A 61,592-nucleotide genomic window follows, 5' to 3' on the forward strand; every position below is an offset into this window, starting at 1 on the left:
AGTGTTGGTAAAGGCATAGAACTGAAACTCTTTTACACCACTCATGAGAGTTTAAACTGGTTCAATTTTCAGACCTATTTGGCAATATCTGATAATATTATAAATGAACATATACTATAGTACAGTATATACTATATAAGTATATAATATATACTAGGTTTTATTGTTTGTTTGTTTGTTGTTTGTTCGCTTTGTTTTGTTTGTTTTGTTTTGTTTTGGAAACAGGGTCTGGCTCTATCACCCAGGCTGGAGTGCAGTGGTGCCATCCCAGCTCACTGCAACCTCCGCCTCCCAGGCTCAAGCCATCCTCCCACCTCAGCCTTCCGAGTAGCTAAGACTACAGGTGTGCACCACCACACTGGCTAATTTTATGTATTTTTTGTAGAGACAGGGTTTCACTGTGTTGCTCAGGCTGGTCTTAAACTTGTGAGCTGAAGTGATCCACCTGCCTGGGCCTCCCAAAGAGCTGGGATTATAGGTATGAGCCACCACACCCCGCCTTACTGTATTATATTATAATATAGTACAACAATTATACTCTTAGATTTATATTTTAGAGAAACTCTGATACAAGTGTCCAAGGAACCCCATGTAAGAATGCTAAGGAAAGTACTTCTTAATTGGAATTAAAGGAATCTCACAACTATAATGCTAAGCAAGAACAAGTAAATTGTACAATACATATAGTGTGAGATCATTTACATGTGGCTTAAAACATGCGAAATAGTGTCATGTTATTTTGTTATATACATAATTAATATATATTTTATATATAACTATACATAATATACATATTTATATTATATATTTGGCTATATATGTATGTGGGGGGTAAAAATAAAAAGAAATAATAAACACCAAATTCAATCAAAACCAATCTAAGCCCTGGAATCTTTTTTTTTTTTTTTTTTTTTGAGACAGGGTCTCAATCTGTCACCCAGGCTGGAGTGCAGTGGTGCAATCGCGGTTCACTGCAGCCCCCACCTCCCAAGTTCAAACAAGTCTCGTGCCTCAGCCGCTCAAGTAGCTGGGATTACAGGCATATACCACCATCCCCAGCTCATTTTGTTGTATTTTTAGTAGAGACAGGAGTTCACCATGTTGACCAGGCTGGTCTTGAACTCCTAATGTCAAATGATCCACCTGCCTCAACCTCCCAAAGTGCTGGGATTACAGACGTGAGCCATGGTACTCAGCCTAGCTCTGGAATCTTAAGCTATGTGGTGGAACCAGAGTGTTCATTATTTTATTCTTTTTTTTTTTTTTTTTGAGATGGAGTTTCACTTTGCTTCCCAGGCTGGAGTCCAGTGGGGTGACCTCAGCTCACTGCAACCTCTGCCTCCTGGGTTCAAGTGATTCTTCTGCCTCAGCCTACTGTGTAGCTGGGATTACAGGCACCCACCACCACACCCAGCTAATTTTTGTATTTTTAGTACAGATGGGGTTTCACCATGTTAGCCAGGCAGGTCTGGAACTCCTGACCACAGGTGCTCCGCCTGCCTCGGCCTCCCAAAGTGCTCGGATTACAGGTATGAGCCACCACACTAGGCCATTATTCTTTATGCCTTTTATATGTCTGAAATATTCACAACTTTAAAAAGTTGTAAAGACCTACTTTATAATAAGCATGTGGCACACTGCTGGAACAGTGGCCAAGGTTCAGGGCACAGTAGCAACTGTTGTCATTTCTACTCAGACCAACCTTTGTCACTTCCGCAGCTTTGGGATCCTCTCCACTCCATCCTTAAGACAGAAAAAGTCGTTTCCATTTTTACAACAGCTTAAATGAGCTTGTGACTAAAGTCATGAAAAGCACTCTAAATCTGGTTACCCGGATTGGACCAGCTGAGTTAAATTGGATTTTGAGAACAGTCACTTTTATTTGAAGGTGAGCAATCCAATCTGTGAATATGCCATGTGTTCAAACACTAACAATGGACAGATTTTTGAAAGTACTGATTTGAAAGCAAGACATGCCAATCTTCCTGGTTCAATTCCTTCATTTCTATCCAATGGTTTGAAACAAGGAGCACTAATTTACCCTGCGTGGCCAATTTAGGCTGCCGGTTTCAAGTTTCTCAACTCCGCAAGCATATTGGAATGCCCAAAAGAGATTTGGAAATCATGATGCTCAGGCTACAATTAATCAAATCACAATGCCCTTGGATGGAACCCAGGTCTAAGCTCCCCAGGTAAGTCCAATGAACAGCTGTGTTAGTCCATTTTGCATGGCTATAAAGGAATTCCTGAGGCTGGGTAATTTATAAAGAAGAGAGGTTTATTTGGCTCACTGTACTGCAGGCTGTACAAACGTGGCACCAGCACCTGCTTGGCTTCTAGTGAGGCTTCAGGAAGCTTTCACTCATGCAGGAAGGCAAAAGGGGAACAGACATGTCACATGGTGAGAAACGGAACAAGAAGGATAACAGGAGATCCCAGATCCTTTTTCTGTTTGTTTGTTTTAATTTTTGTAGAGATTAGGTCTCATTATATTGCCCAGGCTGGTCTCAAACTCCTGGGCTCAAGATTTCATCCCACCTCAACCTCTTAAAGTGCTGATATTACAGGTATGAGCCACCATGCCCAGCCCCCATATTCTTTTTTTTTTTTCCTGGCAACATCTCACTCAGTCACCGAAGCTAGAATGCAGTGGCCCAGTCTCGGCTCACTGCATCCTCCGCCTCCTGATTTCAGACGATTCTCCTGCCTCAGCCTCCCGAGTACTTGGCATTACAGGCATGCACCACCATGCCCAGCTAATTTTGGGTTTCTCCACGTTGGCCAGGCTGATCTCAAACTCCCAACCTCAGGTGATCTGCCCGCTTTAGCATCCCAAAGTGCTGGGATTACAGGCATTGGCCACCATGCTCAGCCCCCATATCCTTTTTAGCAACCAACTCTTGATGTACTAATAGGGCAAGAACTAACTCATTACCAAGGGTTGGGCACCAAGCCATTCACAAGGGATCTGCCCCCATGACCCAAACACCTCCCACTCGGCCCCGCCTCCAACCCTGGAGATCACATTTCCACATGAGATTTGGGGGGAACAAACATCCTATCTATGTCAGCAGCCAAAGTTGAGAACCACTGGCCCAGTTGGTCCCCCGGGAGAATGACAGTCCTGAAACACCAGACACCACCTGTGAATTCAGGTTATCTTTTCCCACCCTTCCATATGTGAAGCATTAATTTCTTCTTTTTACTTTAAGTTTTTACAATTCAAGTCAATCATGGATTCAACTGCAGTAGGAAGACTGCCTAGGCTTAGGCCTATGACAGAGTGCTAGCGGCAGATGCCAGTATTTGCTCTCCCCCAAGTCTTTATAGACAGAACTTCAACTTTGGCTGGATATGTGGCCACCCACTTAAAAATCAGTTTCCCAGGGATGGGGCTAGGGAGAAGAGAAAGCTCTTTACCAAAGAAGGCCAACTAACAGATGTACAAGGAATGAGAGAAATAGAAAATCATTTAACAGCTACCTTCCTAGTAAGTGATTCAGGTGAGATTTCTTAGTTGATACTAAGGCCATTGGCAGAAAGACTGCGGCAACACGGGACATTCACTCAGGCTCAAAGCATCGCCCCACAGAGAATGCATTCGTTCCAAGAAGAAAAGACACTTCCGCAGTGGAGAAACCCAGCAGACCCTGCCTTTGTGGGCTGTGAAGCGATCATATCTCAGCTCCAAACCGCGCCCTCTCTGCTGTGCTGTGACGCTGGGCTGGGTCCCTTCCAACATTTGCTTGCCAGGGGCTACCCTGTTTTGCTCTGTTGAGACAGTGAGGCTGGAGGGAGGAAAATGAACTTCCTCTTGCTCATCTCCTGCTCCCACAAAGGGTCACCTCACATTTCTTCACTCTGACAGCAGCAGCAGCAGTTCCTTCCTTTTTTTTTTTTTTTTTTTTTTTGAGATAGAGACTTGCTCTGTCACCCAGGTTGGCGTGTAGTTGCACCATCTCAGCTCACTGTAACCTCAGCCTCCTGAGTTCAAATGATTCTCCTGCCTCAGCCTCTTGAGTAGCTGGGATTACATGCGCCCACCACCACACCCAGCTAATTTTGTATTTTTAGTAAAGACAGGATTTCACCACGTTAGCCAGGCTGGTCTTGAACTCCTGACCTCAAGATATCTGCCTGCCTCGGCCTCCCAAAGTGCTGGGATTACAGGCATGAGTCAGCACGCCCAGCCAGCAGTTCCTTCAGACATAGCAGTTGGGTCCTGTGTGTGGTTATCCAGCTCTCACCGAACCAGCCCCTTCATGCACCTCTTCAAGTTGCCAGCTATCTGCCTCCTGTCAGCAGCTAGGGCCCAGGCCCATAGGACCCTTCCAAGCCAACACAACAGCTCTAGCCAGGGAGTGACCCTTCCTCAGAGGTCTGAGTTTTAGTGTCACATGGGTTCTCTCTAAGCCTCTAACACTTTTTGTTGTTGTTGTTTTTGAGACAGAGTCTCACTCTGTCACCCAGGCTGGAGTGCAGTGTCATGATCTTGCTTCACTGAAACCTCCACCTCCCAGGTTCAAGTGATTCTCCTGCCTCAGCCTCTTGCGTAGCTGGGACTGCAGGTGCACATCACCATGCCTGGCTAATATTTGTATTTTTAGTAGAGACGAGGTTCTACCATATTGGTCAGGCTGGTCTTGAACTCCTGACCTTGTGATATACCCACCTCAGCCTTTCAGAGTGCTGGGATTACAGGCATGAGCCACCGTGCCTGGCCACCTCTAACATTTTAATCATTCCAACTCTTCTCTGCTCTTTCAGCCTTGATGGTTGCTACCTCCATGACACTTCAATGTTTGTTTCTAGCCATTTCAGATACCTGGTTAACACTTTACACCTAGCTAACAACTCTTATTAAATGCGCTGTTAAAATAACTCGGATTTCTGTCTTCTGACTGGATCCTGATGCAGAAATTGGAACCAGGAGAGGATTTTATATCCCACCCTCTGGCGTGGAAATACAGCTTACTAAGGCATCCACATTCCTTGCTATTAGTAATGTGAACACCTTAATATCATCAACAATGAGACAACTGACATCTCTGGATCCTTGGGTCTGGAAGTGACAACCACATGTTAAAGATGGAAAAAGATAGAAAGAGTCTGTCTTTCCATCCTGATGACCGTGGAGCCACCATAATAGGCCTGGGCTTCTTTTATGTAGGAGAGAAATAAACTTTCTTCTTTGTTATTGAAGTTTTCTGTCACAGCTCAATCTAATTCTAATTAATATAGGGTATTTAAAGGCAAATTCACCAAAATTAAATTCATTTTAGACTTAAGAAATGAAGTTACAGTTAAGGAAAATTACTTGTCACACCACAGTCAGGAAAAGGTTACCTTAGAGCATCAACGTCAAGTAGAATATTACCATGTCAAGAAAAATTACATATATTTCTTTGGAGAATGAGATTGGTTAGTTAATAAACACTATTAAGTGCTTAAGAAGTCAGGCACTACAGACATTACACGCATTATTTTATTTAATCCTCATGAAAATCCTCTGACATAGGTGCCATTATCATCACCAGTCCTTAGATAAGAGGACTGAAGGTTGGAAAGATTAAACAACATCCCATGTCATGCAACTTGTAAGTAGTAGAGATGGAATCAGAACTCAGGCAGGCCTGGCTCCAAAGCTTATACTTCTAACCCCTATACTATATTGCACACAGGAGGTAATCAACTGACATTAAGATCTCTGCTACTAGTGGAAACTTAGAATTTAAAGCCGTGCCAGGTGCAGTGGCTCACACCTGTAATCCCAGCACTTTGGGAGACCAAAGTGGGCCTATCACTTGAGCTCAGGTGTTTGAGCTCAAATACAAAAAATTAGCCTAGTGTGGTGATGTGCACCTGTGGTCCCAGCTACTTGGGAGGCTGAGGTGGGAGGATCACTCAAGCCTGAGAGGCAGAGGCTGCAGTGAGCCAAGATTGCACCAATGCATTCCAGCCTGGGTGGCAGAGTGAGACCCCTGTCTCAATTTTTTAAAAAACAAATTTAAACCCTTTCTCTATGTGAGAAAGTAATTCTACATGAAACAAGACAACCACTCTTAAAAAAAAGTCTAAACAGAAGTTATTCTGACCAAATCTATACTCCCAAGCTGACAGTTTTACCAAAAAGCTGGCAAGGCCAACCACACGTTTAGGCTGATGAGAAGCTTGCCAAAATCCAAGACCTTAACTGAAAGAAAATCAACCTCCGTCCCAAATCATAAGGTCCATCACAGGACTGCTCAACTAATGGACAGTATTATTATTCCGCCTGCAGTTAATGCACAAGCGGGACGCCAGTGCCTCTCCGACAACGGACCAAGGGTTGGAGCCCCAGACGCTGGGACAGCTGCAGGGACTGATGCCTCGAGACTTCAAAACCAGCACCCCCCGCCCTCCGTGCCAGCCCCAGCCGGGACCCCACAAGGCAAGGCCGAAGACGATTGTGTTTGAGGATGAGCTGCTCTCCCAGGCCCTCCTGGGCACCAAGAAGCCTATTGGAGCCATCCCTAAGGGGCATACGCCTAGACCCCACCCAGTGCCCGACTATGAGCTTTAAGTACCCACGGGTGAGCAGTGCGAGGGAACGGAGCCGATATGCCGCAGTGTTCCAGGACCAGTACGGAGAGTACTTGGAGCTCCAGCGGGAGGTGGGGTGCGCACAGGCAAAGCTCAGGCAGCTGGAGGCCCGGCTGAGCTCCCTGCCCCCACCCCAAAGCCAGAAGGAGGCCCAAGTTGCATTCCGAGTTTGGAGGGAGTTTGAGAAGAAGCAAACGGATTCTGGCTTCCTGGACAAGCAGGCTCGCTGCCACTACCTGAAGCATAAACTGAGGCATCTCAAGACCCAGATCCAGAAGTTGGATGACCGAGGAGACAGTGAGGGCTCTGTGTACTTCTGAATGCCCCTGCAGACAGGCAGAGGTACACGTGGGGATGCAGGTTCCTGGCTTTTCTTGGTATCTCTCAGTCTTTCCTCTTGCAGTTCGCCCTACCAGGGGTAGCTTTCTCCACAACTGCAAATGCCTCTTCATTTTGGACTCAGCTTTGACAGCCCCTCCTCCGGGCAGGCCTCCCAGGACTTCCTTCTCTAGGACATCTAGCTCTGACCCTACAGGGGCTCCAGATCTCAACCTGTTCCTTGGAAGTAGGTCCTGCTCTTCATTTCAGTGAAATAAACATGTATTACACACACACACACACACACACACACACACACGCCGGGCACGGTGGCTCACTCCTGTAATCCCAGCACTTTGGGAGGCCGAGGCGGGTGAATCACGAGGTCAAGAAACCGAGACCATCCTGGTCAACGTTGTGAAACCCCATCTCTACTAAAAATACAAAAAAAAAAAAAAATTAGCTGGGCATAGTGGCGCGTGCCTGTAATCCCAGCTACTCAGGAGGCTGAGGCAGAAGAATTGCTGAACCCAGGAGGCAGAGGTTGCGGTGAGCCGAGATCACGCCATTGCACTCCAGCCTGGGTAACAAGAGCGAAAACTCCATCTCAAAAAAAAAAAAAAAAAAGTACGCTTATTATTCCCAGAACCTGGCCCCCCAAAATTTTTTAATTGAAATTTAATTCAATAAAGACTCCTAGAAAAAGACATCAATAGGCACTTGTTCTTCTGGGTTTATGTGAGCTCTCTAATGGTCCTTGTAGACAGCACAGCTCTCCCTGGGATTTCCAAAGGTCTATTATCCTCAGAGCTAAACTAAAAAGTACTAGTCCACATTAGGAATCAAACTGGCAACCGGGATGCCAACTACTATTTTGCAAAGGAGGACACAGTTAGTTGAAAATTATATTTTTCCAATTAGCACAGCAGGAAACACTGCTGAGGCATTCATCCCAAGCCTGCAATTAGAGAACATTTGCTTGCTTCTAGAAATAGAATGAATGGGAAGGAGAGACCTGCTATCTAGGTCTTCGGCAACAATATCCTGGGAGGGCAGATCTTGCTACCATTTCAGCAGTTCCCAGAAAATAAGCATCTTGCTCCTTTTAACAAGTGCAGTATCATTCTCCAGTACACCATAGTGTGTTAGAATGAAACTAAGAACTCCAGCAACAAAAGGGATTTACACAAAAGCCTGATCACTAGAAAGGTAAGTACAACTGTCAGTGAGCAGCTCTAATGTTTTATTTTAATAGTTGTTTTTAAAATCTATTAATAATGTCTCAAAATTCTCCACCTGTCAAGAAAGTAAGTTTTGTCTCAGCACCTCCACAATCTCCAGCTAGCTGACCCTCCTGTGCTCTTCAAATACAGTACTTCATTGTATCTCAGGCAAAACAATGGAAGCTAGAAGAATTTAGATCTCTCTCAAGGAGAGGTAAACATAAAGGCAGAGAACAGTGTTAAAAAGAGAAACAACTTTCACACTATGGGGTATCAGTTCAGTAACCTCAATAAAATTTGGAACACAAAATAAGATTCTGGTGTGAGCCAAGAGAAAACCACTGGCTACTAAGATATTTGCTTTATATACCTAGCACAAACATTACAATGGAGAAAGTGTTTCCATAGACTAGGCGTCCCCACACCATTAGATTTTACAGAGAACACTACAACCAGCTTTAATGAGTGAGCCTTCACTTTGTACCTTTGGTCTTTAAGCCGCTTTATATTACATGAAGGTGAAAGAGGTATACAGTGAGAACAAATCCTTTTATTTCCCCCAATCAGGAAATTATTTGTTGAAAGCACTAGCTTGGCCCAAAGTTTAGCTCCAGCTTGTAACACTTATGGTAACTTGCAGGTAAACACATGCACAAGTGTGTAACATCTATTTAGGTTTGTGCAAAAATTATTGTGGTTTTGACCATTACCTTCAATGGCAAGAATCACAATTACTTTTGCACCAACCTAAATATCTAGTTCTCAGCTACTACGGGAGATTAACCAGATGACTCAAAATTGTTATTTATTCTGTGAAAGAAACTGTTTAATTTCTAAACAATATAGGGGCTTTACTAAGAAATAAACAGCTTCATCTCTCAGAAAGAAAGATCATGCAAGTATTTATGTGTGCATATGTACACATATGCATAAACAAAATGCTTATGAAGGTTTGAAAACTATTGACAGTGGTTTCCTTTGAATAATGAGACTGGGAAACAGGAAAGCAAGCAAGATTCTTTCATTCTCTACTTTCTTTTTTATTTTTGTTTTTGGTTTTTGAGACTGAGTCTCACTTTGTTGCCCAGGCTGTTGTGTAGTGGCGTGCTCTCAGCTCACTGCAACCTCTGCCTCCTGAGTTCAAGCGATTCTCCTATCTCAGACTCCCAAGTGCAGGGATTACCAGCGTGCACCACCACACCCAGCTAATTTTTGTATTTTTAGTAGAGACAGAGTTTCGCCGTGTTGGCCAGGCTGGTCTCAAACTCTTGACCTCAAGCGATCTGCCCTCCTCGGCCTCCCAAAGTGTTGGGATTACAGGCGTTAGCCACTGTACCAGCCCATTCTCTACTTTCTATACCTAATTTCAATGTAAAAATTCCAATAAATATTTCACTTTTTAAAAATACTACTAAAGCTGGGCACAGTGGCTCACACCTGTAATCCCAGCACTTTGTGGGGCTGAGGTGGGTGATCAGCTGAGATCAGGCATCCAGGACCAGCCTAGCCAACGTGGTGAAACCCCATGTCTACTAAAAATGCAAAAAAAAAAAGCCAAGTGTGGTAGCACACGACTGTAATCCCAGCTACTCAGGAGGCTGAAGCAAGAGAATCACTGGAACCTGCAAGGCAGAGGTTGCAGTGAACCGAGATTGCACCACTACACTCCAGCCTGGGTAACAGAGCATGACTCCGTCTCTAAATAAATAAATACACACATACATACATACATACATACATACATACATACTACTAAAGTTCCAACTAGTCAAGAATTTCCAGGTAAAGACATATTGAAACATTTACCTTCACTCCCTTAGGGCAGTAAGGGAATTTAGTAGAGGCATAGTGAGCAAGGGACGAAACAAAACCTCAAAATTGTGGAAGCTCAGATAGCAGATGGAAAGACTTGGCCAACCCCAGAAAGCTGAAGCTAAGCTAGCCACTAAAAGGCTCATAAGTTGGAGCCTCAAGTAACTTGGAAGAGAAACAAAGGATAGGTTACAACCAGTAAGACTGAAAGTCTAAGAAGCAGTTTGACCGGTTGGAGTATCAGATGATATTAAAGAATTAGTAGGGCCGGTGCGGTGGCTCACACCTGTAATCCTAACACTTTGGGAGACCAAGGTGGGCAGATCACGTGAGGTCAGGAGTTCAAGACCAGACTGGCCGACATGGAGAAAATCTGTCTCTAGTTAAAATACAAACATTAGCCAGGCATGTTGGTGCACACCTGTTATTCCAGCTACTCAGGAGACTAAGGCAAAAGAATCACTTGAACCCGGGAGGCAGAGGTTGCTGTGAGCCAAGATCACACTGCTGCACTCTAGCCTGGGTGACAGAGTGAGACTCCGTCTCAAAAATAAATAATAATAATAATAAAGCAACAGCAGTCAAGCCTTAGGATCCTTTTCTCCATGTTGGAATGTTGGGCATCTGTCTTCTATGTGGCATTAGGCCAGAAGTTTACTTTATAAAGGGTAGAGTAAAAGGTCCCTGGATTGGGAAATAGTGGACTGAGTTGAGGGCAGTAATATACAGGCAGTCCTCACTTTGCATGCAGATGTGAGTCCACAAAAGTGACCATACAAGCTCAAGCCTTGCAAAGACATCTAATCAGCAGCAGACCTATGAATCTTAAAAATCTTTGTCCAAACATTTAAAAGTGTGTTATAAGGCCGGGCGTGGTGGCTCATGCCTGTAATCACAGCACTTTGGGAAGCTGAGACAGGTGGGTCACCTGAGGTCAGGAGTTCGAGACCAGACTGACTAACATGGAGAAACCCCCGTCTCTATTAAAATTACAAAATTAGCCAGGCATAGTGGTGAATGCCTGTAATCCCAGCTACTTGGGAGGCTGAGGCAGGAGAATCACTTGAACTTGGGAAGCAGAGGTTGCAGTGACCTGAGATCACACCATTGCACTCCAGCCTGGGCACCAAGAGTGAAACTCCGTCTCAAAAAAGAAACGAACTGTGTTGCAAATGTACAGGGAAATTTAAAAATAGCAAAACCATTATTTATTTAGTACCTGTAATTTTAAACATTCGAAATATTGGGACTAAGCATTTTTGGATCAGCATCCAGTATTTTGCCCTTTAGGCTCTCCGTGTTTTAAATTAACTCCAAGATGTCTGTTAATGTGAAGTTTTTGCCAGCATTACCTCCTCTGGGACACGTGTTCTCTTTGCCACAATAACTTTCCTCATTTTTCTTGGTAAATTTACCTTCACTAAGTTCCTCTGGCTGCCTGTGTAGAATCTCTCAAACAGCAGCCTGATCAACCTTTCCATGGTCAAATATAACTCAATTTATGTGTAATTTGAATTCTGCAAAGTGACTTGCAGCATAGTAAGCTTCTACCACATTGAATATTACTATTAATTTCTGCCACGATGCTTTCAATTTCTTCCAAACTTCAGCTAAAGAAATTGCAAGATCTGGCTGGGTGCAGTAGCCCACACCTGTAATCCTGGCATTTTGGGATGCTGAGGCAGGCATATCACTTGAGGCCAGGAGTTCGAGACCAGCCTGGCCAACATGGTGAAACCTCATCTCCACTAAAAATAAAACAAATTAGCCAGGTGTGGTGTCACATGACTGTAGTTCCAGCTACTCAGGAGGCTGGAGCACAAGAATTGCTTGAACCCAGGAGCCAGAGGTTAAAATGAGCCAAGATAGCACCAAGGCACTCCAGCCTGGGCAATAGAGAGAGACTCCATCTCAACAGCAACAAAAAAAATTGCAAGATTTCTGGATGTAACATCAATGGCCTATCCAAAATTCGTAGACTATAATGAGCTTTAAAATTCAAAATAATGGCTAGGTGCTATGGCTAACGCCTATAATCCCAGCACTTTGGGAGGTCAAGGCAGGTGGATCACTTGAGATCAGGAGTTCAAGACCAGCCTGGCCAAGGCGGGTGGATCCCTTGAGGTCAGGCATTCAAGACCAGTCTGGCCAAGATGGTGAAACCCCATCTCTACTAAAAATATAAAAAGTAGCTGGGTGTGGCCAGGCACAGTGGCTCACGCCTGTAATCTCAGCACTTTGGAAGGCCAAGGCGGGCGGATCACAAAGTCAGGAGTTCAAGATCAGCCTGGCCAACATGGTGAAACCCCATATCTACTAAAAATACACAAATTATCTGGGCACCATGATGTGCACCTGTAGTCCCAACTACCCAGGAGGCTGAGGCAGGAGAATCACTGGAACCTGGGAGCTGGAGGTTGCAATGAGCCAAGATTGTGCCATTGCACTCCAGCCTGGGTGACAGAGTGACACTCCGTCTCAAAAAAAAAAAAAAAAGCTGGATGTGGTGGCACTCACAGCCGTGGTGGTAGTCCCAGCTACTCGGGAGGCTGAGGAAGAAGAGTTGTTTGAACTGGGAGGGGGAGGTTGCAGTGAGCTGAGATCGCACCACCATACTTCAGCTTGGGCAACAGAGCAAGATTCTGTCTCAAAAAAACACAAATCAAAATTATCTCTCTGTGCATTGGTTGGATTAATGAAAGTTGTGTTTGATGGTAAAAAGCAAACTTTCATTTTTATTCAAGCCCCCAGAAGAACTGGAGCATAATCCCACAGTAGCACTGAAAGTTAGTCTACAGTAATAACTCTCCCACTAGAAGAAGACAACACAACCAAAAGTTTTCTCATCTGGAGTGAACTGAGTAATAGATGCACAGTAGCCAATCACCAACAGACTTTGAAGGAAGTGATGACAGATCACGCCTCATGATGTGCCCATTATTTTCTAAAGGTGATCTGTGGACTGAAGAGCTAACACTGGAGACTTTGCTTTATAGTAACTCAGTTAGTAGACCACAGTAACTGAAATGTGAACCGTGTTATCAGAGGACTGGTATTATTTACCTTAACTGTGGTAACTAAACCCATCCTATTGGAGCCACCCAAAGGAAGGGCTGTCTAGGCTGAAAACAGCGAGGTTAAAATATGTGGTAACCACTTTCCTCACTGAGCCCTAGAACTTTCATTAGTCAGGCTTTTAGCCTTCTGAGGCTTTTCTGGGGTTCCTCCAAGGAAAGAGCCCAATCAGATCACCCTATGTCAGGGTTTCTCAGCCTCAGCACCACTGACATTTCAGCCCAGGGATTTTCTGTTGTGGAGTTGCCCTGTGTACTGCAGGATGCTTATAGCAGCATCTCTGGTCAGTACCAGCTCCCAATTTTGACAACAAAAATGTCTCCAAATATTGCCACAGATGGGATAAGGCAGAATCAGAAATGGGGACTGGGGACAGCAAGTCACCCCTGGTGGAGAACTTGTACCCAAGACAAAGGACCAGTAGTCCCATAAGTGTCACCCACACTCAGCCAAAATATGCGAGAGGGAAATAGTAACACAAGCGTATTATTTAGATACACAGAGGCTAATAACAAAAGAATTGAAAATAGTTGCCTCAGGAAAGGGAAATGTTGGCAGACCTGTTTCTCTTACAAGCCTTGTTGGACCAGCTGGCTCTTCAGTTTGCACATACAACCTTGATTTTTTTTAAAAAACTAAACTTTTGGTTAAGAAAAGGCAATGTTGGCTGTATGAGGTGGCTCACACCTTTAATCCCAGAACTTTGCGAGGCCAAGGCAGGTGGATCATCTGAGGTCAGGAATTTGAGAACCTGGCCAATGTGATGAAACCCCATCTCTACTAAAATTAGCCAGGCATGTTGGTGCACACCTGTAATCGCAGCTACTCAGGAGGTTGGGGCAGGAGAATCGCTTGAACCAGAGAGGTGGAGACTGCAGTGAGCCAACATTGAGCCACTGCACTCCAGCCTGGGTGACAAGAGGGAAACTCTGTCTGAAAAAAAGAAAAGGCAGTGTCTATGTCAAAGGAAAAAAAAAAAAAAGAGCCAGCGTACTCACCAGCATGTGTCCCTGCCCCATGGCAGACAACTGAAGTAGAAATATAAACTCTCCTCTGGTCCCTTCCTAGCTCTAGGGGCTCCTCTTCCCCAGGTCTACCTGCTCTTCCTACAGAAACACATCCTTAGTATAAGTCAGGGGTGTCCAATCTTTTTACTTCCCTAGGCCACACGAGAATTGTCTTCAGCTGGACAAACTTGGTCTAAGTATTTTTTCAGCTGTTTTCTCCTGAGCCAAGAGTAAATGCCAGGGAGGGTCCTCTTCTCCATGTCATCACTGGGCTCTGAAAGGTTCTGGGCTTATGTGAAGTCCTCCAACACAAAGGGAAGGCAGTGCCTGAACTCTGAGATCTTCTCCCAGGCCCTCAGTTCAAGGCTTAATGTTCAGTTGCCCTTTACAACAGCCCCCTCCCCTCCCTTCCCTCAAGTAACAAGTCACAGAGCTAGTCTCAGCCAGCCCCAAAGGCTACAGCTAACGTCCATCCTCTGCTAACTTAAGATATTGGGCAAATATAGAAGTTGTCCATGCCAGTTTCATCATGTACAAAATCAGCATAAGATCTACCACAAAAGGCCATGAGGATTAAGGGTATGTAAAAAACTTAGTATAAGGCCTGATACTAAATGGTGAACATTCATGAAGTCCACTGCAAGATCATTAACCTGACAACAGGGTAAAACGGCATGTACCCAGCCAGTGGCCTAACATCTCAGGCACAGGTCAGACTAGGCACTGCTTACCCTGTGTTACAGTCTTAGTGTTGGTTTCTAGTAAAAGACTCTGAATCAACTCAAAATTTAAAGGTATTATCTCACACTCTCAGGACAGGAACTATCAATTCAGTTTACCAAGAAATGTACTTTTCATTAACTTCTGATCAAGGGTAAAAAGATAATGAACGGGTCATGACTGAAGAATCCAATACTGAGAACTTTTAAACAAAATTTAGATGCACACTGCGCCCACTCATTTTTGCTTTCCTTGTACTGATGACACTTGAACACTAGCCTGAACTGCAGAATCCACTTATATGCACTTTCTTTCACCTCTGCCATCCTTGAGACAGCAAGACCAACTCCTTCCTCTTCTCCTCAGTCAATTCAAGATGACAAGGATGAAGACCTTTATGATCCATTTCCACTTCCACTTAATAGTAAATATATCTTGATTTTCTTAATATTTCCTTTTCTCTAGCTTACACTGTAATACAGCATATAATACATACATATAACATGTAAAAATGTGTTAACAACTGTTTACATTATTGCTAAGGCTTCCGGTCAACAGTAGGCTATCAGTAGTCAAGTTTTTAGAGTTAAGTTATATATGGCTTTTGGACTGCATGGGGGGCTGCTGCCCAACCTTCACACTGTTCGAGTTAACAGTAATGTGAAAGCTAAAAACAATCTACATAAAATAGTAAAATAAAAGTTGTCCATTCAAGTCAATCTTTTTGGCTGTTAAAAACCATGAGTAGGCTGGGCGCAGTGGCTCATGCCTAATTCCAGCACTTTGGGAGGCCAAGGTGGGTGGATCACTTGAGGTCAGGAGTTTGAGACCAGCCTGGCCAACATGGCAAAACCCTGTCTCGACTAAAAAATTAGCAGATGTGGTGGTGGGACCGTTATCCCAGCTTTTTGGGAGGCTGGGATAACAGGTGCCCTGAGACAGGAGAATCGCTTGAACCTGGGAGGCAAGAGGCTGCAGTGAACTGTGATTATGCAGCCACACTCCAGCCTGGGTGACAGAGCAAGACTCCATCTCAAAAAAGAAAAGTATCAAAAGAAAAAAATTGAAAAAAAAACCCTATATGTGCTAACATAGAAGTGTATAGGCTGCGCTACTAAAAGGGAAAATGCCAAATTGCTGCAACAGTCCCTATGGAGTAATGTCATGCATATTCTGGGGACACAAGAAATGTTATCAGGGAGGCGTGAGGAGCTTTAAGGTGGACAGCTACTCTCACTTGTTAAGATAGTCACATCTCCTAAGAATGACATGAGGCTAACTGATCAGGAGCCCAGATGATTCAAACGATTCAAATATGAATAAAAACCATGAGACAAATTTTCTAAAAACTGTAGGCTTTTTTTATTCAGTTAAGAGGTAGACAGATGAACATGGAAGGCTGTCCCATTTAAGTTGCCCAAAGTTCACATTCCACTTCATTCATCCATCCCACGCTGCCAGGAATCTTAAAAGAAATAATGAAGATTGCCAAAAGGCTTTTTTCCTTACTTCTTCTTAGTAATAATAGTCAACAAACTGCTTGCAAAGAAGTTACTACTAATTTAAATTTTCACTGTGTTCAAAGAATCTCATCCCTCTAAGAAGCTCCCACATATGCAAATAGATCCTGCCACTACTGACAGGAGGGCAGAGTACCACTGACTCTACTTATATAAGAGACTACAAGGGAAGCTTTAGTTATATTTTTTTTGTTGTTAAATCCCTGTGCATGTTAGGGCAGAAGCTGGTGAAACCAACAAAGCAGAGCATACTCTGTCAAATGGCTCTGCATGGTTGTTTTAAATAAAAAAAAAAAAAAAAAAAAAAACACAAGTCATCTTCAGAGACAACATTAAAACAAAATGGAATTGAAGCCTGATACAAAAAGTAGAGAAATATGTACAGGAATTCACAGCCCAGAAGGAAAGGGGACCTCAGCAGGAGCCAGTGGAACCCTGGCTATTTTACATAGCTAATTTTGAGACAAGTCATATTTAGCACAAAAGCAATTATAGCACAAGTAACACTTCCCTCCTCTGGCTCCCAAATAAAAAGACTCTTGTCAGTCTTCAGTTAACACTGTAATCATTCTTCAGGGGAGCAGGAATACCTAAGGTGGTCCCAAACATTGACACAAATTTTAATCTCAAACAGCTTCACATTAGAGGATGGCATATCTGAAGACTGCCATGATGGCAGCACTGATAACTCCAGAAATGGGGACTGTGACAAACCAGGCCATAAAAATGTTACGAAAGAGACGCCAGTCAACAGCCTTCTTGGACCGGAGCCAGCCAACAGATACAACAGAGCCCACCTAAAAGAGAAACAGACCAAGGAAACACGTTATTAAAGTGCCAATGGTATTCTGGTATTTTGGCAAACAGACAGCTAAAACTGTTTGGACAAGGAGCTCCAGACCCCTGGACAAGAACAAATCCATGAAAGCTGGTTTACAACAGGTTAAAAAGATGGGAAAATGAAGGCAATTTGAAAATCCAACCATAATCTATACTAACGGTAGTAAAAGGACACAAGAACTATTTCTTTTCCCCTTCTAAGCCACTAGAATTTAATGAATAAACACTGCTTTTAATAACAAATTGAGTTGCAAGTCTTCCAAGGATTATTTGCAGAGTGGCTGATATTAAACCTAATAAACGACTGCCTAGAGACTATCTGGTAGCAAACAGATGACTCTGCAGGATCCACAATGGACCAACTTCAATCCTTTTAAGAAAACCAGTTTCTTCCTTTTCCTATAATTATAATATTGTCATTAAACAACCTTAAGATTTGTTTCGTTTCTCAGTATTCCAATCCTGAGAGGCCCTGAATACATGCCTTCTGTAAATAAACTGCCTGGCCAACATTCTGGCAAGCCTCGCAGACTTGTTAGAAGCAGGCCTTAAGCCACCACCAATGGTAGCAGAAACCCACCTGGCCAGAATTAAAGCACCGCCAGTTTCTAAGAATACACCCATCCTGCCCTGAATGGCTTCCTTAAAGACAAAGAACATAATGGTGCCGGCCCGGCGCAGTGGCTCACGCATGTAATCCTAGCACTTTGGGAGGCCAAGTCAGGTCAATCACCTGAGGTCAGGAATTTATTACCAGCCTGGCCAACATGGTGAAACCCTGTCTCTACTAAAACACAAAAATTAGCCAGGCATGGTGGCGGGCAACTGTAATCTCAGCTACTTGGGAGGCTGAGACACAAGAATCATTTGCACCTGGGAGGCGGAGGCTGCAGTGAGCCAAGATCGCACCACTACACCACAGCCTGGGGGACAGAGCAAGACTCTGACTCATAAATAAATAAATAAAGGTGTCAAGTAGAAATGACTCAAGATTTTTAAAAAAATTATTATAAAGCCACTACAATGATGGCTTTGTTACTTAGGGATGGCTAAGTAACAAAGGAAGAGGTTAGTAACCAAAAATTACAGCAAGCTCCACATAAAAGAATGTTTCTATTATTTGGGGAGAATATTTAATTGCTTAAATAAGAATAGACACAAGAAATTGTACAGTGTAAGCCTTTATTCTTGTAATCACTTGTAAAAATTTGTGAACTCTTTAAGACTCCAATTACGTAAAACTTTCTAAATCAAGTATCAGAGAAGTAAATTTTAAACCCTACCTATTAGAAAAACCATTTGAAAAACACACATTGACATTACACTTACTTTACAATGTGTTGTACTGATGGGAAGGCCAATATTTGATGCAATCACCACAGTGAGGGCAGATGCCAGTTCAATACTGAAGCCACTATAGACACAAAAGGATTCTCGTCAGGAATTCAGCTTGACTTTTTTGAGAAGCTAACACTACTTCTCAAGTTAACACAGTCCTGCTTTCTTCTACTCAGTCACAAAACCTCCACTGACATCTTTATTTGCTATAACCCCTAAGATCCACCTTATTTAAATCAAGCCACGGGATGCCCAGTTTCCTTATTCTAAGGTTTCAAGTTTCATATTTATCTGGAAGTCCTTTTTTTTTTCTTTGAGATGGAGTCTCACTCTGTCGCCCAGGCTGGAGTGCAGTGGTGCGATCTTGGCTCGCTGCAACCTCTGCCTCCTGGGTTCATGCAATTCTCCTGCTTCAGCCTCCTAAGTAGCTGGGATTACAGGCACGTGCCACCATGCCTGGCTAATTTTTCTGTTTTCAGTAGAGACAAGGTTTCACCATGTTGGTCAGGCTGGTCTTGAACTCCTGACCTCGTGATCCACCTGCCTCAGCCTCCCAAAGTACTGGGATTACAGGCATGAGCCACCACGCCTGGCCCTGGAAGCCCACTATTAAATAAAATTTGCACTTTTATTTTGAAGAGTTTGGTAAACATGACTCTTAGCTCCCAAGTAAAGACAAATAAAAAGCAAGTATACATAACTATCCACTCTTAGCACACACAGCTTTCTCAGAAAAGTCATTTTCTTCAGAGACCACTGGAGCTGAATGGATAAAATGTCTGACCAAAATGTTTAAGATCAAGACAAGTAAAATCTAAAAAGAACACATTGACAATAAGAACATCAGGAACTTAAACAAACTTGGTTACTTTAAACTAGAGATTCATTAGCACTTGACAGTATTACATCTCTGAAGAAAATGAGTACTGACCTCTGTAAGACCTGCTCCACCTACTTACCTAGAGGGTGTGATCGGTGTCAGATCCTTCCCCATGGTCTGGATTACTCTCCTTCCCCAAACCCACAGACCAATACAGATACCAACACCACCATAGAGTAGAAGCCATATTGGTGTTGCCACTTTTGAAGAAACATCTCCCGTGTCATAAACCAAATATAAAGCAACCAGAGGCCCAATGGCATTGCTGGAAGAAACAAAGAGAGCAGAAGTAATTTTTCAGGCAGAACTAGATCTTGGCAAGATCCAATTTGCTGAATGACATACCAGGTTATCTAAAGCATAGCTTTCAAGCAAAAGGGCTTTTTCTTTCCAAGGATATAAATAGAACCCCAACATACACAAAAGACAAATGAACACAGCTCTGGTGGAGGGAGCACCATGCAAATGGTGGCCTCTTTCTTCCTATAGGCAGCTTAAAGCAACTCTCAGGTTCCAATAAAGTTTACAAAGCAAACTACAAAATCATTCTGTATGAAAAGCTTTCAAGTTATTCATCTTACATCCCACAATTCACTACCAAAGAATTGGATCTCATCTTGATAGACAAAAGCCTTCTCTGTGAAAGATACCTATTATCTACAGAAATAAAGTTAAAAACATTCTTTGTAATTCCTCTGAAGAGTAAAACTGTACTGTCTTATTAAGTCGATGACTGCTATTACCTCATTCTATTTGTATTATTCAGGGTCCCATAAGTGCTAGTAGTACCACTACCACAAGCACAGGCTTATGAAAAGGATAAATGGTTTAAAAATAGGGTTAACAACATGAAGATCAATGTCAACTCACCTTACATCATTGCCACCATGGGCAAATGAGCCAAAGCAGGCTGTAAGGATCTGCAAGAATTGGAAGAGGAGAGAGACTTCAGGCTTATCCTGATCATACCATTCTTCTAGAGAGCCATTGCTTCCTTTTCTGTCACCTAGACCCATCTCTGCCTTGACACTCATGTCTATCTCAGATGCAGAGTGAAGGTCTGACACAGCATTGCAGTAACTGGTATAACTGTCCATTCGAATTCGCTTCTTGGAGTCAGCATTAGGCCATGTCAGCTTCTCCATTTCTTCGCCCTTCTGTTCACCTTCTTTGGCACGGAATGAATCCAAAGCCATGCCACATATTGCCATAGTATAGGAAGTATAGCTATTATTGCGCCTTAAGGGTTTGTCACCAGAGTCTCCCATGCAGTCTCCCACCTTGGCAAGATGTAATTTATGGAGCAGCTCTTTGTACAAGCCGGAATCTTTATGCACAGTGTGATACTGGTAGTGGCCACTGGAGTTTATTTGGTTGCTGACGGCTTGACTGAACTGGACAAGGTTCCCATTAGGCAACTGCACTGCACCTAGTCAAGATCACCAAGGTGACAATCAATACAAAAAGCAACAAATCTAAAACAGTAAGCCTTCTCACCACTGCAGACAACAAAGTGAAACCAGGAATTCCAACTCACCATTCACAGTGCTATCTATGCTGGTTTCCTCTTTCAAGTCCACGCTGGGAAGCCTTTCTTGCTCTGGAGCTTCTTCCAAATCTCCAAGTTTGAATGAGACTGTTCTCTCCTCCACCACAGCCTGAAGAGGCACAGTGGCAGACCCTACCTCAGAAACAGGATTCCCGTTTTCAATATCACTGACAGACAACTTTGTTTCTTCATGGTCTTCTTTCAAGCTATTCTTCTTTTCCATTAAGGGGCTTTCAGATGGACTAGACTTTATTTCTCCTAGGAAAAAAAAAGGGTTTTTTTTTGGTTTGGTTGTGGCCATACTACCTTGTTCCACATCTCCTTTCTTCCACCCCCAAAAAACCCATCTCAAAACAACAATGTATGTGAACTTCAGAAACGTTTTTTCCTGCCTGCTTTATCATTTGCCAGCAACTCTCACTTGGGAACAACCAGCAATGCAGAACACCCTATGTCGGGGGTCCCAAACGTTTTCTGTAAATATTTTAGGTTTTACGGGCTTCTGTAGCATATTCGTGTTATGTTTTTATTTTTACAACCCTTTACAGATATAAGAACCCTTCTTAGCTCCTACTGACCCATTCTGCAGTGGAAAGTAGCTCAATCACTGGGGTGATAATCTGAAACTAAAAATCTGAACTATACCCAATTCTATTCTTTTTAAAAGAGGATTCTCGCCAGGCGCGGTGGCTCACGCCTGTATGCCTCGGAGGCCGAGGCGGGTGGATCATGAGGTCAAGAGATCGAGACCATCCTGGTCAACATGGCGAAACCCCGTCTCTACAAAAAATTAGCTGGGCATGGTGGTGCACGCCTGTAATCCCAGCTACTCAGGAGGCTGAGGCAGGAGAACAGCCTGAACCCAGGAGGCAGAGGTTGTGAGCTGAGATTGCACCATTGCACTCCAGCCTGGGTGGGTAACAAGAGTGAAACTCTGTCAAAAAAAAAAAAAAAAAAGATTCTCTCCAATTTCAGTCCATCAATTCAAGCAAAGTGGCATAGCTCAATGCAGGGAACAAAAGATGACAACTTTAATTTCCACCTCTATGAAACAGAGATGTGCCTTATGGCTCTAAATCCCATAGGCAGACCAGAGTATCTCTTGCCTATCTCTCATGCCAGTGTTCCGTATGCTGACCTATCCATTCAGGCACCTCAAACTACAGACTGACTAACATAAAGCAAGACTTGTTTCATCTCCTCCCAGAAAGGGAAAATGAGGTCACAGAGTCCTGAAAGCCTGGTTCCCACCGTGCACTTGGCACAGCCAGACTAGCAGAGAACCTCTCGGAGGCTCCTCCACTCAGCTGCGGTGACGCAGCATTCTTCCTAATGCCTCTGCAGTCTGTGCATCCCTCAGCTTTGAAAGGATAAACTTGCAATGGCTAACCCAGCCTTCACATAGATGAAAAGGACAGAAAATGATTCTTTTAAGGAAAAAAAATACAAGATTTAAGGTAAGTCTGATACTGACCAAAATTTACTCAGTATTTAATTATGAGTGTGTTGTAATGACCTAAATGATTCTTTACCATGACACTTGAAAATGTTTACTTCTAGAATCTGTGTTACAATTCTAGCAGAAACGCAATGTATGTTTGTATATGTATTTGCATTGTATACTGAAATACAATGTCTATATGTATTCTAGCCCATATACAACATGTACACATTAGACTTAGCTTTGTGTGTCTGAATCTGAAGTTATACACAGAAGTAGTTGGGGCAAATGTTTCCTCTATGAAAATATCTTGTACCTACCCCTTATTTTCCATTAAGGTATCCTTATATTTCTCAGTAAATGTAGGGTATGAATCTATCATGTTACTGGAAACTGACCAAGGAACACTAAAAAAAAAATTAATGTCTCTACAGCATAGGCTGAATACTCTTTATCACTAGGTCTTAGGTCATGTAGTCTATTTAAGAACACAGTTTGGACAACAAACCGATATTCTCAAATTTCCCTTTAAAATCTCTTATTTTGCCTATCTATCCTAATAGATTTTTTTCTTTTTTTTTTTGAGATGGAGTTTCGCTCTTGTTACCCAGACTGGAGTGCAATGGCACGATCTCAGCTCACTGCAACCTCCACCTTCTGGGTTCAAGCAATTCTCCTGCCTCAGCCTGCCAAGTAACTGGGATTACAGGCACGCACTACCATGCCCAGCTAATAGTTGTATTTTTAGTAGAGGCGAGGTTTCACCTCGTTTACCAGGATGGTCTCGATCTCTTGACCTCATGATCCACCTGCCTCGGCCTCCCAAAGTGCTGGGATTATAGGCGTGAGCCACCGCGCCCGGCCTATCCTAGTAGATTTTTACAGGTAACCAAACAAAAAAGAAATAAGCACAACATTAGTAAACTTTTCTGCTATAACTTATTACTTACGTTCAATTTTTCTCTTCATCCTGGGACATACAAAGAACCAGACGATAAGGGCACAGAAAACTGCACATCCCACCGAGATGAGGATGGTACCCCACAGAGGAAGTTTGTCAAAGCCCAGCACTAGGAGATAAAATGGTGCATCTTGAAAACCCCAGGGCAACAGCCCCCTGCAATAATGTGTAAACCCTCCTCTGGGGACTAAGGGATTCCCCAAGCCAGCCCATCACCCTTGATAGCTGCTGCCAGATTTAAGTGCACAGGGTTCACTGTGCTAGTGCCTATACAAATTTGGGAGAAAAACTCAATGATCATCTGAAAACCCACGCCAGCCTGGCCCACCTGAACACCTGCGAGACTCGTGTCCTATGCCTCAACATAGTAGCCTTCTTCCTTTCTTCACTTTATAAGATAGTAAGGATCATTACATGCTAAGGACCTGTGACTAGCTATGAAAAAGAAAAGTGTTCCACTCCCTAGCTCGTAATCATAACTGCCACATATTCCACTACCACGTACAAACTTATTTTAATGTCAAAAGAATGATGTCTCAGTAGTCACATTTGTCATGCTGACATAATTCTGTGTAAAAGTGATTACATCCATTGCACCGGCCTTCAGTAAAATCCTCTAAAGAGATTATCTCCTTGAAAGCAGTATCGAAGCAAGATACAAACAACAAAAATTCCTATCAAAAGTCAGTAATTTAAAGTTTTGTCTTTCAGCAGGGCACAGTGGCTCATGTCTGTAATCCCAGCACTTTGGGAGGCCAAGGCAGGTAGATCACCTAAGGTCAGGAGTTTGAGACCAGCCTGGCCAACGTGGCGAAAGCCATCTCTACTAAAAATACAAAAAAATTTAGCCAGGCATGGTGACGCACACCGGTAGTCCCAGCTACTCAGGAGTCTGAGGTGGGAGAATCGCTTAAACCTGGGGGCAGAGGTTGCAATGAGCTGAGATTGTCCAGCCTGGACTTTGTCTCAAAAAAAAAAAAAAGTTTTGCTTTCACAAAAAGGAAAATTTAGTGGTAATTTCACTAGCAAGTCTTATCTTAAAAAAAAGAGACTTGCCTAGCAACACTTCCCATGTGGTTTAAGAATGAGCAGTATTAGTCATGATTTTATTGTCACCTACATGCCAGTAGGCTCCAAACCATTAGTCTGTACTAAAGACAGAAACAAAGCACTGGCTGGGTGCAGGGGCTCGCGCCTGTAATCCCAGCACCTTGAGAGGTCAAGGCAGGCGGAACACCTGAGGTCAGGAGTTTGCTTCTCCTCACCAGTACATAAGAGTTCAGTATTTCCTAAGAACGGTATTTTCTTAAAGTTCTCTGTTTTGGTCCTGATTATTCCAAGAATAAAAGCAAGATTTAAAACTTAGCTCCACCTAACAAAATGCACACACATAATTGTGAATCTAAAAAAAGATTTAAAAAAAAATGCAAACATTTAGCTAACTCCAGGGTCAGCAACTACTTAGTGAGGTTTAAGAGGCAAGTCACAACCCATTAGTCAAAACTGAAATCATTTCAGTGGGCCACAACAAATGTTTAAAAAAAAAACTAAAGAGAATTTGAAAATATGGGTGCATAGCACATAGTTAAGTATAAGCGGCTCTTAACACTATTTCAGTTATCTTTCTCTCTATATACATACACATGTATCCCGTATTTCTTCCAGTGGGTCACAGTATAAAGAAGAAAAGTCACTGCCTACGTAGTCACAGACCATCAGGGCCAAATGAGCCTAGATACCAAAACTGTACTGTCCTGCAAGTTACAAGTTACCAATCTTTTGTAGTTGCTAAATTAAACTTGTAGCACCATAATTTAATCCATGCCTTGCCTTAGTCCCAAACATGAAAGTAATCAACATTTCAACCTTTATATTCTCACAAATTATTTTTCCTCTCAGCTGCATGGATTTCTTCTTCCAAGTGCACTTAGAGCAGGTGGTAAACATCCCAACTCTTCTCATTCAAGCAGATTCACGGAAGTTTAGTAATTAGAAACAATAGTATCTCCATTTGGGAGAGAAAAATGAGACTATCCAGCAAACCAGTCCTAAACGACTGATTACTGAAGACCAGATATAACTAATGACTTCAGTAGTCGAGGTCAGTATTAATTCCAGCATTTTTAGTATAGACAGGAGAAAGGGAAGGAGAAGGTCATATTATCGTGGATCCTGTGAAGACTAAAGAGGAAAGGTCTGTAGTGATTTAGAATCTGAGCAGGTCTCTTTGGTTGAAAAACTATCTAGGTTAACTCAGCATACACTAGCCTGCAGCCTTCTGAAATGGGCGCAGGCCAGCCACCTTCTAGGAGATTTCAGCCCTGTAAAGCAAAAAGGGGTAAATTGGGCATTTAATGCAAGTTTTGTAAACAACTTTATATTCACATTTAAATGTTTTGATATGTACTTACACGGTGCTCCGGTATACATGATGGAAAAGAGGTTTATTCCAACTGTGCAGGCATAGAAAACTGGCAAAGCTCGCAAACCATTAGGAACTGGATCTGCCTGTAAAACATCATTAAGATCAATATCTTAAAAGCTATAAAAGTTAACCCATTTCCACAGAATCTTGTAACAGGGTAGGTTTGGGAATTACAGTGCCAGTAACTGTCCCTCCAGCAGTTTCCAAAGCCAACTGGGCCTGCATTTGCTCCTGGAATTCTTCCTATGAAGGTTAATTCCAACTTCAACCTGTTTTTTTTTTTTTTTTCTATTTTTCATAACAAGGCTACCTCTACCAGTGACTGATAACCTCCTGAAAAAATGATTTCAACAGCCACATTCTAAGGTACCCAAAAAGCCCTAACATAAACTTGAGCACATGACTGAGGATAGGCTATACTCTACGTTTGTAAGAGATGTCAAGACACACTATGTTAGGATGCTGCTTACCTGACGACTTCATACCTTCAAAGACTAAAAATACAACATGCAGACTATACCTATGGCAACCATCTTATCTAAACATCTGACAAAGATGCCAATGCTTTACCGAAGTCCAATGATAAAAACTGATTGCACACAAGGTCATCCACTCACTCAACAGACTGTGTGCCAAGCACTATCCTGGGCATTGAAGTATAGGAGGGAGTAAGACCAAGTTCCTGTATATACAAAAAATTAGCTGGGCGTGGTTGTGCATATCTGTAATTCCAGCTACTCAGGAGGCTGAGGCAGAAGAATTGCTTGAACCCAGGAGTCAGAGATAAGCCAAGATCGCACCACTGCACTCCAGCCCAGGTGAAAGAGCAAGACTCTGGGAGGACACGGCTGCAGTGAGCTACCATTAGGCCATCAAATTTCAGCCTGGGTGACAGGGCAAGATTTTGCTTCTTAAAAGAAAAAAATGCCAGGCGTGGTGGTTCAAGCCTGTAATCCCAGCACTTCGGGAGGCCGAGGAGGGTGGACGACCTCAGGTCAGGAGTTCAAGACCAGCCTGGCCAACATCGCAAAACCCCATGTCTACTAAAAATACAAAAAAAAAAAAAAAAACTAGCCAGGCGTGGTGGCAGGTGCCTGTAAGCCCAGCTATTCAGGAAGCTGAAGCAGGAGAATTGCTTGAGCCCTGGAGGCAGAAGTTGCAGTGAGCCGAGATAGTGCCCAGCATTCCAGCCTGGGTGACAGAACAAGACTTCATTTCAAAGAAAAAAAGCTCCAAAAAACCCAACCCAAGACTCCCACACCGCAAAACTAAAACCCTTTAGTGTTCTAAAGACATTATGTGGGGACTTCTCTACAGATTTTCAAAGACTATTTCATAATATAGGATTATCTATAAATCAAACGTAATTGACTTATCAGAAGTAGCAGCCTGTGTATTTATTATTCTGTACAGTATAGCCCAATTAAGTATTCCCTGAGGTAAAAAAAAAAATCTGAGGTATTCTCTATACAAAGTAGTTGGGGATGGGGTAGGGAATGAATGACACTACTATACCAAGTTTATTATGAAATACAGGATCATAGTTAAAAAAAAAGTCAAAAGTTCCAAAGAGCCTAGGAAAAAGGTACAAGAAAGGACTCTCATCTTTGTACAGATCCACCTAACACACAAGTAAAACTTCACCTGGAAATAATGTGAATGCCTGATCATCTATCTAGTCATGTGGGATGGGAAAGAAGGTCTTCACATAACCCCCTACCTTCACCAGAATAGTTCACTTTTACATATTGGATATTCTGTTTTTGTCTAAAGAAAAGGGAAGATAACCTAAATATATTTCTCATAATACATGAGAATGCCAAAAGCCCTGTTTTCTTTGACTAGAATTTAAAAATACTCAACAGGAGCACTGAGGAGTATCCCTTCTGTACAATGCCAGTCCTTAACAGAAGCACCTCACCTCCACTGTGTCTGTCCCTACCAAATTACCAACATGCTTGGAGCAAACATTCAGAGAATAGAAAATGTTTAAAAAGAAGTTTTTTGAAATAAAAAGATGTACTTTTAATCTTAATTTCCAAGATAGACTTTTAAGAGTTGGAATGTATCTTAATGGTCAAATATTCAGATTTTAGCAGTTAGGATCCCCAAAGCTTACCAGTCTATTTTCTTGAAATTTAACTCCTAAAAAGAAGCGGAAAGAGTCACACTCACCTGAAAACTCCTGTTAGAGAAGAACTGGCCTGCAAGAGTGTATGTGCATGTACACGCAGAGTGGGGGAAGATCCTCAAAGTCAATATTGTTTTATTTATTTATTTTTTTGAGACAGAGTCGAGATCCATTGGCAGTTTGGAGTGCAGTGGTGTAATCTCGGCTCACTGCAAGCTCTGCCTCCTGGGTTCAAGCAATTCTCCTGCCTCAGCCTCAAGTACTTGGGACTATAGGTGCCTGCCACCACACCCAGCTAATTTTTGGTATTTTAGTAGAGATGGAGTTGGCCAGTATGATCTCTAACTCCTGACCTCACGATCTGCCTGCCTCGGCCTCCCAAAGTGCTGGGATTACAGGAGTGAGCCATCGCACCCGGTCCATCAATATTGCTTTAAACACTATGCCAATCATTCTTCATTTCATCATACCCATTCTCATACCCACATGAAAAATATACAGTTAATACTACAAATTAGCTGGGCTGCTCCCCAGTGTGGGCGACAGAGCGAGACTCCATGTCAAAAAAAAAAAAAAACCCAGAAAACAAAAACAAAATATATGGTTAAGAAATCAGTTACTATATCTAACTTCAGCTCTCAGTAACAGTGTGGGAGTATGCATTCCTCAGATGAGAGGTTCTGGCCACTTAAGAATCCCTTTTTGCACCTCAGAGGACCACCATTCCCCCTCTGGGAAATTAAGTTTGTTTTCTGGAGGTGAAACACACAAACCAACTCCAAAAACAAAATGATGTTACTCAATCATCAACAAAGGGCCAGTATAAACCTTGATAAAGCGGGAATTCCCAACAGGAGATCCTACTAATGCTTCTGACTCTCTGCTAAGTAGCAGGATATAGGGTTCTAATAGAAGTACTAAAAAAACCCGGTCCATGACAGCCAGGCACAGTGGCTCACGCCTCTAAACCCAGCACTTTGGGAGGCTGAGGTGGGCAAATCACGAGGTCAAGAGATCAAGACCACCCTGGCCAACCTGGTAAAACCCTGTCTCTACTAAAAACACAAAAATTAGCTGGGCATGGTGGCGCAAGCCTGTAGTCTCAGCTACTCGGAAGGCTGAGGCAGGAGAATTACTTGAAGCCAGGAGGTGGAGGTTGCAGTGAGCCAATACTGCACCACTGCACTCCAGAGCAAGACTCCGTCTCAAAAAAAAAATCCAGTCCATGACTACTGGTGAGCCTCTAATTTAAGCATCCTAGTATCATACACTACAGTTGTAGGGTGTGGGAAGGTAGGTGCTTATTGTACCTGTCTGCTGAATGAAACAGAACCAAAACTATAAATCCATAAATATCGATGAACTGTTTACTCTTATCAATTATACCAAGCTAGAAATATTTCAAGTTTTCAAAGTGTTAAACTGCTATATTCTGCCAGATTCTGGCTATGGAAAATAGTGATTAGTAAATCACTTTTCTAGTCACAGAACTGCTATGGAGAAGACAAATCATTCCCTAGAGAAGCTTAGAACTAGACCAGACAAGTGGGTCTGAATACATTCTTATCCGCTGGGATTTATGCTATCTCCCTTCACTCAGATTTCTACAGTTTAGGGACATTTTTAAGAACTTACAATGGATTGTTAAGAGCCATTCACCTTAGAAAAAGGACAACTTTGTTTCCTGAGAAAAATGCATTTATTCTTACTGTAACTTAGTCCTATGCCAACATAATCCCTTGTCTACATTTATTTTGAAGCCAGCATGACTTCTTGATAAAAGAAATGCTATTGGGTAACTTAAAAAGGATTTTCAAACAGACAGGAAATGAAATGGCTGCCTCAAAAAAAAATTTTTGTTGGCCAAAAACGACCTTTAACTGGTTCTTTTCACCTATTCTGAGAAACTGGAATCAAGTCACTCACATCTAGAAGCTTATAAACTAGTTATGATAATCAGCATTGCAGAGACCCATTTAACTGGCAGCTTAATAAAAAAGCTGCAGGGGATACTGACTTGAATTCCAAGCTTATATACATTGTATTAGCTTGTATATAATGGTGGTTCAAACAAACACTCTATAAACAGCTATACAAAGCCACCCAAAATAAATTTCCTTATTTTTTTGCTCCCAGTTTATCCTATTTCTTGGCACATCATAGCATTCAATTTTTCTTCCCTGACTGCCCTCTTATTAAAAACTTGCTTCTTTCAGAGAACTCCACAACATACAAGAGGCACAAAGAACAAAGAACTATTTTAACTTTCCAAGGCCGCATACCTATACACCAATCACATCTGCAAAAGTACCACTGGGTTTGAAACCGACTGGGTGTGATCCATGAAAGGTCTTCATAAGGGAGAGAGTTACCTTATAAGGGAGAGAGTTACCTTATGGAGGATGAACGCACGAACTAGAAAGAATAAAATTCCAGACATAATTCCAGAAAGCAGTGGGGACACGAACCAAGACATCACTGGAATAGAACACATTAAGAAAAAATATCAAATAATGAAAATCAGAAACCAAAAGCTACTTTAAATGTTTAAGAGTTCAAAATTCTTTGGTCTGTCCCTCCACATGAGAACACATACTCCCATACCTAATACCATGGTAACATGTGACAAAAACAAAAATTAAGACACCATTCGGAACATTAAACATACCAATTTTTATCAGTTCAGACCACTTGACACCCTCCTGCCCCTGTGCCACGAGGGAGAAACCAATGGTTGCACCAACAATACAATGGGTTCCAGAAATGGGGAGCTTCAAAAACGAAGCCACGAGTTGCCACACAGCAGAACCTGAAACAAAGTCAAGTTTTATTAAGTAAATGGCAAAATTCTATTAGGTAAGTGGTGCATTCCGAAAGGTTAATCTGAAAGGTTAAGCACAAAAATGGAACCACCCATGATACAAATTTGCTCACCCACCACGAAGAGGACAAAACAAAAAGAACTTACCGAACATAGCACTGACTGAGCCGGCCATCAGCCACTCTCTGGTTGAGTTGTACATCTCCACGTCAATCAAGCCCTTCCGGATGGTTTCGCTCACTTTGGCCCCCAGTAAGACCGAGCCCACTGTTTCAAAGATGCTAGCTAGGATGCAGGCTTGCTTCAGGGTCACTACACCTGAGCCCACAGCTGTACCAAAAGAATTTGCTACATCATTGGCTCCCACGGAGAATGCCAAGACAAATGCAATAATGAAGCCCAGGATGAGCATCCATAGACAGCCCACCAACGGACCAGAAGCTGTAATACTGGGAATCGGCGTTGCCATTCTCTAGAGTAGTGGTTATTTAGTAAGAGAATTACTAAGCGGCTTTCAAGATGTGTAAACAGAATATGAGGTATCAAAAAATGCTGTAATAAATAATATATATTATATAAAATTAAATACTGTAAACTACGGCACAGAAACCGAGCTGGGGAGTTACTGCTATACGTTGCGTATGGGCATCTGTTGTCTGGGGTTTCTTTGGCTCAGGAAGGCTAAAAGCACGGAGCAGAATTCCATGGCGAAGAGAAAGGACGCAAATTCATCCTGCGGGGAAGGGGGAAAATAACAATAGCTGCACGACCCTGGAGGGCCAGTGGGGCACCGGCTCTACCCATGCGCCCGGGGCCCCGCCGTGCCCTCTGCGGGCTACTCCAGACCCCATTCCCCCTAGACGCGCGAGACGGCGGGGCACGTGGCTCCGGGGCCTCCGCGCGCGCCCAGCCCGGCCCCCGCGCTGCCAGCCCGCGCGCGCCCTCAGTACGAAAACCGGAAAAGGGCTGTTCCCGCGCGCGCCGCTCGGGGACCGCCAAAAAGGCCCGCGGGCGGGCGGAATGAAGGCGGCCAGCGGTGAAGCGAGAAGCCGCACCACCCACGCTGGCCGCCGCCGGCGCCACGGCGTCCGCGCCCAGCCCCGGGGAGAAGAAAGAGCCTTTACGAGGCGGCGCCACTACTCACCAGGGGAAAGGGAGGGCGGAGCGGGAGATGAGGAGATCGAGGTGGCGGCGGCTGGAGCCACGGGCACACGCGCCTGCTGTCGGCGAGCACACGGCCCGGGTCGGCGGCACCGGGGACAGCTCCACGGGGCTCACAACTTACCCAGGAAGCAGCCGCAGGGCTCTCAGCAGCCGAAAAGAGCAAGCACGCAACGAGTGCCAGCGGCCATCACTCTAGCGGAGCACGCCACCGGCCCCTACTTATAGCCGGCGCCGCGACCCGCGTGACCTGCCGCGCCTCGCGCCGGCCCCGGAGCCCCGCCCCCGGCATGACGCAGCCCCCGCCGACCCGGCGTGCCCAGCCTGGTGAGCCCGACGGTGGCGCTCATTGGCTCGGCCCGCGCTGGTGGCCACGCCCCCAGCAGGGAGCCGGTCCACGTGGGGCGGGACAACCCCTCCCGGCGCCCTCATCCGGGAGTCACCGCACTGTCTGGTCCCGCCGGCTGGTTACCGCCAGAGACCCAGGGGGGACCTCGCCGTGTCCCCGGAGGCCGTCATGCGGGGTTACAGAGGCTGCGACCAAGGTCATTCCTAGGTCCTCTCTCGGGGCTCCGAAAGCCGTCCGCCCCTCAAGCCGCACTTTCAGCGCACGCATGACCTGCCGCGCCCGGTGGCCACACCCGTCCCGTCTGCCCGGTGACGCTGCGGGAGAGCTTGCGCCTTGGGGCTCCAGATCCAGTTCTGGCACGTTGTTGCACCTGTGACTTGTCCTTGGCCTGGCACTGTCCCTCGCCTGGGGGAAGGCGGGGGGAAATGCTCATGTGGTCGCTTTGCTCCCGCAGTCATGCACTTGGGACTGAAGAGTCACGGGAACCAGCTTGTCTCCCCAGTTATGGCGCAGAACTGCAAGGATGGCTGTGGGTCATTAATTTCCCCGTGGCCTACCTGTGTTTGTAGCGCCGCAGCTGTGGCGAGGGGGAAGGACACTGCTTCGGATTCAAATTCTGACTCCTTGCTGCAGTGTGTCACCTTGAGCAAGTCCCAAATCTCTGACTGCGTTCTCACAATTGTAAAATGTTAACAGTGGCTGCCCACCTTGTGGCTGGAATTAAATGAATTAACGTGTGTGAATGTGGCTAGAACTCAGTAGATGTTCAGGAAAAGCTGATTTCCGCTTTGCTGTTACCGTGAATGTGCTTGTTTTAGAATGTAGAAAAGGGTGGGAGGGGATGTTCTTGCATCCTGGAAGCTTATCCTTTTGAGGTAAAGATTGATTTCTGGTCCCCTGCGTGGTATATAGTGTAGTTTTGACATTATTCAGATGCTTTATGTATATTTGGGGGTTGTTTGATTATATGGCTTAGAAGCAAGTCTAACCAGTCATGCCATGGGAGATTTAGGTCGTGGTCTCTTGTGAGGATTGTAAGGAGATGTAAAAATTCCAGCCAGAAATACCAGGCTTAGCATGCTCCGAAGCCTTCCCCACATTTTTGCTATCTCTAACAGCAGGGCACTGCATAGCAGAAACAAAGACGTTGTAAATTGTTGCTGTCTGAGTCATTTATAGAGGCTTAAACAACCTGAGTGTCCTCTGACCTACCTAGAACATTTGATGGAGTTGTATGAGTAACTTACAAAGTTCTAGGTCCCAAGGTCGTATCTGAAAAAGAAAGTTCATATCCGGGAGCACTGACCCTGTAGTGTAATCCTGGCATCTTAAAACGTACTGCTCCCTCCACCTTCACTTAAAGGTTATGAAAACATTGAGTAAAAAGAATGATCTGTTCAAAGTCCTTAGTGTTCTGCCAATTTAAAACACCAATTTTCAAAGCAGTTATTTGCAAGGAAATTGCCTAGAACTTCTAGTGTGCGGTTGTTGTCTTTTTTTTTTTTTTCCAATCTGTCCACAGGCGTATTTTTGTAGAGCTGTGATAGGAGGTAGCTCTTGACATTGGCAAATACTTGCTGGACAATCTGTGAGAGGTTCATCTGAGTGAGAGAACACTCTCCAGGCCCCTGGGGTCGGTATGCAGGGAAATCATAAGGTAGAGATTCAAAGGCATTCCCTTGCATTGCAAATGAAAACTGCCTGTATCCTCAGGCTCTGATATAGTATAACTCTTCTTTTTTAGGAAGAAATCCTCATCTTTCCAACACTGAGAATGCCTCTGCCAGAGAGTAGAAAGGGAGGTGAGGAATTGGGGTGGGCCCTCACTGCTGTGCCTCAGGATCAGTAGGGTATAGCCCTTGGAGACCTGGACCTTCCTTGGTTAGGACGCCTTCATCCTCCCCTAAGGGAGGAGAGGTAGGGCTCTGCCCCTGGGAAGTTACAGTGCCTTGTAAATAGAAATAGGAGATAGGAGGACCATCCATTTGTGTACAAATGGCATTGTTTCTGGCCTTATCTCTGAATGCTGGGGAAGAGGTCAGAGATCCTAAAGAAAATCTAATCTCTTACAATCCAGGCATTGGCACAAACACCCTCTAGCATCTTAGGGAGGCAGTTTGGTCTGGCGGTTAAACACAGACTGTAAGAGCAGACCACCTGCTCTGTTACTCCCTAGTCCTGTGACTATAGGCAAATAAATTCTCTGCCTCAGTTCCCTAATCTGTAAAGGGGAGAGATTGAGAGTTCTAATTCACAGGGCTGTTGTGAGGACCAAGTGAATGAATATATGTAAAGCCCTTTGGGAGGCCGAGGTGGGTGGATCACGAGGTTAAGAGATTGAGACCATCCCGGTCAACATGGTGAAACCCGGTCTCTACTAAAAATATAAAAAATTAGCTGGGCATGGTGGCACGTGCCTGTAATCCCAGCTACTCAGGAGGCTGAGGCAGGAGAATTGCCTGAACCCAGGAGGCGGAGGTTGCAGTGAGCCGAGATCGCGCCATTGCACTCCAGCCTGGGTAACAAGAGCAAAACTCTGTCTCAAAAAAAAAAAAAAAAAAAAAAAGAACTCTTATTCTCTTTGTTCAATAACTAACTAAAGGCCTGTCATACATAGCCCGTGTTTAAAATGAAGCATTTGTCAGTTGTCAGGACCACCCTCATCCCCCTGCCCTTTGATGCAAGCTCTTTCAAATTTCTCCCACAGCTCATAGTGAGGGGACATGCAAAATGGGCTGCTGCCAGAAGAAGAGGAGCAGGGTTGTGGATCATGCCACATGAATGGGCTCACTGGCCTGGCTCAGACCCTGAGTGCCCATAGGATCTTTGGAGAGTCGCTGTCACTAACTCTGTGAGCCGAGGGTCCCTCCCAACCCTTGTCCTCAGGACAAAAGAAGACAACCTGTGGCATGTTTTAGAACACCGTGCCGGGCACTGTGCGTTTGGAGTCTTCTCACTAATTGAGTGGAGTTAAGCTGCTGAGAGCTAGGAAAGCTACTCTCCCCCGCATCCCAACCTAGCCCAGACCAGGCAAAAGGAGGAGACAATGCCATTTCTGTACTTTTTAGTTCAGAGAGGTACAGTCAAGGAACTGCATTTGAGGTCACTGTTCAATGTGCATGAAGTAATCATCCTGGGAATAGTCTGCTTGGAGCAGGGGGAACTCAAGTGGGTATGGGAACCTTGTGGAGCCAGACCAGGAACAAAGGTGGCTTCAGAGGCCATCTATGAGGACTTGGATGGAAGCAGAGGCGAGAACATCCAGAGAAGAGAAGGTAAAGGAGAACCAGCTCCTCCACGCACCAATGCCCTCCCCATCCCCAGATGAATGAGGTAATAATATCTGTGATGAAGTTGAATGCTTACTCTGTGCCAGGTACTGTTTCAGGTGCTCTGCATGGATTGTCTCAGGTGATGCTCTCAGTAAAGCTTGGATGAGGTATTTTCCCCTTACATTATAGACAGAGAAACAGAGGCACAGAGAAGGAAGCGACAGTTAAAGCTGCGAAGAACCTAACAAATTTCAAGACTGTGCCTTTTCCCAGATGCCAGCAAGTGCTGAGGCAAGTATGATTGCCCTAGGTGCCAACTCTTATTTGCACTTAAGTTAACACATCCACTTCCTTCTGCTTTCCCCCTCATTTTTATTAACTCGTTTGCTTTTACAGCCTATATTTTGAGCCGTGTCAAACCCTGTTGGAATAGAAAAGGACATTTCTAGGAGTTCAGTCTTCAAGATTGGCCCCAGTTTCCCCAGAGTAGGAAGAGGCAGGAAGCCAAAGCACATGTTCTCTCCAGAAATAAAGTTGTTGCAGTGACCTAACCATGTCTAGAGTTACCGAAAACTCTGTTCTCTTGAGACTTCTCAAGAAAGGAAACCTATCTTGCAAGACAAAACCCACCTGTAGTCAATTCCTATAGGAAATAGGTTTCAAAATAATGTTTCTAGCAAGGACCACATGTCTCCACCACCGCTTTCCCACCGGCTTTGGATGTGGCTGGCCTCTCCAGACAGTTCCCATTTCCCCAGCATCTGTGGCTCTGTCCTGGCAGGGTCCAAGGGATGCTTGGGATCCAGGGTGGGGAAGGGGTACTTTCACTGAGCCGTGATATGGAGACTGGTTGAGACTGGCCTCAGACCAGCATCCCACAGCAAGAAAGAGCTGAGTTTTGGTTGTGCCAGGCAAACTGGTGGGTCCATTTCTCTGCCAACACAGGAGTGTAAGAGGTTGGTCCCCCTTCTCCAGATTTTACATGCCTCCACCCTGGCTGCACATGGCCTGGTCTCTTCTCTTTGGCTTTGAGTTCACATATTTGGGTGTGATATGGTATAGGAGCCAGACGGAGGGAATGGAAGCACAGTTCTTAGAGCCTGAAATGGTCGAGGTGTCTCAGGAGCCAGCTTCCGAACAGTATAGCATCCTGAATACTTCTTTAGGAGACATCTCTGGAGACCTAAACTGGGACTTCTCATTTTCCCCAAGGCCCAGTTTTCTCATCACTTAAATGAGGAAGAAAGACAACTTGCTGGAAACTCAGAAACTGTGTGTAATGAAGATCCTGCAGCAGAAAAGGAAGAGGTCAGCTCGCTGCCCGCACAGTCCAGGATGTGTGGTTTTAGCCCGAGAAAGTGAGGGGGCAGCAGGACGTGAGTCATCCCCACAGTCATCTCAGGAGGAGGTGGAGAGTAACAGCATCGGGCTCTGTATGGCTTCTATAGCCTTTCATTCATTTGTTCGTCTGTTCAGTCAACAACCTGCTATGAATCTAGTGGATCAACAAGACTGACCAGCCCATGCCTTCATGGGGCACAAACTCCTTGCATTAAGTTTCACACTGAGGACTGGCCATGAACACAACAGCCAAGGAAGCGAAGTCAATCTCTCCTTTCCCCCAACAGACCTGCACTTCCGTACATGAACCACACACCTCATCTTCCAGTACATCCTTATTTATCATTCGCTCTCTCTGCAGACCTGAGCACAGGAGTCTGTGCCAGGCCACTCACTGCATAGTCCACACTACAGAGCCTCCTGCTCCCCAGCATCCCTCTTCCCAGGTCAGTGCCCCTCACTCATCTGATCCCTTCAGTAAGAGAAAGGTCCCCAACAAGACCCCCACAGAGCTTGCTGGGCACAAAAGGCTGAGTTTTCAGGGAAGGTCTAGAGCCTGGGGCTGTACCTCAGCTTTGCTGGTCCAGAAATTCAGTTGTTTGGGGCACTCAAAGAGAGGCTTCCGCTATTGGGAACTGCCTCATGGGAGACTGAGGTTCTGAGCAGAACCCAGTTTCTTCATTTTCAGTGGGGAAGTCCATCTCCAAATGATGGGGACCCTCTTGCCCTCTGCCTAGAGCCTTGACTCCACACCAGACCTGCTGAATGAGAATCTGCATTCTAACAAGATCCCTATATGGTTCATAAGCATGCCACAGTTTGGGAAGCAGTTACAAGAAGAATGACTCTTGTTACCTGGTAAGTTTAGAAACAATATGTTAACACATTCTTTCTCAATCAGATGTTCAAAAAACACCACTTTTTTTTTTCTGTTTTAAGTCCTGTTTTTCTGAGCAGGCATTCCTACTGTTCTAGGTAAGGAATAGTTTAGCACATGGGCCCTGGGGCCAGACTGTTAGAAATTAAGTCTTGTCTACCATTTACGTGCTATGAGGTTAAGCAAATTGCTTAACTTCTCTGTGCCTCCCATTCCTCTGTAAAGTGGAGATAAGAGGGTTGTTCTGAGACTTAAGTAAAATGCATAGCACTATCCCTGGCATTTAGCAAGCACTTATTTGGATATTAATTGGATTTGGGTATCCCCCAGTTTTGTTTTTTTAAGACGGAGTCTTGTTCTGTCATTCAGGCTGGATGGAGTGCAGTGGTATAATCTCAGCTCAGTGCAACCTCCACCTCCTGGGTTCAAGGAATTCTCCCACCTCAGCCTCTTGAGTAGTTGAGACTACAGGCTTCCGCCACCACTCCCGGCTAATTTTTGTAATTTTAGTAGAGCCAAGGGTTTCACCATGTTGGCCAGGCTGGTCTCAAACTCCTGACCTCAAGTGATCTACCCGCCTGAGCCTCCTAAGGTGTTGGGATTACAGGCGTGAGCCACCATGCCCAGCTTGTTTTGTTTTGTTTTTGAGACAGGGCCTCACTCTGTTGCCCAGGCTGGAGTGCAGTGGCACAGTCTCAACTCACTGCAGCCTTGACCTCCCAGGCTCAGGTAATCCTCCTACCTCAGCCTCCCCAGTATCTGGGACTACAGTTGCATGTCACCACGCATAGCTAATTTTTGTATTTTTTGTAGACTGGGTTTCACCATGTTGCCCAGGCTGGTCTCGAACTCTAGGGCTCAAGGGATCCACCCACTTCGGCCCCCCAAAGTGCTGGGATTACAGTCATAACTCACTGCCCCTGGCCTAATTTTGTATATACCACCTTTACCATGTTTTAGGTTGAAGTGCTTCTCTGGCTGGTGTCATCCATTTTGCACAAATTCTTCCCAGTTTTATTTTCCTAAAGTGATTTTCTTCCTGGGGGCAACTCACTATTGCCCCAAAATATATCCATTTTCGGACTGTCCACTTATTCAGCCATTCAGCACCCACCACCCACAGAGAATTAACTTTTTAACTGTGACCTGGGATATTGCCCCTACCTTTTATTATGTTTTTTAACTCCTTCCTCTCCACCCACTTGCCTCTCCCTTTTTAATGAACATCAAATGTTAATGGTGATTTGTAAAAACCTTGCGTATATGTGTAGGACTCTCCTGTTTCCAGGTACCTTCAAAGGCACTGTTTCATTTTATCTTCACATCTGTGTGATATAGGCAAAGCAAGTATTTTTTACCCTATCGCAGAGAAATGAGGGTCTGAGAGCCCACAGGGAGGCAAATGACAAGTTGTAGAGTAGGGCCTGGAGTCCTGCACAGGTGGCCCTGGCAGGCTCTGGGTGAGAGACTCCAAGTCTACTGTTCTTCTCACCACCCTATGTGAACTCCCCATTTAAGCCAAAGGAATGACTTCAGGACAGAGAAGGGAGAGAAGGGGGCAAAGGAGAGGGTATTTCATGCAGTGACTTCAATTTCAAATACTCTATTCCATTGACCCCATTCAAATTCATATTTATCAGACTTGTATTCCTTTTTTTTTTTGAGATGGAGTTTCACTCTTGTTACCCAGGCTGGAATGCAATGGCGCGATCTCGGCTCACCACAACCTCCGCCTCCTGGGTTCAGGCAATTCTCCTGCCTCAGCCTCCTGAGTAACTGGGATTACAAGCACGCACCACCATGCCCAGCTAATTTTTTGTATTTTTAGTAGAGACAGGGTTTCACCATGTTGACCAGGATGGTCTCGATCTTTTGACCTCGTGATCCACCCGCCTTGGTCTCCCAAAGTGCTGGAACTACAGGCTTGAGCCACCGCGCCCGGCCCCAGACTTGTATTCTTTATTTCACAATATATGGGCCCTGAAACAACCAGACTAATAGGGGAAATAGTTTAGGGCAAGAGTAGCTCAAGATTTTTAAAAATTATTATAAAAATAAGACATTCTCATGTAAAAACTATACCATAGAGACGAATATCAAGTGAAAAGTACTCCTTCTTAGAATCTCAACTTTCTAATCTAACCCCCGACATTCCTACTTTTAATCATTACTTGTGATATACACACACATATAAGATATTTTTACTGTAATATATGGTATATACCTTTTTCTTTTTAATCAAATAAAATCATGCCTTGGGGTTTTGCAACTGTCTTGATAACTTCGCATGTCACTGCATAGAGATCTCCCTGTGTTCCTTCTTTTATTATCTGCAGTGGAGTAGACCATTATAAAGCATGTGCATGTCCTTGGGCAAGTGATTAGCTGGGTCAAGGGATATGCAAATGTTTTCATTTTTATATGCTATTGCCAAATGTCCACCCAGCACATAAGAGAAAATGCCAGTTTCACGGGTGGGGATGTTTTTCAATCTCCTTCTGATTACACGTGGCTGGTGGCCTCATGACCCATCCACATCTCCTTTGCCAACATTAATCTTGGCTTTGGCATCTCTTTTTTCTTTTTTTTTTTTTGAGATGGAATTTCATTCTTGTTGCCCAGGCTGGAGTGCAATGGTGTAATCTCAGCTCACCACAACCTCTGCCTCCCAGGTTCAAGCGATTCTCCTGCCTCAGCTTCCCAAGTAGCTGGGATTACAGGCATGTGCCACCATGCCCAGCTAATTTTGTATTTTTTTTTGAGACAGAGTCTCGCTCTGTCACCAGGCGCCAGGCTGGAGTGCAGTGTCATGATCTCGGCTCACTGCAACCTCAGCCTCCTGGGTTCAAGCAATTCTCCTGCATCAGCCTCCCAAGTAGCTGGGACTACAGGTGTGTGCCACCACACCCAGCTAATTTGTGTATTTTTAGTAAAGACAGGGTTTCACTCTGTTGACCAGGTTGGTCTCCATCTCTTGACCTCGTGATCTGCCCACCTCGGCCTCCCAAAGTGTTGGGATTATAGGCATGAGCCACCGCGCTTTGTATTTTTAGTAGAGATGGTGGTTTCTCCATGTTGATCAGGCTGGTCTCGAACTCCCAACCTTAGGTTATTCGCTGCCTCAGCTTCCCAAAGTGCTGGGATTACAGATGTGAGCCACCGTGCTTGGTGGCATCTCTTTAACTCTCAGTAGACTGAAACCTCTAGACTCTGATCCTCAGCAGTGCAGCTTTTTCTCCTCTTTCCAGCTCTGTAGTGGTCATTGATGAGCAAGCCTGTCTCTCCCTTTTACTGGCCCTTTCTATTTAGACCCTGGCCTCTTTCCTTGATCCATCCTCCTCCCAGCCCGCGCTTTCTGGAACAGCCCCCCAAGGCCCAGCTGGTGGGTGCCTCCTTCCCCAGGGGTGTGGGGTATATGGTTGTTTTTGTGGCAAGGTCATACTCATGGTCACTTCCTTGCTTGTTGATGTTCCCTGCCGTTGGCATGGTGGTTGTTATGGGGTCAGCGTGGATAACCAAACTCTGAAGACACACAGCTTTGCTGCTAGGAATTTTTAATCTGTAGTTACTCACCGTCTCAGCAAAAGCTGGCTCATAGCTCTTACTGCTAAGGGCGCTGATGATGAAACCAGCCCTCGCCCTCACCTTCCAGTGGTTACCCACTTTCACTTCCCGTCTGTCTGCTTATGCCTGGGCCAAAACAGGGACCGCCCAGCCTCACTAATATTTACAGCCCTCTGGATGATTTCTAGCCACCAGCTCTGATGGGCCCTATGATGAAGGAAGAAGAGAAGAATCAGTAGCAAAAGGGAAAAGGAATAATTGCTGGTGTGCTGGGTCCCAGCCCTGAGCTGTGAACACCCAGGCCATTCCCAGAGGGTGCCTGGTCCAGCCAGCTGCCTGACTTCCACTACTGCCTAACCACAAGAATGAAGACCAAAGCCAGGGGGGCACTGGGGCCAGGTGCAGGCTGGCAGGCCTGGCACACAATGGAGGGAGAGGGAATGCAGCCTGTTGTGAAAGCTAAGATGAGCATCTCTGTCTACCCCGTCCACCTAATCTGCCTTTTTCTGTCTCATTGTCTCTTTTGTCCCAGAAAATTCAGTACTTCCTTCTCACAGTCTCCTTCCCTTTTGCCTCCAAACATCTGTGCCTTCCCTCTTATTCCTACCCATCACTTCCACTGCCTGCTCCCTGAAATAGCAGTCTCTACCAGTCCACCTTCCTTCCCCTCCACCTGCTCTCCTTTAACCCTGAAAGGTATTGCCCCCTTCCGCACCCCTGCTAAAACTCCTATTGCCCCTTAGCTTCAGATGCCCCAGCCTCTTCTCAGTGCTCTTTCTGAAACCTCTACAATTGATAATGCTAATAGAGCACTTCCTTAGGACTGTCTTCTCCCCTGACACCTGTGTATGCCCCACCTCTCCAATTCCACAGCAGCCTCCTTCTTCCCCATCCCCAGTACCTGTCTCTCCACATTTTTTTCAGGGGTTGCACCTAATCCATCCCTGCCCTAAATCACCATCTCCCCATGCACATTTCCACCAGACCTCCATCTCCTGGCCCATAGCTCTCAGTGCAAGCTGCTTATCTCTTCTGTTAAATATAACGTTTAAAACAAAATGCCTCAGCTTCTCACCTCCCACCCTGAGCAGCTGCCCTCTCATGATTCCCCTGCTTCAGTAACCAGAGCTGCACCTCTCTTAGATACTCTGAATCTTCAAGCCTGGTGTCCTTTGAATCCAACTTCCACAGAGCATCAGTCTTTACATCCTCTGAGATTTCTCCCAAATCCGAGCTCCCCACTCTGTCACCTTTTCCGGATTATTGAGTCTTGGGTGGCCCAGTCCTGTACACTCTCCCCATGTGTCTTCATTACTCCCTTATTGGGACACCTCTTGGGGCCCTCTGTTTGTAGAATGGGGCCCAGCCATGCAGATTTTTTTTAGTCCACGCCCTCGTGTCTGTCCCCACTGGGGAACCTCCCTCTCTATGTTCATCCCAGGGCTGACTTGCCCCAGGCCCAGTGTGCACTTCACCTCTGTGCACCCCTTTATCATCTATGGGAGAAGATCTCTTCCTCTAAATTCAACTCAAAAATGCAGATGCCCGCCCCATGCATTGGGTCTGGCATGGTCTGCCTTCTTTGCCTGTATATTTCTTTTCCCAGCAAAATCAGAAGCTCCTGGAGCGCCTTTACATTTCTTCATGCCCTGCTAAGATGGGGTTGGTAAATTCATAAGCTCAGGAGCAAGGCCAGAAGGCGTGTAAAGGAGGTAGACAAGAAGGCCAGTGTTGGCTGCACAAAACCCATCTATAGATTGATTGGACCCATGGGCCAACCAATTTGAGATCCTCAGCCAGCTGCCTGACCCTGTCAGTGTGTCCATAAGTCCTTTGTAGTTGATGCCCCAGAGGCAGCAGTCATTCCTTAGCATCTGGCAGACTGTTGGTGAGGGGGTTGACCTGATTTCCCTGGCCCAGTGTAGAAGGAGCAGCCTGCCTCAGCAGGCCCAGAGCAGTCGGCTTCTCTTCTCACCCCGGAGGCTGTGCTGCACCTGAAGTCAGGTGCTGCCACATGGCTCTGGCTTCCTGTGAGGTCTAATCAGCAGTCGCTTTTCTCACTCACATACTAAGGAAAGAGTGGGCCTGCCCCTCCTCCACTCATGACCCACTCGAAGCTGGCCAGAACAAGTTTATCCGGAGTTTGTGGGGGCGGTTTCGGCTGGGCAGCACCCTTATGCTCTAAAGCATTTGGGAGGTGGGGATGGGGGTGGAGACAGAAGGACAAGAGGAGAAAGGCAGAGAGCGATAAGCAGGGGGAAAGAAGCCCCTGGAAACAGGGGCCCTAGTTTCACTCCTGTGGCCTGCCTTCCCCTCCCGCCCTCCCACTGCCCCAGGCTCAGGCCACCCGGCCGCCCTGGACACCTCTCAGGTGCTTCCCAGGCTGCAGTCTCACCCGCCGCACCCAACCTACACAGGCGAGCAAGACTCAGCTGCTGAACCATCACTTCCCCACTGCCACTGCCTGCAAGGCTAACTCCATACCATTCTGTCTGGCTGAGCTTTCCATGACAGGGCCCTCCACTGTTTGTCTAGCTTTATTTTCCACTCTTTCACCAGGGGAAAAATGAACTCTGCCCAGTCCAGCTTGTCACCACCACTTCCTCTGCACTGAAGCAAGTGGCCTCACGTGCAGAGGCCTTCGAAAGTTAACTTCCTCAAGAATGTGAGCTGCTCCCAAGTCTGTCCCCTCATTATCCTCCTGGCTGTAAGCCAGGGACAGCACAGTTACCCTAATTCCACAGATGAGGAGAAAGGGGCTCAGAAGAAATCAAGTACTTCTCAAGACCAAAGTGAGACAAGCAGGAGAGCTAGTCTCAACTCAGGCCCATTTTGCCCCACAGTTCAGGGTCTTCCCATATTTCCTTAGTTAAAAGAAAACTGTACGCTTCTGGGAACCTGGGCAAGGCTGTACTTTTTTTGCTTGGCAATGTGTACATGGGTGTCTTGGTTCATTCGGGCTGCTGCTGTAACAGAGGACTATAGACCAGGTGGCCTGTATGCAACAGAAATTCATTTCTCACAGGGAGGCTGGGAAGTCCAAGATCAAAGCGGCAGCAGAGTCAATGTGTGGTGAGGGCCCGCTTTCTGGTTCATAGACAGCCAGCTTCTCACTGTGTCCTCACATGAAGGAAGGGGAGAGGAAGTTCTCTGGTGGTCTCTTTTATAAGGGTACTAATTCCCAAATGCCCCACCTCCAACTGTTATCACATTGGAAATTAGCTATCAATATGAATTTGAGGGAGGCATGTTTTTCCCTTTTTTTTTTGAGACAGAGTCTCACTCACCAGGCACCAGGCTGGAGTGCAGTGGCACAACCTCGGCTCACTGCAACCTCTGCCTCTTGGGTTCAGGTGATTCTCCTGCCTCAGCCTCCTGACTAGCTTGGATGACAGGTGCATGCCACCATGCCTAACTAATTTTTGCGTTTTTAGTAGAGACAGGGTTTCACCATGTTGGCCAGGGTGGTCTCGAACTCCTAACCTCAGGTGATCTGCCCACCTTGGCCTCCCAAAGTGCTGTGATTACAGACGTGAGCCACCACATCTGGACTTTTTCTTTTTAATCTTTTTTTAAATTTAAAATTTTTGGCTGGACGCGGTGGCACGTGCCTGTAGTCCCAGCTATTCGGGAGGCTGAAGCTGGAGGATCTCTTGAGCCCAGGAGTTCTGGGCTGTAGTGTGCTATGCCGATCGGGTGTCTGCACTAAGTTCGGCATCAATATGGTGACCTCCCAGGAGTGGGGGACCACCAGGTTGCCTAAGGAGGGGTGAACCGGCCTAGGTTGGAAACAGAGCAGGTCAAAACTCTTGTGCTGATCAGTAGTGGGATCGTGCCTGTGCAGTGAATAGCCACTGCACTCCAGCCTGGGCAACATAGCGAGACCCTGTCTCTTAAAAAATTAAAATTAAAATTAAAAATTTTTGTTTTTGTTATTGAGACAGGGTCTCACTCTGTTGCCCAGGCTGGAGTGCAGTGGCATCATCACTGCTCACTGCAGCCGTCTCCTCCTGGCTTCAAGCAGTCCTCCCACCTCTGCCTCCCAAGTAGCTGGGACCAAAGGCACATGCCACCATGCCTGGCTAATTTTCGTATTTTTTGTAGAGATGGAATTTTGCCACATTGCCCAGGCTGCTCTTGAGCTCCTGGGCTCAAGTAATCCACCAGCCTTAGCCTCCCAAAGTGCTGGGAATATAGGCGTGAGCCACCGTGCCCGGCCACAAACTTTCTATCTAGTGACATTCTATCTATTGCTCGTGGGTTACAACTACAATATGTAACAAAACAGAGCTAGGTAAATAATTAAGAGTAGTCGTCATGCATTTTCTTTGGTTTGGTTTTGTTTCTTCTTCTTCTTCTTCCTTCTTTTTGAGACACTCTCACTCTGTCACCAGGCTGGAGTGTAATGGTGCTATCTCTGCTCACTACAACCTCCTCCTCCCAGGTTCAAGCAATTCTCCTGCCTCAGCCTCCCGAGTCACTGGGACTTAAGGCATACGCCACCACACCCAGATTATTTTTGTACTTTTTAGTAGAGAGGGGCTTTTGCCATGTTGGCCAGGCTAGTCTCAAACTCCTTACTTCAAGTAATATGCCCGCCTCAGCCTCCCAAAGTGCTGGGATTACAGGTGTGAGCCACCTTGCCCAGCCTGGGTTTTTTGTTTTGTTTTGTTGAGATGGAGTCTGGCTCTCTCGCCCAGCTGGAGTGTAGTGGTGGATTTTGGCTCACTGCAGCCTCTGCCGCCTGGGTTCAAGCGAATCTCCTGCCTCAGCCTTCCGAGTAGCTGGGACTACAGGTGTGCACCACCACGCCCAGCTAATTTTTGTATTTTTAGTAGAGACAGGGTTTCACCATGTAGGCCAGGCTGGTCTTAAACTGCTGACCTCAAGTGATCCACCCTCCTCAGCCTCCCAAAGTGCTGGGATTACAGGTGTGAGCCACCGCACCTGGCCTGATTTTGTTTTTTCAGTCTACAGAGTTCCTTAAATTTGTTTTAAAAATTACATTTCCCCTCCCTTAATAGACAGCACAGCACTGACCTCCTAGAAGGCAATTGCCAAGGTTCAAAGAACAAAACACCAGGGAGGCTCAGACTCGGGCAGAACCTGGCTGGTGTGTGCCCACGGGGTTTCTCTCTGCAGTGGCAGACTCTGCAGAATGGAGCTCGCAGTGTTTGTGGTGTCTTTCTTCCTGAAAGATGTGCAGTTACTGCAAACAGGACAAACCGGATCCATGTAATGTTATGATGTACGTACTGTTTATGTTTAATGATCTGTGTCATTTCTGACAGTGACAAAAATGGCTTAGACCCGGAATGTTGCTATGTTGGGATGGAAGATGGAGGCACAGGCTTGGCTACCCTCCCCCACCCCTGGATTCCACTCCCCTGTGTGCAGGTGAGGTACAGCTGGAGAGAAAGGGATCCCCCGAAGGGTGCAAGATTGGCTTAAACTGACAGATGAGCACTTGGGTCACACTTGAATCTGTTACCAGCTGCCCTTATTCCCTCTGAATGAATCATTAGTTTTCCTTCAACCCCAGCTCTAAGAACTTGCTTTTGAGAGCCAAAGCTCTCCTGCAAAGTCCAGGTTTATTTTTTTAATTTCTTTTTTTTTTTTTTTTTTTTTTTTTTTGAGATGGAGTTTTGCTCTGTTGCCCGGGCTGGAGTGCAATGGCGCAATCTTGGTTCACTGCAACCTCTGCCACTTGGGTTCAAGTGATTCTCCTGCCTCAGCCTCCTGAGTAGCTGGAAATACAGGCACTTGCCACCATGTCCGGTTAATTGTTTGTATTTTTAGTAGAGATGAGGCTTCACCATGTTGGCCAGGCTGGTCTCGAACTCCTAACCTCAAGTGATCTGCCCGCCTTGGCCTCCCAAAGTACAAGGATTACAGGAGTGAGCCACCGCACCCGGCCTATTTTCTTTTCTTTTTTTTTTTTTTTTTTTTTTTTTGAGACGGAGTTTCACTATTGTTACCCAGGCTTGAGTGCAATGGCATGATCTCGGCTCACCGCAACCTCCGCCTTCTGGGTTCAAGCAATTCTCTTGCCTCAGCCTCCCGAGTAGCTGGGACTACAGGCGCGCACCACCATGCCCAGCTAATTTTTGTATTTTTAGTAGAGACGGGGTTTCACCTCGTTGACCAGGATGGTCTCGATCTCCTGACCTCCTGACCCACTCGCCTCGGCCTCCCAAAGTGCTGGGATTATAGGCGTGAGCCACCGCGCCCAGCCTTTTCTGAATCTCTTAAGTGGTGAAGTTTCTATACAAGGTGAATGGATAACAGAGCTTTGTGATTGAATTCCATCACTGCTCCCTGCCCTCTTGTTCCACCGAGGTATGCCCTGGCCTGCCTCTCCCGGCTGTGGCTTCAGAGCTGGTGGTGACCGCTGCCCAGGCAACAACAGGGAAGAGATGGGCACCTCTAGACTCCAAGATGCAACAATTCCTCTCTCCCATTCACACACTCTTTTTGGAATGGGAGGAGAGGAATTTCCCAGGCCGAGGTCCCTCTAGCAGCTCAGTTGAAGAGCTAGCCACCTAAAACAGATTTGCATTACAGTACAGTGTAACAAGAGCCATCTTAGAGCTGTGCACTAAATGTCCCTGAGGCACCAGGTGGAGTTTGGGAATCTTTGTGGTATAGGGACGGGTGTGTTAAGGCAGTGAAGGAAAGATAAGGCACTGAACAGGAAGGCTGCAAAGAGCAGGCCCAAGGAGTGTGAAGTCTATCACCATTGTCAGAAAGGCCCGCCCAGACCTCTACTTCTTTTTTTTTTTTTTTAAGGCAGGGTCTTACTCTGTCACACAGGCTGGAGTGCAGTGGTGCAATCTTGGCTCACTGCAACCTCCACCTCCTGGGTTTAAGCGATTCTCCTACCTCAGCCTCCCAAGTAGCTGGGATTGTAGGCACCTGCCACTGCGCCCAGCTAATTTTTGTATTTTTAGTAGAGATGGGGTTTCATCCTGTTGGCCAGGCTGATCTTGAACTCCTGACCTCAGGTAATTAACCCACCTTGGCCTCCCAAATTGCTGGGATTACAGGCCTGAGCCACCAGGCCCAGCCCAGCTTCTACTTCTTAATGAGGGCAGACTCTCTCAGTCTGGAAATCAGAGCAAGCGGAAGCCCTCATTTGTTTATAGTTTAATCCTAACCTGATCCTAATTTGGAGGCAAAGCTGCTCTCAATTTAGCAATGACAGCATCTCTGTACACTTTAGGATCGTGGCTTTCCACCTACAACTCCCAACAAGCACTTTCTAAACAAATGAAATTAAAGAAAATATCAGAGTGCATCCAACAGAGTAAGTATTATTTCATAAACTTTTGATTCAGTGATGTGTGTTTGTGTATTCGTCTGGGTGGTAATATAAGATGCATTTCTTACTCTGAGTTGAGGGTTTGTTTTTTTTTTTTTTTTGCCTTCCCTCCTCTCCTGTGAGTTGAGGTTTTAAAAGTTTAAGAGAAACATTGTTTAAAGGAAGACATCTGTTCATCAAATATTAAGTATGATCAGAAACTATATCTTGTTCTAGGGTAAAGAAAAGAACAAGACTTGGCTCCTTCACTTAGGAAGCTGTGAATCTGAGGGTGAAAAGACAAATATAGCAGTAGGACAGGATGTGAAAACCACACTAACAAAGTGGTGTCAGAGTGCCTGGAGTCAGGAGGAGCCACCAACTTCCAGGGACCCCAGTGCTCCTGGAGAAAGTGCTGTGTGGGCTGGTTCTGAAGTGGGCTACAGGAGGAAACATGTTCCTGGTGGGGATGGGGGCATGGACGGAGAGCTAGAGCCTGGTGTGGGAATCCAGGGCAAGGGGCTGCTGGACAAGGCTTGGGCAGAGGTGCCAGGAAGGACACAGGGGCAATGATGACAGGGAAGAAACGATCAAAGGGAACCAATTCCCACATCTCCCACTGACTTTATCCTATGGGAGATGTGGGAAATACACACACACACACACACACACACACACAGTGGCACCATCTTGGCTCACTGAAACCTTTGCCTCCTGTGTTCAAGCAATTCTTCTGCTTCAGCCTCTCCCGAGTAGCTGGGATTACAGGCACCTGCCACCACACCTGGCTAATTTTTGTATTTTTAGTAGAGATGGGGTTTCACCATGTTGGCCGTTCTGGTCAGAAATGTGGGATGTTTTTTGTTGTTTCAAAAGAGGATGACAATGGGAGAGACTTGAGGGCCAAATGTTGCATTTGTCCTGGTTTCAAGGACTTTTCTGGTTTATCTGAACATTTGTCCTGATTAAAACTTAGGATACAGTGAAGCAGTGTTTCCTCCTTGCTCTCCAGCTAGTCCCAGCGTTGATGTGTGGCCACCTGTCTTTCCCACAAAGCCTTGCTTTCCTGTTATTTCTCATTATCCCCACGGAGCACTAACTCCAGCTGCAGAAGAGACACAGAGGGGGAGAAGTGTTTTTCTCTAACACCTCTCCTTAACCCCTAAGGCCTGCAGGCAAGCTGGCTTTAGAAAGAGACAGTAGGGCTGAGAACTTGCTTTTCAGCTCAGCACATAGGGAGTAGCTTGGAAAGTAGAGAAAAAAGAGAAAAGCGAAAACAACCAAAGGAGCAAACATTTTATGCAAAAACATCTTAGTCATAGATCCAGAATATAGTGTTTGCCTTCTCCTAGGTAGTCTCTTGGAGCCCAGGAAATTGGAAAGGGGTGGCAGATATCCAGTATTTAAATGTAGCTGACTACGGGCTAAAGTTAGGGAGTGGAATTTACCAACCTCACCCCAGCCTCATTGTGGACTTCTTCCTTCCATGATGTTCGCCTTGACTTGGAACTTTTTTTTTTTTTTTTTTTTTTGAGATGGAGTCTCACTCTGTAGCCCAGGCTGGAGTAATACAGTAGTGATCTTGGCTCACTGCAACCTCCACCTCCCTGGTCCTGGTTCAAGCAATTATTCTACCTTAGCCTCCTAAGTAGCTGGGATTACAGGCACGAGCCACCATGCCCAGCTAATTTTTGTATTTTTTTAGTAGAGATGGGGTTTCACCATGTTAGCCAGTCTGATCTTGAACTCCTGACCTCGTGATCCGCCTGCCTCAGCCTCCCAAAGTTCTGGGATTACAGGCGTGAGTCACCGTGCCAGGCCGGAACTCTTATATGAAGAGTTATCTCACAGCGTGATGGGCATCCATCTGTGTCATTCATTCCCATGCAGAAGCTGGTCTCCTTTGCTCTTACACACCAAGCACCTTTCAACCCTTTCTCCAAGTGTCTTTTGCCGTTTGGAATTCTCTGGCTCCTTTTCTATACCTACCTGAAATCCCATTTCCTCCAGGAAAGCAGCGCAAACAGAGTGCTCAGAATTCCTAAAATATTTTTGGTCTTTAGATCTTTATGAATGATAAAGGAATTGTTCATTCCTTATATATAACCTCAGGATGTTAAATGTTTGTCACTGAGATGTTAAGTGTTGCAAATTCTTGGAACTCAGAGACACTAACTCATCCTTCTGTGCCTGGCTCAGAGCTGAGGATGTAATAGGATTTCAGAATTGAGATCTAATATAAATCTGGTGCAAAACCTGAGTTCAAGTCCCTGGAGCTTGGGAGCTTCCTTTGCCTCCTTCCTAAAGGGCAACTCCCCTTTTGTAAAACTAGACTAGTCATTCTACCTACAATTTATGGATGTTGTAAATGAAACTAGAAACATGTTCAGCATGTTACTGGGATTAATTATTTTTACTATGAAGTGATAAAATAGAAGTCAAAGCGCATTTTTTATTTGCTTGTTACTGTTTATATTCAACTTTAGGGTTTTCCCTGTCCTTGTGAGTTTTATTTGTATTGATTTTTGAGATGCGAAATAGTAAAATGATTTAAAAACCAGGTGAGAACAAAAAGGGCCAGGTTTGGTAGGCAGCTCACATGTGTAATCCCAGCATTTTGGGAAGCAGAGGCAGAAGGATAGCTTGAGCCTAGGAATTCAAGACCAGCTGGGCAACATAAGGAATGCCCATCTCTCCTAAAAATAAAATAAAATGAAAAAAAAGAGATATTCATAGAAGTCTCATTTCCCCTTCATTCCCTTTATTTCCATCATGTTCCTCCCATGCCCTGCAGGTAGCTAATCTCATTCATCTCTGTTTTTTTCTTTTTGCTTCTTTTTCCTTGAACAAATAGGTAAATGTTCTATTTCCTCCTCTCAAAGGATTACTCCAGACAATGCCCTTTGAGACCAGTTTTTCAGGATTCTGGCCATCTTTGCACATGCTGGTTGAGAGGCTGGGAGGTGCTAGGTGGCCAGGAGCTCTGTGACAATGGCCTTAGGTGTGTCCTAATCCTCCCTTCTCTCTTCACGTAACTAGCTGTATCATAAATACTTAACCCCAGGTCCCAAAGGTGTCTCTATGATTGGTAATGGGGCCACAACCCAGTTCCTGCTACCCAGGAGACTGAGGTTCAGGTTTCCTGCCCTAATGAAGCATCTCCACCAAGCTCAGCATGGCCTGCTGATTCTCCTGGAGATGAAGACAATGCAGGTACAAGACTGGATTTCGGAAGAATCACTCCTGACTTGCAGAGCCACTACAAGTACCGGGCAAGTACCGGCCACACTCCTGTGACCTTCATGCCTTGAGAAAACAGCACTTTATGCTTCTACTGTGGTCTTTTTGTTTGTTTTTTGTTTTTTATGAGAGCTGAAGAACCAAAGCCAAAAGACCCCTGGTTTTTTCTCTGTAGGGCCTCATTTTAAGCAAGGAAAAACCTGAGTAAATTAAAGTTCGCAGCCCTAGGGCGGTGGCCCAAGGCAGTGGAGCTCCACCACTGGAGGTATTCATTGGAAAAAGCAGTGGGAGGGGAGAATTCTGTCTTGGACTCAAGCTGTCCACAAGTCTGCTAGGAGGCTGTGACTCACTCTGAGGAAAAGGAGTGCCCTGTATTCTGGAGGAGGCTGCTTTCTCCAGCCAGGAGATCTGTGGCCAAGGAAGGAAATGAAGCAATCCGAGTCTGATCAGCAGCTGTGGGAGAGGCAGATCTAGATGTCCATGCCACCCCAAACTCTTTCTGCTTAGTATTTGCCCTGTGCCCTCAAGGAACAAACAGCACTAAATAACTGGATTCTGGTGGGAAGGGAATCAGGCCCTATCTCGGTCCCTCTCTGGACCTTAGCTTTTCCAAAGTGAAGGGGTGGACGGGAAGGAAACTGGCAGCCAACTCATGTCTCAACTCAGCCTATGGCTGCATTTTCTCCTCCAGTTAGAAAAACAATTGAATTTAGGTGCCTTGGCATGAGGCTCTTTCCTCCAGTTCGGCATAACCGCTACCATTTCCTGCCGTCTTACCCTAAGTCAGCTTCACAAATTCAGGCTCCCTGCCTGCCCTTTGAAGTTATTTGAAATGGTAACTCCTGCGCTAGCAGCAACCAAGTTCCTTCCAGCTCTGGGGCCCAGGATTCTATGCCTCGGGGAAACAGTGAGTAGAAGCAGGGTGAGCAGGTTTCACCAGGGTCTGAAGGAGATGATCCTTAGTCTTGGGATGCTACAGAGGGTGAGTGTGGCAGCCTGCCAGGGCCGAACATCTGCCAGGCAGCATCGATACGGCTTAGGGAGAATTCAAAACAGCATTTTTTACAGCCTCCTGGTGCATCCTGTTTCTCTGGTGCTGCTGCCGCCAGTAAGTCGGCACCATGCCCACCCTGCAGTGGGCAGATAGGTACCCATCTGTCCCATTTCCTAAGCAGGTGCTGGCAAGATGGTGCCCGACTTCAGCCTGCCCCCTGCTGGGCGAGCACAGAAGCTGCTGTGGGGTCTGAGACCACAGAAAATCCCGCAGGGAAGCAGGCGGCGCCCTCTCTCAGATTCTCCACATCCGAGAGGTGGAAACGGCGTGGGTGTGGGCTGCTGCGTCCCTTCCACCTTCCAAAGAAGGCTCAGTCTCTAGGAAGGTAGTCTCAGGTCATGTTAAGTCTGTGTTTAATAAAAATCCCTTTCTCGAATGGGAGAAAGAGGCTTCGGAGGATAGCGAGCCAGAGAGGGCCGTTCCTCCTATGAAGCGGTTTTCTCTTAACGCCGGTGGCGAGGGCGCTCACTCAGGGGCGGGCCCCGGTAGCGCGAGGCAGTGCAGGGCCGGAAGGGGAGTCGTGGCGGCCGCGGCGGCAGGAACAGCGGCGGTGGCAGGGACCGCAGGAGCGGTGGTGCTGTCAGCGCGGCCGTCGGAGAAATGGGAGACCCGGGGTCGGAGATAATAGAATCTGCCCCTCCAGCTGGCCCTGAGGCATCTGAGTCAATAACCGATGAAAATGAGGACGACATTCAGTTTGTCAATGAAGGACTATCGAGACCTGTTCTTGAATACATTGATCTGGTCTGTGGTGATGATGAAAAGCCTGTCATAGTGATGTGGAGTCTCGCTGTGTCTCCCAGGCTGGACTGCAGTGGTGTGATCTCCGCTCACTGCGGCCTCCACCTCCCGATATTCAGGTGATTCCTCTGCCTCAGCCTCCCGAGTAGCTGGGACTACAGATTCTGTTTCCTAAAATGCCAAAACGACAGGGTAATTTTTTTTGCATTTTTTAAAAGTGGAGAAGGTGAAAACAGACACAGAAAGTAATGAAGTGAGCAAAAATCATTGCGGATTTTCTAAGGCAAAGGAACCACATTTCGAGTATATTGAACAGCCAATCATTGAAGAAAAACCATCATGTTCATCAAAGGATGAAATAGATAATCTTGTGCTTCCAGATTGTTGGAATGAAAAGCAAGCATTTATGTTTACAGAACAGTACAAATGGCTTGAAATAAAAGAAGGTAAATTAGGATGTAAGGATTGTTCAACAGTTAGGCATTTAGGATCGAAAGCAGAAAAGCATGTTCATGTGTCCAATGAATGGATTGCATATTTAGTAACCCCTAATGGCAGTAATAAAACTACTAAACAAGCTTCTCTACGAAAAAGAAATTAAGGAACATGATGTTTCTAAAGCTCCTGGTAAAATTCAGGACTTGTTAAAGGAATCAGCTAATGATTCAATTTCTAATTTAGCACATAAACAAAATAATAAAAACATTTATGCTACTGTAAAAGTTTTCAATACTGTTTCCAGTTTAGTAAAACATAATAGACCTTTATCTAATATTGAGGGGCCAATGGAATTACAGGAAAAAAAATGGAGAGGTAAATTGTTTAAATGCATGTTACAGTGCAACAATAGCAGAACATATTGCAAAATAAATGAAAATGAAGATATTTAAGAATATTATCGAAGAGAATGCCAAAATCTATATCATAATTGACGAGACATCTACAGTTTCAAAGAAAAGCATCCTAGTGATTTATCTCCAGTGCAAATTCAGTCAGCTTCTGCACCGGTTATGTTATTTGTTGCTTTAAAAGAATTGGTGTCAACTACAGCAGAGTCTATTTTCAATACATTATTGACTACTTTAAATGATTGTGGTTTTACAAATGATTATTTGAAAACAAATCCAATTGCATTTTGTTCCGATGGTGCTAATACAATTCTGAGAAGAAAGTCTGGAGTAACTAGAAAATTTTCGAAATCATCATTTGGAACTGTTTAAATCATCAACTGCAATTGTCACTTGATGATTCTATATCTGAAATAAATTAATCATTTAAAAATATTTCTTGATAAAATTTATTCTATTTATCATCAACCTAATAAAAATCAAACCAAGCTTCTAGGAACTATAGCTAAAGAACTTGAAACTGAAATTATTAAAATTGGTAGGGTTATGGGACCAAAATGGGCAGCATGTAGTTTACAAGCCGCTACTGCTGTATGTCATGCATATCCTGTATTATATGTGCATTTTTCTCATTCTTACTCTGGTTTGGCAAAGAGATTAGCTAACATTAATTTCTTAGAAGACCTTGGTTTAATGAGATTGACATCCTTGAAGAATTTTCAGTACTTTCTACTACATTACAGTCAAGATCAACTAATATTCAGAAAGCACAAAAATTGATCAAATGTACCATAAGAGCTTTGGAAAACTTAAAAGTTCGAACTGGAAAGTATGAATCTCAAATTGAAAATTTAATCAAGTCAGATAAGTTTAAAGATATTCCATTTAATAAAAACAATAAATTTAATGCTCTGCCTAGGAATATCTTACTAGATAATATAATTCAGCACATGAATCTACACCTTTTATCTGAACGAAACCATGATGAAAGTATTTTTAATTACCTTGATTTGCTAGAATCTTCTACATGGCCTTATGAAAAAATAATTTCACTGTGGATGACAGGGAAAATGTGGCACATATACACCATGGAATATTATGCAGCCATCAAAAATGATGAGTTCATGTCCTTTGTAGGGACATTGATGAACCTGGAGAACATCATTCTCAGCAAACTGACACAAGAATAGAAAATGAAATACCACATGTTCTCACTCATAGGCGGGTGTTGAACAATGAGAATACATGGACACAGGGAGGGGAGCACTACACACTGTGGTCTGTTGGGGGGGATAGGGGAGGGACAGTGGGGGGGGTGGGGAGTTGGGGAGAGATAGCATGGGGAGAAATGCCAGATATAGGTGATTGGGAGGAAGGCAGCAAATCACACTGCCACATGTGTACCTATGCAACTATCTTGCGTGTTCTTCACATGTACTCCAAAACCTAAAATGCAATAGAAAAATTAATAAAAATAAATTTAAAAAAAATTAAATAAGATTTTTAAAAAATCCCTTTCTCTTTTTTTTTGAGACAGAATCTTGCTCTGTTGCCCAGGCTGGAGTGCAGTGGTGCGATCTCAGCTCACTGCAACCTCTTCCTCCTGGGTTCAAGTGATTCTCCTGCCTCAGCCTCCCTGGTAGCTGGGACTACATGCACCAGCCACCATGCCCAGCTAATTTTTGTATTTCTAGTAGAGACGGGGTTTTACCATGCTGGCCAGGCTTGTCTTGAACTCCTGACCTCAGGTAATCTGCCTGCATTGGCCTCCCAAAGTGCTGGGATAATAGGCATGAACCACCATGCCCAACCCCCAAATCCCTTTTCTGACATAAGACCTGGCACAACGATGTGCTCAATAAATATATATTGAATAAATAACTAGGCCAGTGGTTACTTGCTCCCATCTTGTTTGGGAGGGCAACTTTATTGTTTTTCTTCCTCAACTTCCCCTAACAGGCACTAACCCCCAGTGTCTACTCGGGGTTCTGCCTGGCTCTCCCAATTCCAAGCTGGTGCTCCGGCCTGGGAATCTTCTAGGCTCCCAGGGGCATGGCTCCTCCAGTTCCTCAGCCCCAAGCCAGGTTCTTGCTGAGATGAGCACAAATCCCCCTTTTGTCTCTGTATTTCCTTCTGCCTCTCCTTTGAACACATGGATTCTCGTTCCACCTTGAGCTCACTAAGCTTAGAGATATTCTGTCCTTCCTGAAGCAGCCACAGGGGTGTTTCTGCCCCACTTACTATTAGCTGTTGTTACATGACACATGGACACATGTCCATGGGGTAAGGTGGACAGCAGGAAGGGTTGGGAAATTCTGGTTTCTAGGAGGGAACTCTGGGGCCCCCTAGGGTTGTCCTGGGATAGGGCCAGGACCAGTTTGGGGCTGGGATAGGGCTGAGTGGGACTGAGCTGAATGCACCATCAAAGATGAACTTTTCTTCAAACCTATTTCAGGTATCCTCACTTAGCCTTACACGATGATCTTGCCAGATTTGAAGAAAAATGGTTTTTTTTTTTTTCCTATTATACCTATTTCTCTTCCCACTTATATTTTCTAATCAACAATAGAGATCTATTTTTGATTAGCTAGATAAAATACATAGGAACAATTTGGCAGGGTGCAGTGGCTCACACCTGTAACCTCAGCACTTTGGGAGGCCAAGGCAAGTGGATCACGAGGTCAAGAGTTTGAGACCATCCTGGCCAATATGGTGAAACCTCCGTCCCCGCTAAAATTACAAAAATTAGCCAGGCATGGTGATGCACACCCGTAATCCCAGCTACACAGGAGGCTGAGACAGGAGAATTGCTTGAACCCACGAGGTGGAGGTTACAATGAGCTGAGATCATGCCACTGTACTCCAGCCTGGGCAACACAGCAAGATTTCATCAAAAAAAAAGAAAAGAAAGAAAAATTTAAAGGGCTGTAGAGTCAATAAAAAGTTATAATCACCCCCACTCATTTCTCTTTGCCCAGAGACAGTCTGCCACCATTTTCTTGTGGCTCCTTCTACAAACAATACCATGAACACACAATTATATGTGTATGTATAGGTGTGCATTCAGTCAGTATTTCAGCACCTGCTATGATTCAGGCAAAGTTCTTCTATAAAACATATAAAAATCCTTGCTCTAGAGAACGTACATTCTTACAGGAGACAGGGAGTCAGAGAATAAATGAGGTAAATCAAATACATGACATGTTAGATGTTGATATGTGCAGTGGGAAAAACTTACACAAGGTAGGTGAGTTGGGGCGTGGTCCCGAGTGCCTTTCCCCTGGGCTGCCTCTCCACACCCCGAGAAACTTGGGAACGCACAGCTGGTGCAGATCTCAGTTCTGGTTTCTCACACACAGGGGCCCTGCCCTGGTGAGTCACCCCTTCACTTGGCTTCCTGGTGTTGGAGGGCAGGCCTCCCTCACTGCCTCAAGGCTGCTCATCATCTTCAGCTTATATCCTGGGTCACTGTCGATGACTGCTTTGCTGGCCTTAATTAAGTGGTCTATGGGCCAGGAGAATAAAGATCAATATCATCTGGGGACTTGTCAGAAATGCAAATTCTCAGGCCCCACCCCAATACTACTGGATCAGAAACTCTAGGTTGGGGTCCAGCAATCTGTGTGGTTTTTGTTTTTGTTGTTATTGTTTTAGAGACAGGGTCTTTCTATGCCACCCAGGCTGGAGTGCAGTGACCATTTACAGGCACAATCATAGCGCCCTGCAGCCTCAAACTCTGGGACTCAAAAGGTCCTTCTGCCTCAGCCTCCCAAGTAGCTAGGACTAGAGGTGTACCCTACTGCACCCAGCTGAGCAATCTGTTTTAAAAAGCCTTCTGGGTAGCTCTGATGCATGATAAAGCTTATGAACCTCTGCTCTAAGGAAATGCCTTACCATCTCCCATGCCTACCAGCTGTGGTCATAAGCACACGTCTTATATTATTGCACCAAGTTTTGAACAATATTTTCCAAGTTAAATCCTAGACAGATGTACAAATTATATGTTAAGAAGCAACAGGTACCGGAGGCTGAGGCAGGAGAATTGCTTGAACCCAGAAGGTGGAGGTTGCGGTGAGCCAAGATCATGCCATTGCACTCCAGTGTGGGTAACAACAGTGAAACTCCGTCTCAAAAAAAAAAAAAAAGAAGAAGCAACAGGTAAATCTTACAGCCCCATTATTTGAAAATAAGAATCTAGTCATTTGAGTCTGGCCCTTCTTATTCAATTTGTCATGTAAGAATATTCATAGAAGATTGACTTAGTCCTAAATTCCTATCCCTGAATCCTGTTATTTAAAAGATGACAAAATTTGAGCCTAGGCAACATAGTGAGAGACCCCATCTCTACAAAAATGTTTAAAGAAATAGCCAGGGGCAATTGGCAGTCCCACAGATCCATCCGAACTTGCTTCAACAGTGTTTGAACGGAACAGATTGGGGACTCTTTCAGCCTCCGACAACCGTCTGGTTTCCTCTCCACTTGCAACCTCTGGGACCATCTTCTCGGCCATCTCCTGCTTATGGGAACTGCCAATACCGTTTTTGTGGTTAGCTCCTTCTTGCCAACCAACCACGAACTTCCAGATTCGTCAGAATTATTCCACCAACATGAGGCGGCCGTCAACCACCTGGTCAATTTGCACCTGCTGGCCTCCTACACCTGCCTCTCTCTGAGCTTCTATTTCGACTGTAATGATGTGGCTCTGGAAGGCATGAGCCACTTCTTCCGTGAATTGGCCAAGGAGAAGTACGAGCATCTCCTGAAGATGCAAAACCAGTGTGGTGGCCACGCTCTCCTCCAGGACATCCAGAAGCCAGCTCAAGATAAGCAGGATAAAACCCTGGATGTCGGCCGGGCACACGGTGGCTCATGCCTATAATCCCAGCACTTTGGGAGGCCGAGGTGGGTGGATCACGAGGTCAAGAGACCGAGACCATCCTGGTCAGCATGGTGAAACCCCATCTCTACTAAATACAAAAATTAGCTGGGCATGGGGGTGTGCGCCTGTAGTCCCAGCTACTTGGGAGGCTGAGGCAGGAGAATTGCTTGAACCCAGAAGGCGGAGGTTGCGGTGAGCTGAGATCATGCCATTGCACTCCAGTCTGGGTAACAACAGAGAAACTCCAGCGCAAAAAAAAAAAAAAAAAAGAAAAGAAAAGAAAAGGAAAAATTTCTGGAAATAAATGAAATTAAAAGTGCATAAAATATGAGTTATTAAAATACTGCTAAATCATATTAGATAATTTCTCTTCCTCTTTACACTTTTCAGAAGAAAAGGTCAATGGCACTTATGATCATTAGGCAATGTGTAAAGCATTTGATGTGCGTAATCTTATCACATCAGCACAAATGTCACACAATCCAAAGAACATTTTTGGCTCCAACTTACAGATGAATAAGCAGGCTTAGGGAGGATCCTGCCTGATAGACACTTAGCAACAGAGAGGGCCAGGAATGGGGTTCTGTAATCTCAGTCTGCGCTCATTTTGCTGGAAGCCACATTTGTAGATACTGGTACTTATCTGAGCCTAATCCCCAGAATCTCTATGGTCAATTGGAAAAAGGCTTAAGGAGGGTCAGGGGATAGATAGGTCTTGGCCAGAGTCCACCTCACAGTGGGTCAGGTGGGATTCCAGGCACACTGTGTGGCTATTTTGCCAGCCTTGCTGTCCTTATTCAAGGAATGTGGTCTGTCATGGTGGGAATGACCAGCTAGAGTCCTTGAAAAGGCCAGCTACAACCAAGATAATAACCTAAAACAATTCTGTGCCCGAGGACATTGCAGAGATTAGTTCCATAAAGATTTGAAAGGTGCAGGGCTAGTGCTTTCCATAACACCACTATTACTTCACCTATTTGGTCAATGCAGGAGGCAAATGGTGGTGGGGAATGAAGGTGGACTAACACAAACATATTCGTGGGTTTCCCTATCCTACCCATAGCATTTCTGCCAGCACCACTACTTGTAGATTTACATATGCTTACTCCATTGCAATGATGTCTTACATACTAATTATTTGGCCATGGGACATGTTTTCATGATAAAAGGTGTTAGGCAATGGGCCACAGCTGTGGAGTTTCCTGCTCACCACATGCCACATCTCCTAGCAGCAGGCAGCTTCACAGAACGGTGGAAAGACCTGCCGCGGCCTTGATTATGGCGGCAGTGTGGGCTCCACACCTAAGACTTTACAACATGTAGTGAACCTGTGGATGCCTCTCAGAATTTCCCATCAGGACCTAGGCCACCATTCCATGAGCTGCTAGAGTATGAACTGCTAATGATTCACTGGTGAAACCTCTTCCAAGAATGGCCTTGGCCCACTGGAATAGTCTTACTCAAGGTCATGCACCCTTCCCAGTGTGGGGACACACAGCCTGTTCTAAGGATACGTAGTACTTCTGTCCATAATGGCAAATGATGTTGCCATTGGAAAAATGCTACAATAAGAACAGCATTAGTTGGATGAGAGCACATCTAGCACCCACTGGGCATCCTGAGCCCAGCCATGTGGTGTGGGTGAAGCAGAGACCACTGCACTGAGGAAAAGAGCTCAGGGCTGGAGTGCTTAAGAACAGTGTCCAGCAGACTGTACAGACTGCACTCTGCTCAGACCAGTTAGCTCTAATGATCCTTTTCAGCTACAAGTGCCAGTGACTGGCTACTATGTTGAATAGGGTCACCAGGCATAAAGGAGTCAAATAGCTGTGTTACAAGATGGTCAGACATCCCTTGATCCCAGAGGAACATTTTGTGCCAGGACCTCCACCTTCATGGAGGCACTGATACACCAAGTCCCTGAGGACACCCGGGTCTGGTTCATAGATGGAGCCCACTAAGGTACAAGCTGGTGGAATGTTCTTTTCCCCTGCAGCTGTGCAGTCACAGGGGAAAACAAAAGCTGTTTAAAACTTTGCACAAAAAAAAAAGGTACTACCCAGTGGACAGAGCTGGGGACAGTGGTGGTTTCCATGAAAAACTCCTCCAAAATGTTCCTTGCTGCTTTTTCATTGGTTTAGAGATTGTAGCCAATGGGCTGGTGGTGCGGGCCTGTGCCTGGAAGCTGGACTAAATGATCAAGTCCCAATCCCTAGAGCAGTGAACATTGTGGTATCAGATTTCTCTCTCTTTTTTTTGAGATGAAGTCTTCCTCTGTTGCCCAGGCTGGAGTACAGGGGCATGATCTCGGCTTACTGAAGC

The 61,592-nt window shown here is 45.2% G+C and overlaps 1 protein-coding gene, 2 long non-coding RNA genes and 2 pseudogenes across 5 annotated transcripts; 4 read left to right on the forward strand and 1 right to left on the reverse strand.

Annotated features, from left to right (window-relative positions):
• Positions 1 to 6,276: 6,276 nt before the first annotated feature.
• On the forward strand, positions 6,277 to 7,040 carry LOC100412195 (occludin/ELL domain-containing protein 1 pseudogene; annotated as a pseudogene).
• A 9,035-nt stretch (positions 7,041 to 16,075) lies between these two features.
• On the reverse strand, positions 16,076 to 32,001 carry SLC20A1 (solute carrier family 20 member 1). Of its 3 annotated transcripts, none has more exons than XM_078348929.1 (11): positions 31,929 to 32,001; positions 30,791 to 31,376; positions 30,491 to 30,631; positions 30,215 to 30,300; positions 25,678 to 25,774; positions 23,256 to 23,375; positions 20,853 to 21,122; positions 20,186 to 20,744; positions 19,395 to 19,580; positions 18,427 to 18,511; positions 16,076 to 17,054 (listed from the first exon to the last, which is right to left on the reverse strand). In XM_078348929.1, the coding sequence occupies exons 2-11, from the start codon at positions 31,110 to 31,112 to the stop codon at positions 16,899 to 16,901; spliced, it is 2,022 nt and encodes a 673-aa protein (XP_078205055.1). In that variant the 5' UTR covers positions 31,113 to 31,376; positions 31,929 to 32,001; the 3' UTR covers positions 16,076 to 16,898. The 3 variants fall into 3 exon arrangements, with proteins under 3 accessions (XP_078205055.1, XP_035127848.1, XP_078205056.1); XM_035271957.3 differs by having other exon boundaries at positions 31,788 to 32,001; XM_078348930.1 differs by lacking the exon at positions 18,427 to 18,511 and having other exon boundaries at positions 31,788 to 32,001.
• Positions 22,128 to 27,503, forward strand: LOC128929580 (uncharacterized). The gene is made up of 2 exons (XR_008476223.2): positions 22,128 to 22,321; positions 25,997 to 27,503. It is a non-coding gene; the product is annotated as an uncharacterized LOC128929580 (long non-coding RNA).
• A 5,498-nt stretch (positions 32,002 to 37,499) lies between the features above and the next one.
• On the forward strand, positions 37,500 to 39,909 carry LOC144579237 (uncharacterized). The gene is made up of 2 exons (XR_013526384.1): positions 37,500 to 37,624; positions 39,309 to 39,909. It is a non-coding gene; the product is annotated as an uncharacterized LOC144579237 (long non-coding RNA).
• A 13,465-nt stretch (positions 39,910 to 53,374) lies between these two features.
• Positions 53,375 to 55,662, forward strand: LOC144579238 (E3 SUMO-protein ligase KIAA1586-like; annotated as a pseudogene).
• Positions 55,663 to 61,592: the final 5,930 nt, after the last annotated feature.

Source organism: Callithrix jacchus, chromosome 14 (assembly GCF_049354715.1).
Source record: "Callithrix jacchus isolate 240 chromosome 14, calJac240_pri, whole genome shotgun sequence".
Lineage (NCBI taxonomy): Eukaryota > Metazoa > Chordata > Mammalia > Primates > Cebidae > Callithrix > Callithrix jacchus.

Excerpts from the sequence above, each read along its gene's own strand:
- SLC20A1 (XM_078348929.1), bottom strand. The coding sequence starts at position 31,112 with ATGGCAACGCCGATTCCCAGTATTACAGCTTCTGGTCCGTTGGTGGGC. Across the intron at positions 20,745-20,852 it reads CATAGATAGCACTGTGAATG|GTGCAGTGCAGTTGCCTAAT; the intron begins GTGAGTTGGAAT and ends GATCTTGACTAG. Across the intron at positions 19,581-20,185 it reads CATGGTGGCAATGATGTAAG|CAATGCCATTGGGCCTCTGG; the intron begins GTGAGTTGACAT and ends TGTTTCTTCCAG.